Consider the following 72,089-nt stretch of genomic DNA (forward strand, 5'->3'; position numbering starts at 1 on the left):
GTTCAGCAAGAAACAGAGTTCCATTGCCTTATCTACAGCTGAAGCAGAATATGTTGCTGCTGCATCTTGTTGCACCCAACTCCTTTGGATGATGCAGACTTTGCAGGATTTTCAAATCACTTGTACTCCACCAATCCCCATCTTATGTGATAATACAAGTGCAATCAGCATCTCAAAGAACCCTGTTATGCATTCAAAAACCAAGCACATACCAATCAAGTACCATTTTCTCCGGGAACAAGTGCTTGAACAGAAAGTCAAGTTGGAGTATGTTCCTTCCAAGGAACAAGTTGCTGATATTCTTACCAAACCATTGCCCAGGGACACGTTTGAATACCTCAGGCAAAAGCTGGGGGTTGTTGATGCATCATCTTGTTGAACCTCTTCTTATTGGTGGTACAGGCTCAGGGGGAGCACATAATGCATTGTTGGCATTATGGAGAAGGAGATCTTGGAAATAGCTGCAATATGTCTCTATCTCTTTCATGGTGGTGCGTTGCTGCAGATCTGGTTCATTTTCAGGGGAGCATGAGCTTAGGGGGAGCATACCCTTTGCCCTTGATGTCAAAGGGGGAGAATGAAGCTGAAGTTTGTGAGGTTGCCATCAAGTCCAAAGGGGGAGATTGTTGGCATTATGTTTTCTGGTATGACTGTATGTTACAGATGTTGTACTTGATGGCAACTCCAGTGGTAAGGCTCTCAGTTTGTTGAAAATTAAGAAGGACGCAGGCAATCGGTTCAGAAAGTGCGTCCCCGCAGGTATACCATGCAGAACCCGCGTCCAGGGACGCCGGCCAGCCGTTCAGGGGGTGCGTCTACCCAGTGCACCCATTTCAAGGCAGAGAAAAGCACGTGGGGGTTTCTTGTGTGGTATCTAGCCGACGGTTTTGTGTTTCTGTGGTGTCGGCTCGTGGTATTGTTCCATGTTTTGGGGAGGAGCTTGCCTATATAAAGCAAAGGAGTTCATTTGGATTATACATTGTCTTTGGTTGAATATCTTATTTGGTGAGATCTAGTCCAGATCTAAGAGGGCGAATCTTCTAATGGACTGTGATCCCTATGGCGCATGATCAGATCTGTAGATCTGACTGTTTGGGTTAGTCCTGAAGTCTTCATATCATTTATATCTGAAGGGTCGCAGGTTCAGTGAAGGGAAAGTGCGCCGGGACGCGGGTACTGTAAAGGGAAAGTGCGCCGAGACGCAGTACAGTAGAGAGAGACCTGCGTGGGGACGCAGGGCGATCAAGGTTCAGGTGCGTCTCTGAAGCAGAAGGACGCGGCGCGATAATGTTTTCAGGTGCGTCTCTGTAGCGAAAGACGCGGCGCGATAGTATCTTTGGGTGCGTCCCTGAAGCAACAGAACGCAGAGCAGTCAAAGGAACAGTGCGTGGGCACGCAGCGGAGCAGAAGGATATCTGCGTGTGGATGCAGAGTAGCAGAAGGTTAACGGCGTCTGGTCGCAGGCCACTGAAAGAAAAACTGCGTCTCTATTTTAAGATGTTCTGTTGATTGAATTTCTCTGTTGATAAGGTGTTCTGGGTTAGTTCTGATATTGCTGATCTGATATCTGTAATGGTCTATATCTATTATGTATTTGTTGATCATCTGATGCTTTATGAAAAGAAGTAGGGGGTTGTAGCTCCCTTCCAGGAGTAGACTGGAAAACGAGAAAGAGAGAGAGTTGTAGCTCTCCGCAGGTTGCAGCCTGCGTACTGGTAAAGGACTGCACCAGTACAAAATCATTGTAAAAGAAGTTTCTAAATTGAAAGAAGATAGAGACATATTGCAGCAGGTGGTTTTCACCCACATTGGGTTTCCACCTTACATCTTGTGTTCTTTGGTGTGACTATCTGTTTTTCATGCTCATTATTTTATGGTACTGATATGCAAAAATAATTCAAGGATCAAATAAGGAAGATTTATTCAAATTGCTTGATAATACTGATTCACCCCCCCCTCTCAGTATTATTTCCAACACGAAGCGCGGGAAGAGAGCATACTAATCTCTTGATTTTTTCTTTATTTATGCAGGTTAGCGTGGATGGATAAAACACAATTAAGATCTGCGACAAAACCTTGCATTATCTACACTCTTTCTGCAATGTCACGGGGGCATTTAGACTCTCGGAAGACAAATCTTTCCGATAATCAGGCTCCTGGCTCACCCGTGATACAGAAACAAGACATAGAAATGCAAAGATGTGCCACTGAATTTATTCATGATGATTTATTTTTTGAAAAAAAGACTAAAAACTTCTAATGATAATGACTTCTAATGAGATCTCATTTTTATTTTTCTAATCTATTCTACATTAACTTAAAAGATGTTTTATTTTCTAAGTAAAAGCATGCTTCCAGTGAAGCCATCTACAGACTAAAAATTTGAACATGCTCACATCAAGATTTAAAAATTTTACATTATGTTTTGCAAGTATGTGAGAATCCTGTCTTAGAATTGGTTCAAGGTTATTGTCCTTTCTCTCCAAGAAGTACCTGTTGAACATTGTCAAAGCCCTCATCCGTAGATGGATTAGTGAGAAATGGGAGGTTTAAAATAAAAACTGAATTTAAATTATCTATGTGCGAAAATAAATAAAAAAAGAATTCTCCAAACTTTAAACTCCTTTACGAACCTCCTGTCACCAAGTTCCACAAATTAGTCCATAAAAACAAATGCATTAAAACAATTACTAAATCCTTCTAGTTGCACGTCCCCGAAAACGGCGCCAAAATGTGTGGTCTAAAATGCGGATGCAAATTAGAGTTTAATTTAATGTCAACCCGGGAAGGAAAACTTAGAAGTGCTTATCTAAAATATATAGATCTAGAAAGATTCCTAATTTGTCCAAGATCTTAAATTCCCCTTACAAGAACATATTCATTAAGATCTCTTTCAATAACTAATCAAACTTAGATCTAACAATTGTTTGAGATCTATGATTCTCTTACAAGAACATATTCTACAAGATCTCTTCCAACATTAGAACATCTAATAAGAAATTAAAAGCTGAAATGAAATAAACCTAGATCTAATCATTGTATGAGATCTTATGGTTCTTTTACAAAAACACTTTCAAATAAGATCCTTCCAATATTAGAACATTTAATGAAACTTGAAAGCTGAAATCAAACAAAAACATAAAGTAAATTATAAACAAATAAGCATGCAAGTGAGGCCATGGGGGTCCTCCATAACTCCACAAGCACACCACTTCAATGGAGACTCAGATGTAGAAGAAAAATTGAAGTATGATCCTTTATTTCAAAATCTCCATTACAAACCAACTCTAAGATTACAAAAACTTCCAGATTACAAATGGAGGAGATTGTACTCCTATTTATACAATGGGATGAGTAACAAACTCATAATGATCATCCACTAATCTCTCTTTAGTTCCATAAATATCGCAACCATTTTTAACTACTTTCCCATTATTAAATATCCACAACCATTTTTAACTACTTTCCCATTATTACAAAATATGATCCCTTTGAATCCTCCATAAATCTCTCACATATCTTGGATAAGATATGCCAACCAAATCCTCCATGATCTTCTCCTTAGGAATTGGATAAGATATGCCAACCAAATCCTCCATGATTTTCTCCTTAGGAATAGGATAAGATATGCCAACCAAATCCTCCATGATTTGCTCCTTAGGAATAGGATAAGATATGCCAACCAAATTCTCCATGATTTTCTCCTTAGGAATAGGCTTGCATAATTATCTCCCTAATATGGTGGAGGAGAGATATTAATTCTTCACATATTTCCTACACATCACAAAACTCACATATTCTTGAGATATATATAAAAATATGTATATTTTCTAATATTTAATCATAAATTCACTTGTAATACAAAAATGAATAAAATGGAAAATAAGAAGGTGAAACCCAAATGTATTTATGAAAATGATATGATAAAAGGTTAATGAGATGATGAAATGTAAGGAATAGTGAAGAAAAAGGTGGATGAAAATATGACATTTTTGAGTCCCAACAAAGGCATAGGGGCAGCCTTAGGTAAAGAAGAGGAGAAACCCTATGCCATCTATTTTATCAATAAGAACATGTCAAAGGTTGAGCTAAACTATATTGTGACCGAAAAGGAACTCATGGTTTTCGTGCATTCATTAAACAAATTTAGGCATTACGTTATAGGCTATCAAACATTTGTGAATACTAATCATGTTGCAATCAAATATTTAATGAACAAACTAGATGTGAATGCTAGAATCATAAGATGCTTTCTTCTATTACAACAATTTGATCTAACTATTGTTGATAAGCCTGGTAAGGAAAATGTTGTTGCTAACTTTCTATCTAGAATGAATCTTCCTGCAGATGAAGAAGGAATGGTGGATGATCAGTTACCAGATGAGCATTTGTTTGTTATTTCAGTTCTCTTCCCATGGTTTCCTGATATAGCAAACTATCTGGTATCAGCTCAATTCCCACCAAACTTTTCCTCCAAAGAAAATAACAAGATAGTCAGAAAGAGCACCCCCTTCACCTAGATTGGGGGAAATATGTTCAAACTTGGCCCAGATAAAATCTTAAGAAGGTGTGTAAGGGAAGAGGAAGTCTTTGACATCCTTCTAACCTGCCATGATGGGCCTTGTGGAGGTCACTTTGCAGCAAAGAGGACAACATTCAAAGTGTTGCAAGTAGGCTATTATTGGCCTACTCTTCATCAAGATGTGAAAAAGTATATTAGTCAATGTGATTGGTGCCAGAGGATGGGAAAGCCTACTCCAAGAGATGAAATTCCCCTACAACCTCAAGTGACTTTCTATCCATTTGAAAAGTGGGGCATGGACTTCATTGCACCTATAAACTCTCCTTCAAAGAAAAAATAGCACATCATTATGTGCACTGATTATTTGAATAAGTGGGTTGAAACCAAAGAAATTAAGGCAGCAATAGTAGAGAAGGTGGTTGAGTTCCTAACGGAGAATATATTCTACAAATTTGGGTACCCTAGGGAGCTAGTCACAGACCAAGGTAGCCAGTTTACCTCCAGCATGATTGAAGAACTGCTCAACCATCACAAAATCAAGCATAGGACCTCCACTCCTTATTATACACAAGCTAATGGGAAAGTGGAGGTGACCAACAGGGCATTGGATAACATCTTAACCAAGGTAGTGAGCAACAGTAGGAAATATTAGGCAGAGAGACTAGTTGAGGCCACGTGGGCCTATAATACAACATGGAAGACCACCACTAGATTTACACCCTATGAGCTGGTCTATGGGAAAAGGCTTTGATCTCCATTGAATTTGAATATAACACATTAAGGATAGCGGCCCAACTAGATTTCGATCTCAGTCATGCAAAGAAAGAAATGTTGTTACATTTGAATGCCTTGAATGAATTCAGAATGCATGCCCTCCAACACACAGAGATAGTTCAGATTCAGAGGAAGATCTGGCACGACAAGCACATCAAGGAGAAGAAATTTCAAGAGGGAGACTGGGCATTGTTATATGTTCCAAGGTAAAAAGACTTCAAGGGCAAGCTAAGGACAAGATGGCTCAGACCTTATGTGGTGGAAAGATGCCATGACAGTGGTTTAGTGCAAATTAGAACTATTGATGAAGAATCCATTCCAATACTATGTAATGGACACAAATTGAAAATGTACAAGAGGCCTTTATCAAAACAAGAGTTCATTGACAGTATCAATAAGACAGTGATGATGGTAGAGCAAGTTCCAGCTCCTCCCTCATCAGGTCACTGAAAAAGGAAAAAACAAAAGAATAAGGATTCGGGTGAAAACCTTCATGAGGCGCCTGAGTCCCATATTTGGGTTGAAAACCTCATGAAGCGGCCCAAGGATGATAAAAATGAAAAAGAGTAAGAAGATCCCTAGGTGAAAACCTTCCTTGAGGTGCCTAGGGCAGATATCTAGGGTGAAAACCTCTCTGAGGCAGCCTAGGTGTTTTTTTAAATGTAATAATAAAAGAAAAAAACATAATGGTTATTTGTAGGTGGGTGAGAAAGACAAGAAAGGAGCAAAGAGAAGATCCAAAGGAAACCTTGCCTCACATATATTCATCTCCTCCACTTCTTACCATACATCCCTCCATCAATTCCATTGTTTTTCACTTCATTACTTCAATTCAGGTAAAGGTTGTGTTTTCTACAGGATCCCCTAAATGGTATATTGGTTAGGTCCCCAAAATTCATGCTAGACATGATCTAACCAATCACCTCATCCATTACCATCATCCATGCATCCACATACAGTCCTACTCCCTCTTTCCATTCATTACAACATCCTCACAGCACCAACCAACAACATGATCAATAAATTCTATTGGAGACACCAAACATTGCCAAGTAGTAATCCAGGAGCTCCATAGCAGCAACAACATCAAATCCAAGAGCTCCACGGCAGCATCAACATCAAATCCAATATCTCCACAATAGCAACAACATCAAATCCTCAGTCACAGACACCTGCAAAAGCTAATAAACCATTAGCAGACAGCAAAGGAGGAAGAAGAATGACCATCAGCAGAACCTCTGATCTTTGACAATTGTAGCATGGCACTAAGACCATAGGTAAGTATCCCACTCACTCACTCATATGCATCATTTGATGAAAAGTTGTAAAGGTTAAGAGGTAGTTGGTTTATAAGTGAAAAGGTGGAAAAAAGGAAATTCTTTAATAAGTAAAAAGAGAATGCAAGATTCCATAGATACAGTATTTTTATGGCAACCATTTGAGAATGCTTGAACAATTAAGATTTGGGGTAGAAACACTGGTTCACCAAAGACTCATCATACCCTATTTCTTGATACAATCACTCATAGACTCCAGCAGCAAAGTAAAGGAAGGGAATTCCCAACAGTTGGCTCACCATGGTTTGATCAAGATCCTCATTGAGGATGCCCTCCAAAACCTCAAGATCCCTATAAAAAGTCTTCAGAGACTTACCAGCAGAGGATGAAATCAAAACCCTCATACATGATGTTAGTCCTTCTGTCTGTGAGGAGGAGGAAAAATAAGAAGAAGATACAGAGCTAGATGGGGATGAGATAGATGAAGAAGAAACTAATACAGAAGAACATGATGAAAGAGAACATAAGGAGGATGATGTTGAAATAGAAGAGGAAGAAAGCATTGAAACAGAGGAGTAAGAATAGCAAGAGGCCATCCAGTGTGGGATGCCATCTAAATCCTATGCTCTTTACCTCAGAGAACAATGGCTGCAATTTCAATTTAAAACACTAGCATAAAGGGGCACCATGCCATTTTAGGACTGCAAACAGTTTATTGATCTTTGTGATCAAAGTGCACTAGAGGATAGGGCCAAAATGGCCAAGTTTTACTTGCACAACATGGCCCTCACAGACATGAATATTTGGGATCCTAATACAGAGCTAGGAGATCTACAATTAATGGCTTTGGCATCATGGATGAACCATGAGGAGTCAAGGGTTACAAAGATGAAAATAATATTGGCCAGAGAGAAAAATGAACCTCTTTCCATCAGATCTGAGCAATCAAATCCCATGGCCCTAATCAGCACCCATAATCTAATTGCAAATAATCCTCAGCTAGCACTTAGATAGCTTGCTGCCCAAGAGCAAGCAATTTCACATTTTGAGGATATGTTTAGGCTGCTAAGAGATGATAATATACATGCCTACTAAAGGAGATGGAACACACTGCCACACAGCTTGAATATCATAGAATATCACTCCCCTCAAAGGTTGAGAAAAGCACTCAACAGGACACATGTGTATGAGAAATAAATGCAAAGGTTGAAGGTCAATTGGATAGGCCTAAAACTCAGTCCACCACTACTCTTAGGGATGCTAGAAGGGAGAAAAGAAGAAGAGGAAAAGAGGCAGTGGGAGGAAGTAGAAAGGAAAGTAGACTTCTATGAACAAAAAGAAGATACCACAGTAGAAGCATGGGATGTTAGAGAGGCTACCAGAGCCATGAAGGACATGGACATTGATTAAGTTTCTCATAGGATGAGCAACACTTTCTGTAGGGGGGTGATGATGAGCCTCATCATTGAGTAATTATATGGGTCTTAATTGGCCTTATTTCACCTCTTAGCTTAGTCAAACCAACTATTCTCACAACTTATTACATACTTTTGATAATATTTCGTTTATGAAATGAGTTAGAGTTGGATATTTGGATTTGTGGTCTAATGTGCATGTAATACAGGAAGAAAGGAAAAAAGCAAGGAAAAATGCAGGTATAAAGGATAAAGCAAAGAACTATGGCAAAGACCTTGGTAAAGAATTGAATGGGACAAGGGAGAGTAATTATAGGAGGTCAATCCTCCTCATTTACTACCCCTCCATTTGAATATTCCTCCATCAGCTCGGAGTGCAAACACCCATAACTTTGAGGACTAGAATATCGCCAAGCAAAGGAAAAGGACAGAAAACCAATTTTTCTTGAGTTGGAGGCCAAGCCTCCCTAGTGGGAAGGAAGTCGTTAGAGACTTCAGATGTATAAATAGAGAGGCTTAGGACCTCAGTAGGATTCGGACTTCATTTGTAAAACTTTGTTTTATTCCTGAGCTGCAAAGACTTTTGACAGTTTTCTCTGTAATCCATTGTTTTTATAATAAGAATGAGTTTTGTTTAAGCCAGCTCTGAGTTAACTCCGAGGGCTGAAGCTCTTGGGTTAGGGCCCGATCCAAGCAGCAACAACTCCTCTTTAATGTACATATATGCTAGCATAGAGTTCTGTTCTGTTTATTTTCTTAAGTAGTTTCATGGTGTTCTATTCATTTGCTTAAGTAGCCTTATGGTTTTCACTATTTATTTTCTTAAGTAGTTGCACTTTCATTACAACAATATAGCGTAGATCATGCATGGTTTTCCTATTCATCTACTTCAATAGCTACATCTATTGTAGTTTACTTTCATGTATGCCTTCTTTCAGTTCACAAGTTAGTTAGAGGAAAAATATCACCATCAGGTTGTGCGCAGGAGTCTCGACCTCATCTCCTCCCTCTGTGACCATGACTTGAGGAAGGGGCCCTTCAGTAGCCCCAAAAACACAGGTCCCTGGTTCTCGCATGGGCTATGGACTTCATTGTTTAATGCAGTTGTCTGTTCACTCACACTATTTTTCTCTGTCATTTTCATTTGAAACCGCCTCCATCACTTTCCTCATGCATCACTTCCTCGTTGTCCAATCACCAACAAACCTTCACAATCACCATCTGATTCACTATTTTCTCCAACTGTTGCCTTGCATGGATTCTTCCACTCGCTTTATGAGCTTTAATCTCCACCATCGATATGTCCCTTGATTTGATGGCTAGTGCATCACTCAATCACTTTATGCACTTTAAGTCCCCACCATCAATTTGCCTTGCTTGATCCGACGGCTGTCACTTCACTCGATCGCCAACTAGCTTGGTCGATCTCCACCATTGATTAGCCCCACCTGATCTAATGGCCATCGCGCAATCTCGCATGGATTAGTGCACGAATTTTATCCACCCGAGAGCACGCGGGAAAAGTGGTTTTCTCGTGCTACGTGTCACACAGTAAGGCTAATTGTGTGAAATTTCGAAATACTGCTTACAACCTGAAGGGTGAGCGTGAAACTACTTACCGCCTTAGAAACCCACTCCCTCATTTCCACACGTTTCTTTTCCTTGTGATATGATCTCTGTCGTTCATCTCTTGACTTCACCCGCGCGATAAGATCTTAGTGGTTCATCGCTCTTGTTAGCCTCATTCGTCTATCTCTTGACTTCACCCACTCGATTAAATATTGGCCATTCATCTACTGTTAACCTCGTTCGTCATCCACTCACCTAATACCTCATGACATGATCTCTGTCGTTCATCTACTTTGTTCTCTTGTTCATACATCCATTCACTTAAGCCTTCACAATAAGATCTCCACCGTTCAACTTGTTAGTTAACCCTGTTCGCCCATCTATCTATGTAACCTCTTGCGATCCAATCTCCGTCATTCATTTGCCTTTCACCTGACTCATCCAATGGTTCTTATGCACTATTTCTCCCTCACATCCTCCTTTCACTAATTTCGTCGTCCGACTGCTCTTCTGCTTGAAAGCCAAGTTAGTTTAGTTCTCTGCTTACGCCATAGTCTAGTTTTGATGCTCTTTACTTCTACAACTTAGATAATTAGCATTGGATTAGTGTTAATTTAGCAATTTTGCTTAACAAAGTCGTTTGATTGGTTAGTTAGGTTATGGTATGGTTTAAGCATTTCATGTTGTTTTCTTCATTACTGTAGTAGAGTAGCTCTCTTTTAGAATAGGTTTTCTCTCCTTCCATCAAATAATTAAGCTTCTTCTGACTCTATAGAAGTTTGGCTTTCCCCTGGGGTCTCTTTCCAGATGAGCAGTGACAACAAGCAGTATCTTCACTTTTACTTGTGCATATATCACTGTCACCTCCAAGTTTGTACGAACCCCAAGTTGATAAGTAAAGATGGTAGCCCTGAGAGTTGCAGCATTATTTTTACAATACCTAGGCTCATCATATTGGCCGAATCTAAAGAAGGAAGTGGTTGAGTTCATGGCTAGATGTTTAGAATGTCAGCAGGTAAAGGCGAAATGCAAGCATCTAGGTGGTTTACTACAGCCTATTGCGATTCCAGAATGGAAATGGGAGGTCATTTCCATGGATTTCATCACAGGTCTTTTGAGGACAGTGAAACAATATGACTCTATTATGGTCGCGATTGACAGGTTGAGCAAGGTAGCTCACTTCATTCCGATGAAGACTACATATTCATTCAATGAGGTAGCACAGGTGTTCATCAAAGAGATAGTGAGACTACATGGCGTTCCAAATAAGATTGTGTCGGACATGGATGCAAAGCTCACTTCCAATTTTTGGAAGGAGTTATTCGTAGGCTTGGGTACAGAGTTGGCCTTTAGTACATCTTATCATCTGCATACAAATGGTCAGATAGAGAGGGTTAATAGGATCTTGGAAGATATGTTGAGGATGTACGTGATGCACCAACAGAGGAAATGGGAGGAGTACCTTCCATTTGTGGAGTTTGCATATGATTATGGTTATTAGGATTCATTAAGGATGAGTCCTTTCGACACATTGTATGGACGGAATTGTAGCACTCCCATCAGCTGGGCTGATCCAGCGTACTTATTGGACCAGACATGTTGATGAACATGGAGCAGGAAATGCAGGTTATAAAGAAGAATCTAAAGGCAGCATAGGATAGACATAAGAGTTATGCAGATCAACACGAGTGTTCAAAGAGTTTTAGGTTGGGGAGCATGTGTATTTTCACATCAATCCCAAGAAAATCTCTTTGAGGATTGGTTCATGTGCCAAGTTGGCACCACGGTATTGCGGGCCTTTTGATATCCTTGAGAGGATTGGACCAGTGGCATATCGACTTACACTACCTCCAACAGTGAAATTCCATGATTTTTTCCATATTTCATCGCTTAAGAAGTATATAGAGTATGTTAATCATGTTATTGATTGGTTTGTATTGCAAGGGGAGCAAGAATGAGAGTTCCAGTTGGAGTCTCAGTGCATATTGCAACAGAAACATCTCATGCTCAGGAACAGAACCATAGAGAAATTTAAAGTGCAGTGGAAGAACTTTGGGTCTGAAGAAGCTACATGGGAGATGGTAGATCAGATGTGGGCCCTATATCCTTCATTGTTTGCCAATTGAGGCAAAGCAATTTTGGTTTGATGTTGGTTTATGTTTGGCATATGTTTTGCTGATGTTTTGATATTTCTATATGTATATGTATATGTATATTGATGTAAATACCGCCATGAGCTAAGTTATAAAGCTCCAATAAGAAGTATGGGTGTCATTCTATTATGGTTGTTATATTTTCATGTTGTCATGATGTTTTTCTTATGAGCAGGTTCTTCATTGTAAATACTGCAACGAGCTAAGTTATAAAGATCCATAGGCAGTATTTTTGCTTTTCAGTAGTTTTGCTGAGGTCTTGGTGTGGTTTAACATCGAGGACGGTGTTCCCCGAGGGGGAGGGTTCTGTAACAACCCTGATGAAAATTTCATGTAATAAAAATTAATAAAAGAAAAATAAGACCACGGTTAAGGGACACTTATTCCAATCTGAATGTTGGTCAAATATATCCTAGTGGGCATCATTGGATGTGTGTTTTGGCTAAGGCAATTGACAAAGGCTAAGGCAAAGGCATTAAAAGGAAAAAAGACATTTTGACACATTTATTTATGAAAATAAAGGAAATTAGGAGAAAAGTAAGGTGAAAGGTCACAGGTTGCATGTGAGGAGGAAACTGAAGGAAAATAATGGAAAATGAAGAAATTAGAGGCCTCATGCATAAAAAGGCTTATGAGGATCAGTTCATGGCTTTTTTCAAGTTCAATTTTGGAGCTCTCTCATTATTCTCTCTCTCTCACATTTTCTTGGTCACTTAGAGTTTTCTTTGAGCACTCTAGTTTGGAGCAAGGAAAGGGAAAGCAGGGAAAGAAAAGGAAAAGCAAGCAAGGATTAAGGAAGGGAAAGCAATCTCAAGCAACTTCAGCATGAATACTTGTAGGTAACCCTTTGCATGTGTGATTTCCTAGCTGGTTTGGACATGCATGGCTTTGCATGTTGGTGTATGGTTCTCTTGTTATCGGTGGCATGGTCTTGCTAGGTTATGATATTGGATTTCAGCCTAGCCTAGCCTTTTTCTGGATGCCATGCTATGTTGGGATGTTTATTTTAGTTTTAGAACTTTGGAATTGCCAAATGGATTTCGGAATATGGGTCGGAGGTGGGATCAAGGTTCATTCCTAAAGGCCTAGGAATCCCATGACCCATTTTGGCGAGATACATGGTAAAGCTTGAGGGAGCAGTCTCAGTTTAGGCCCTAGTGATCCGGGTTTGGATTGCGATAAATCCTAAGAGACAAGGAGATAGAAAATTCCTCAAGGATAGTGATGGATTTCATATGGCATTCCAAGTTCTATTTGGTTGTGATCGGAGCACCAATTTTGGTGTGATCACGATTTGGTGAGGGTGAAGGTGGTTTAACCTCTCAATTCCCTTGGTTGTGCTTGTATTGTTTATCTATGAGATCCCACATTCATGCTTGGAATATGGCATGAGGGTGACTGGCTGAAAGAGAGATTTGGTTCAGCCATGTCTATGGTCGGGTGGTACGTGGAAGTTTTGAACCTAGTCGGATTTGCCTATGAATAATAAAATCTATGTTCTCTTACTTTTGCATTGATTTATATATGGATTTAATGGCTATCATATCTCTGATATTTATATGGTTTTATGCTGGTTATAAGCATGGTTGAATGATTGGTTCATGTCATGGTTATTTCATATATTTACTTGTAATTGTTAAATGGGTGGATGCAAGACCCAATTGATGATGTAGTAGTTCAATGGAGAAGGAGGTGATCCTTCTGGTTATGTTTCATAAGTTGTTTTATTCATTCATGCTCTGTCTTGTATCCTAGACCTATAGGTTGCATTGATGCCAATTGTTTAACAGAATTTCAGTCTTAGTTGGGGATGCTCGGGCATAGTCCTGAGGGTGATTTTTAATTTATCAACATTGTTATTATGTTTTTAATGAAATCTAGCAGTTACAACAAGTTATGGGCAGAGGCCAGGATTCCAAACTAGAAAAGTGGCTTAAATCTCGGGGTTGCTGGCACAAAACTAGCAATTCTAGTCCACAGTTGCTAGCAGGCAGGCCTGTGAGAGTGATTTTGGGTTGTTGGTCGCTCCCTTACCCATAACATGAGAGCGGCTATGGCCTAAGAGATGCAAAATAGAAGTGGGACCCAGGGACAGGTTGTTTGAGTGGCTGACTTGTCTCCTAAGGGTTTTGTTGATGATGTTGGATGACTGTATGTGATGTTTTGTCGATTCCACTTCCTTAAGGTGACATACGAGGTCGAATCTAATTGTAGTAGCATCTTTCCTCATGTTTACCCTAGTTGGCATGGTTACTTTGGGTAGACCTGGGAGGGTGTATTACACCACCATCTCCTTTAGCAATCGACTTACTAACTATTACACCCATATCACTCACTATTATTTCTATAGATGTTATCGTCACATTGGGTGATATAATTTCTAGTGGAGAGATATATTGGATGCTACATTCTACATAATTATCTAGTAAAGGTATTAACTTCTTTGACTTTAATGGCAAGGGTATTGATCCCTCTATTTTCAGTCAGTAAACTAACTTATAATAGTGGTTGACACATATATACTTGATGATTGTGGTGTATATTTTACATGTATATTTGACCTATGTATTGAATTTAATATTATGGTTCATATATATTATGTTTTTCCATATCATGTTGACATTGATGTTGTTTTATTTATAAAATGTATTATGTGTATGTCAATAATTTATATTATTAATGATTTCTTTGTTTTTCTATTAAATTTGAGATGTATCACTCCATTTGGGATGCCATATTGGACACATTTGAGATATATATATGACATATATATTGATTGTGATAGTATTATGTATTTTCATATGATGTTAATGTTGATGTTGTTTGATTTATAAAATATATTGTATGTGTTAAAAAAAATTCGCGCGCAGGCCTGACCTAGCTGCCATCGCTGCCTCCTGCCTCCTGCAGCCTTGCTGCTTGGCAGCCTCCTGCTATTGGGCTTCCTTGAGCTCGGTCTCGGCCCCTCCCTGATGGTTCTCCTCTTCCTGGGCAGATTCCTGCTCCCTTCCTCTCTCTCGGCAGCCTCCTGCTGCTGAGTTCTCCTCCACCATGCCCCTCTCTGCAGGGGGAGATTCTTCCTCACAGCAAGGAATAGATGAACAAGAAGCAGCCTTTGCTGCTTTAATAGCAGAAAATGGAGCTCCAAAAGCCAGGCCAACTACTAGCAAATTTGTGAAGAAGTTAGCAGACATACCAGAGATCTCTTTACCTCCAACACTACCCAGGAAAGCTGTTATATCTTTAGCTGAACGTGGATTGGTGGGACAATTTACAGGGTTGTGGCCCTCCCCCAGAGCGGTCCAAAAATGGGTGGAGAGAAACTGGAGCGCAAATATACAAGGGAAAATAGCTATAAGGTTCTGTGGAAGGGGATATTTCACTTTCCTATTCGAAACCAAAGAAGATAGGAATCTAATATTCAGAAATGGACCTTACTTTATGGACTCCAGAGGCTTGTATCTGAACAGATGGTCACCAGATTTTGACCCAGAGATGGACATCCCAAGTGTTGTGCCGGTGTGGGTCAGATTGCCACATCTTCCCCTCCACTGTTGGGGCGATGAGTCGATGAAAGCTATCGGAAATGCGGTTGGCAAGTACATAGACAGATGTGAGCCAAAAGATAACATGCACACCTGTGCTAGAATCTGCATGGAAGTAGACCTGGGGAAAGGGCTACCGGAGGCAATAAAAATCAAGGTGGACCAATGGACTCACATCCAGCAGCTAGACTACGAACAAATCCCTTTCAAATGCAAGGTATGCCATGAATACGGTCATTTTGCAAATAGGTGTAGTAAAATAAAAGAAGTAGAGAATTCTGAGAATGTTGAGACACAAGAAGATACTTGGGAACAAGTAAAAAGAAAGAAGCCCCATAATAAACAAGCTGCTCTGAATCCCTCTCAGCCTCTCGAAACCATTGCTTCAGCCTCTATTCCTCCTATCATCATGGACCCTCCAGTAAACCCGACCTCTAATCCATTTGAACTTCTGGGAGAAGACCTGCCATCCCCTCGTTCCCCTACCCAAGTCAATGCATTAGCCATCATCTCATCTCCCACCCGGAGCTTATCCTCCCCCCCACCCACTGTTGATCGAATTCTCACTAGAAACAAAGTCAAAGAAAACACCCATGCATGGGATCAGCCGAAAAAAGTAGGAAGGAAATCCAACAAAGAAATAAGAGACGAGGCAGCAGCAAAGGAAATGGCCATTGGCACCCAACAGCCAATGGACTCCTTCCTCGGCAAACAGAAGGGAAGTGGGGAAAAAATCAGCAAAAGGAAAAGGGCGGAACTCACCATAAATCGAGTAAATAATGATTATGGTCTCTTGGAATAGCAGGGGTCTGGGCTCCACTTTCAAAATCAACGCAGCATGAGACATAATAAAACAGGAACAGCCAGACATTCTTATGATCCAAGAGACCAAAGTCAACAACCAAGAGGTCCAAAAATTGATCAAGACTCAAAAAATTTTGAAGGAACAGCTATGGACTCCATTGGAGCATCAAGCGGTATTTGCACGTTGTGGAACAAATGGAAATGGGAACTTGTCAAACAAAAACTCAATAATTATTGGGTCAGGACAGATCTAAAAAATAAGAATATGAATGAAGAGTATACCTTTATAAATATATACTCTCCAAACCACTACAGAGATAAAGCTCTGTGTTGGGAATCAGTAAAAGAAGAAGCACAAGAAGGTCAAAGAAGAAATCTAGTTATAGGAGGGGATCTAAATTTGATTCGACATATAGATGAGAAGTTGGGAGGCAATTACTTCAGTGATCCCTCAAGAGCAGCCCTGGAAGACCTCATAGAAGTGCACAAACTTCTTGACATTCCTCCAAGCAACGGAAAATTCACCTGGAATAATAAAAGATCGAGAGCACATAATATAAAGGAAAGACTAGATAGAATTTTGATTCAAGAGAATATAGCAGCAACCTTTCCAACCATCAAAAGCAAAATAGTGCATGCTTCAGCCTCTGACCATAAGCCGGTGGTGCTGATCTTGGATAGGTTGGAGAATCTCGGTCCAATTCCTTTTAAATACAACAAACTCTGGGACAGCAAGGAAGATTTTAGCAAGCTAGTAAACGAAAGCTGGGAAATCTCTGTTATAGGCTCCCCCATTTACGTATGGGAAACTAAACTAAAAAATTTAAGATCAGAACTAAAAGCTTGGGCAAGAGGAAACGCTCTCAAGGAAAAAAATAAAAAAATAGAGCTGCAAAAGAAACTTGAAAATTGGAGCAAGGAGAAAGAAAATCAGCAAGATACCGAGCAAGAGTATGCTTTTGAAAAAGAAATCTTCTTGGATCTTTACAAGCAAAACAAGCAAGAGGAGGAGGAAATTAGGCAAAAGTCAAGATGCTTATGGCTAAAAGCGGGGGATAAAAACACCGCTTTTTTCACAACAATTTAAAGATAAGAAGAGTTGGTAACCAAATTGATAAAATTCAAGTGGAAGGACAGGAAATAAAGGAAATGGAGGAAATTAAAAAGGCAGCTCATAATTATTACAAAAACCTCCTCTCAGCAGGGGATCAGCAAGTGGACAGCAAAGAATTCCTTCAGCAAATCAGCAGCAAAATAAATGAATAGCAAAACAGAGAGCTTGAGAAAGAGGTCACAGAGGAGGAAATAAGAGAAGCAATTTGGAGCATGCACTCGAAAAAATCTCCTAGGCTGGATGGGTTCACCATTGCTTTCTACAAGAACCATTGGGCTATAATCAAAAAAGATTTAGTAAGAAAGATAAAAACGCTTTCAAAAAAAATAAAGTGGGAGAAAACACCAAAGCATCCCATTTGGTTCTCATCCTGAAATAACCAAATCCTATCTCTTTTGATAGATATAGGCCAATCTCTCTATGCAATGCGTCTTACAAAATCATCACAAAAATATTGGCAAATAGACTAAAAAAATTATGCCTAGTATCATTTCAGAAAATCAAGGTGGCTTCGTCCCAAAAAGATAGATAACAGACAATGTAATATTAGTTCAGGAAGCCATCCACAGCAGCATCCAAAGAAAGGAAAAGGGCATGGTCATAAAGCTGGACATGGCCAATGCTTTCGACAGAGTAAATCATAATTTCCTCGCTGTCGCTCTTCAAAAGTTCGACATCTCCCCCAAGTTCATAGATATTATTATGGCTTGCATATCCAATCCTTGGATAGCCCCGTTGATCAATGGAAGGCCAAGCAGATATTTTCGAAGCACTAGAGGTTTGAGACAAGGGTGCCCGCTTTCCCCGTTTCTCTACATCTTAATGGCGGAAACGTTGAGTATTCAGCTAGAAAGCCAAAGAGAAAAAAGGAAAATTACAGGCATTAGAATAGCTCGAGGAGTTAAAGAAATAAACCACTCGCTCTTTGTTGACGACACTCTTCTTATTGGGGGAGCCTCTAGTATCATAGCCAGGCAGTTCAAAAAAGTTCTAGATGACTTTCTTGATGTCTCAGGAGGCCTTCTAAATAATAAAAAATGCAGAATCTACACTTGGAATGTGCCAATTAATATAATGCAAAGGATCTCTCAAATTATGGATATCTCGGTTCAGTTAAAATGGTGTCATTTTACTTATCTTGGTTTACCACTGGAAAAAGAAGTGGTTAAGTCTAAGGTTTGGAACAAACAAATTGAAAAAATGAGGGGGAAAATACAAAGTTGGGGGATGACAAGGCTAAATCTAGCAGGCGGAACAATTTTAATTAAATCTCTCCTCTCAACCTTACCAATATATCAGTATGCTTTAATTTTGGCCCCGGCAAGCATACACAAACAAATGGAGCTAATTACTAGAGGTTTTGTTTGGCAAGGAGGAAAACAAGATTCCAAAAAATTCAGTCTTGTTCGATGGGATCAAGTGACTCTCCCATTCGAAAAATGAGGCATATCTATCAGGATTCCAGGTTTGACAAACAAGGACCTTGGTATCAAGCTTGTTTGGTGAATGCTAAATGGGAAGGATCAATGGTGGGGTGAAGCTCTTTCAAGGAAATATCTCAATTGTCAGCGGTCAAAGATGCTTACAGAAATAATTCCAGACCGCCCTTGTACACAAGTCTGGAAACTCATCAAGAAAATTATTCCTCAAATTAGAGACCATATCTCTAAGAACCCGGGGAACGGGAAAGACACCTCTACTTGGAACGACAGATTAATGGGAGCAGCACCCTTGAACCAACACCAAAATTTAAGAGGTCTGAAAGATTGGATGGAAGAGAAAGGCACAACCTCTTTATACTCCATCTCTGACTGGGACCAAAACAGGTGGATTGCTTGGAGAATGCAGTCACTTCCAAATAGACTGAAAAATCAGTGGGAAGATTTGAAGCTTCTTCTTGCAGGAGCTGCCCCCATAAATAAAAGGAGCCAGGACAATTATATATGGGACCCAAGCGGAGGAAATTTTACAGTTAAATCAGGCTACAACTTTCTTCAAAATCACAACAATCACGAAAATTGGAATCTTTGGTCAGTTGTTTGGAAGAATGAATGCCTCCCCAAAATTAAATTTTTCGCCTGGACACTCCTAAAAGGAAAGATCCTTACGGCGGAAAATTTAAGGAAGAAAGGTTTTCATGGCCCCTCTATATGTGTCTTGTGTCAAAAAGAAGAAGAAAGCATTCAACACCTCTTCTTGAACTGCACTATTGCAAAACATTGCTGGAAGCACCTCATCAGTCCTCTTGAAATGAACATTGAGACAATTGAGCAGCTGATAACTTTAAATAAAAATTGGGTCCAAAGCTATCCATATGTTAAGAAAAAAAACTACCATAATTCGAATCTGGAAGTGCCTCCCTTCCACTCTTTGTTGGAAAATATGGTTAGCAAGGAATAAGTGCATATTTAAAGGCCAAAAGCCAAATTCAGGGTCCATTTTAGCCAAAAATTGGGGTCAAATTTCGGAGATGATAAGCGCAAATGGTGTGCCAATCATGGATCAAAACAGTTGGCAGCAAGAAGAAAATGATTGGTATAGCAAAGCCCTCATTAAAGGCTCAGCAAGGATTCAATCTCTAAAGAAGATAGGAGGAAAAACTAGAGATTGGAAGCTTCGTGGAAATGAAAAGGAGATAGAGGATTGGACCAAAAATAAAAGAAAACACATTCTTTTCTTCGATGGAGCTTCAAAGAATAACCCTGGAAGAGCAGGGGCAGGAGGGTTAATTCTTGATCCGAATGGTGAGACAATTGCTACCTATGAATGGGGGCTTGGGACTATGAAAAACAATAGGGCAGAGACCTACAGTTTTCTAATGGGCTCCAGTATCCTCAAAAGACACCAGGTAAAAGATCCAATCATAATTGGAGACTCGGCAATTATAATTGCTGCAATGGAAGCAAGAAGAGACTTTAAAAATCAAGCTATAAATAAAATTAGGCAAAGAATTTTGGACAACTTAAAAATTCTAGGAAATGTTGTTTTTAAACTCGTTCTAAGACATCATAATCAAAATGTCGATTCACTTGCCACCAAGGCATTGGATCGGAGGGCTGGGACAGTGAAGAAAACCAAGATACTTATGAAAAAGCAATCCTATAATTTTCCCCCTCAGGAGGACTGGTACAAGGCTCATAGCATAGCTAAACAAATCAAATCGAAAGAAGCAAAGCATCCACATACGAATAAGCAACAGAAGATTCTCCTGCACATTCCTTCTTTTGCAATGAGGAAAATCCCCATTATGAAGAAAGAGACGCTTCATGATCTGCTTCAGAAAAGAATCCACCTCCAGGATCAGAACATAGCTTATACAAGTCATATCAATCATGATAGTGCACAATCTAATCTGAACAGAAAGTAAGGCAAGCATGGTACTCAGGGGATTACTCTGGAGATAGCAGAGAAGGATCACGAGCCTAGCAATCTCAATCAAGCCTATAAAAAGCAACCCAAGTGCAGGAACCTCCATCACCAAAAACATCATCGCGCCTCTAAAGGGAGAGAGCATCATTTCTCAAGTAAAAAAGAGTGCTCGGGTTTTCAGGCTCAAAAGGGAGGTTTGCTCATAGTGTTTAGCAATCTTTGTAGCAATCTCAATATGCAGGAGCAGAGTAGAGGTAAGCAAGTTGTTGATTTAATTAGGTGGGAAAATCTTTATAGAATTAGTCCTGTTTTGCATGCCGATTTTTCCTACAGACCCACCATTGTGTTAAGAGTCTATAGGTCCCTACTTATAGAGGCTCTGTCTCTCCCCTTTTGGCATCTATCCCTGTCCTCTAAGGCCAATGATATCGACCTCTCTGATCAGAATCATTCCTAGTTGAAAAGAAGCTTGCTTCTCTTTGTGCTCAATCTGTGTGTTCTCCCTGTTCCGACTCCATCCTCTCTTTCCCTTCACAGTTGTGTTCTTGGCCCTTTTCAAAATATCAGAGGAATCTATGTGTCTTTTCACTGGTTGATCCTCCCAGACTTCTATGCCAAAAGGAACAGCAAGCAAAAGGATCAACGACAGAAGGAACAACAATTAAAGCAACAGCAGGTCGAAGGAACAACAGGCCAAAGGAACAGTAGCAGAAGGAACAGCGAGAAGACGTCGAAACAACAGTAGAAGGAACAGCAACCAGAATGAACAACAGTAGAAGGAACAACGCCAGAAGAAACAAAAATCAAAAGGAACAGCAGCAGAAAGAACGACAACCAAAGGAACAACAAGCCGAATGAATATCAAATCGAAGGAACAACAAGCAAAACAAACAACGGAAGAAGGAACAGAAACCAGAAAAAGGAACAGTAGACGAAAGAAAAACAGACCAAAGGAACAGCAGGTCGATGGAACAACAGCAAGGGACAGCAAGCAGAACGAATAATAGCACAAGGAACAGCGAACTTCATGAATAACAAAATGCAAAACATATGGAAAAGGCCACATAATATACTCTCCCAATTTACAAACCATAAATTTCTGTGAATTATGCTATGTAAATTTGTCTTCTTAGCAGGTCAATATGTAAAACAGTACTCTAGAATAGCTAAAAAAACTTCTGAAGTTTTGATACCAAGCACAGAAGAAAAGTCTGCGTGCCTATTTAACCGCTCAAACTATCATATCAGAACAGCGGAATGTAAAAGGAGCTTGCTCCAAAAACTTTTTTGATAATATAACAACTATCCGATCTTGTTAAAAAAAAATGTATTGTATGTGTTAATGAATAGCATTACTAATGATTTCTTTCATTCTTAAATGATGTAAGAACATCTTTCCTCCAAGTCAAAACTCATTTTGACTAGAGCTAAGGGTTTCATTTACCAAGGGAATTGGTTCCCTAAGTTAGATTTAATTATTCATTTAATTGTATTTTCTTATGTTTCCATGAGAAAATGTATATAAATGATTAATATGAAAGATCTTGAGAATATTAAGAGAGTTAGAGAGATTTGAGGGTTAGTCATATCTCATGAGAGGAATATGGATCTAGGTGAGGATTTTGTGGATCTCAACAAAACTTTAGAATTTCTGGGAGAGATTTTGGGATCTAAAACCAATTTTGGTTTAGATCATTTTATATAAATCTATGTAAAATTTTGAAGCAGAATAGAGAGTGTGGTTGGGCAACTCATGCCCATATTGTGAATCAATATTTTTTGTAGATTTGTAAATATTGTGTGTATGTTTTTTGCAAGTACGACTTTTGGGTTTTTGTACTTATTGTATTGGACTGTTGTCTAGATGTTGATAATGGGAAGATTGTTCCCTTAGAGGAAGATGGGAATGTTAATGCAACGTTGGCATCATTAGATTAGATTTATTATGCACAACTCATTAAATTTGAGATGTCATACAATGTTTAACTCTAGTTTATTGTTTTTTTTGCAGTGATCATTTAGTATATAATATCTTGTCTAACCATTTATCAAAGTGGATTCTTTGTTATGCAAGAAGGTATAATAAGTTTTGTTAAACATGTTTACAAACTTGATTAAATTATTCAATCCATAATTACCTAATTTTATTAATATTTTAAATTATATTTTAAATTTATCTTTAATAATTTTACTAATTTTGATCATAAATTTGATAGAAGAATTACTCCTCTAATTTATAAGGTAATAATATCATTCATATTAAATTATGAAAACTATTTTTATTATTAAAAAGTTTTTTATTATAGATAAATTTGATAGAAGAATTACTCCTCTAATTTTATAAGGTAATAATATCATTCATATTAAATTATGAAAACTATTTTTATTATTAAAAAGTTTTTTATTATAGATAAATTTGATAGAAGAATTACTCCTCTAATTTTATAAGGTAATAATATCATTCATATTAAATTATGAAAACTATTTTTATTATTAAAAAGTTTTTTATTATAGATAAATTTGATAGAAGAATTACTCCTCTAATTTTATAAAGTAATAATATCACTCATATTAAATTATGAAAACTATTTTTATTATTAAAAAGTTTTTTATAAAGTCATTCGGAGGGATATGAGTTCCACCATATACATCTAAGGAAAAAAAATTGAACTTTAATGTAAATAATAATAACAAAAAATTACCAATTACCGTATATCAATTCTTTTAAAATCGTTTATTTTCATTCTTCAGTTGTGATAAATAAAAATAAATGTAAAACATATGAAATCAATTTCCATTAAAAATATCAAAATTAGATAGATGACAAACCATGGGATGTAATGTTGCATATTTAAATCTGTGCCAAGGTGATATTGACATTAAACTTATGAATTAAATTAAGCCTTGCAAATAGAGTTGGCACTCTGTGTGGTTCGTCTAGATTAAGGTTGTGATGGACATCATACCATTAATTGAAAGGTTCATTATCTTTGTGATTTTGGTCATATTTCATAACTATGTGAGTGTTATAATTGCATTCGTTATATTTAATAAATATTTTCTCAATGTTAAAGAGATTATTCAATAAATGTGTTCATTAGCTTTGATAAATATGTGGGTGTTTCTCTATGCTAAAGAGTTCTTAAAGTGTGTTGAATTTTTATTGGGATAGTGATACAAACCATCCAAGTTTGGTAAATGGTAGCCATTTTTATTTGTGAAGAAGTGTGTTTGATATTTTATAGTTTAATTTTTTATGTTATAAAAATATTTAACTTAATTTTATGGTCATTGTTACTTTCCTGGGGTTCATTTGATTTAAAGGGTAGGTAATAATATTTGAAAGACTACCACCATATGACCATGGTTAAAGTTACTAGGATTGGGTGACTTGGCTGATGACTATAGTAAGCAAGGTCTTTATAGATAAAACTTTTTTTGTACGTTTCAAGTATGGTTATGAATGGACAATCATTTGTTTAAGTCTCTATCTACCCACTCTGTTTTTTTTAGTAATGATTGAGATTGAACAATCTAGCGAAGTTTGAATGGATCTGTGATAAGGAGGGATAGTGAAGCAAGTTATCATTGTAGGAGGCAGTAGTGTAATTTTTGGATGATCCACTTGAAGACCATCAAATATGGCCCATCCAAGGAATCATCCCAACTATATCCTTGTTATCTCCATCGTGTTCACACCATATGGGATTAAATCCACTGGAATATGAGTATACGGAAATAACCAAATAGAATGCAAAGCATTGTCTAATAATCATAAAAAGGATGGCACATCTTAATCAACTAAATTTATACGATAGGTTGCAAAATGTTTCAAGGGTTATTAATGTGAAGCTCATATTTCAATTAAGAAGTGTATGTGAATTTATTTATTGGATCTTTTGACTTTAAATCAACTTTTAGGTCTAGATGAAACGACATATCCATTACTAGGTCTATTGTAATGTGATTCCTCCACATTTGATCTTCAAATATCTAGAGATACCGTTCTTTAGTAAGGTTCAAAGCAACAGTTGAGTTACATGCCTAGGCTTCATTAGATAAATTCTTAATTATGAATTAATGAGTGGTTCATCCAACTTTGAAACAAGTGGAATAGGGTTACAAAATTTGGAGATGATGAAGAAGAGAAAACATTGTAAATGCATAAAGAAGATGTGGGAACTAGTTAATCTATACCTAGGAGAAAAATGAACTTCAATGAAATATTGGAATTGGTAGAGTTAGCTCTTAATAGCCACTTCCTAGGAAGCGGAATGGACAATGATCCCTTAAAGGAATAAACAAAGGAAATTTTCAAACCAATGGTAGGTTGATCCCTTAAAAGTATAATTTTGGTAAAAGGATGGATGGTTTGGATATTTAAGGGTGAAGTTGAAAAAAAATACTCCAAAAGTGTTGGAAATGGGTTACGCAACATGTGTTGCTTAGAAGTGAGATTTGGACTTTGATGCTTAACAACTCACTTCGAGCTTTTGCTGGTTTGGGTAAGACTTTAGGGGATCCCACTAGTTCTATGGTGAAATGAAGTTTTTATGGAAATTGGGAATGCCCTAGTCTCATGTAATGAGGTTAATAAGTCCTATTATGACTATATATATATGGGGATGGATCAAATTCTTGTTGAAATGGACTTGAAAAATGGTTTGCCAGAGTCTATGGTGATTAGAACGGGATTTGAGACAATTCATCATGCCATCAACTATGAAGGAATCTCTTTCAAATGTTAATGATATCATATTTATGGACACCTAGCAACCAAATGCACATATCTGAACCATAATAAATATTAGGCTTTAAAGAAGTAATAGATACGGAGGAAGAATTATGGGGTGGGGGGGGATAACAACACCATAGGATTGTGGAAACTATTGTGGAAAATATGGCTCCAAGTTGTTCATAGGGACCACCTCCATCCATAACTCAAAATCCCTTAACCATAGACATATAAAGGACCCAACTTTTGTTAGCTTCTATTGACAAAAAGAAGAGAATGAAACTACCAAATCAATATTGTCCACATCGCCTACTAAAAGGGATTCTTTTGATAAATTTATTTTCGAGTGTTGGGGATTGGATGTAGAGAGAAATGTTGGAGAACATTTGAGTGATTTTCATCCTACTCTCCCTAGGATAAAATAAAATAAAAAATAATAATAATAATAATAAAAAAGGGGACCTGAACCCCCTCCTCTCATCATAATAATTATCATAGGTGAAACACCTATAGATAATAACTCTTTAACTAGGAAATTTATAAATCAAAATATGGAACAAGAAAATTTGGAACTTTGAAATTAAACAAATTCCATGGAGGTTTCAAAACATAATAGTATACCAAGAAGCAAATAATCTACAATATTTCTAGGAAAGTAGGGGGCTTTGGAGGTTTTATATGAAAAAGATCAAAAATCTCCACATAGAAGAATAAAATCATATATGCCACTAGCTAAAAGTAAGCAAATTTAGAAATAAATGTGGTAAACAATTGTCTTTTATCAATGTTCTTAGAGAATCCCCAAGGCATAGCTCAATGGGTCAAGTTCTCGTTGCCAAGTACCTCGCCAATCGGGAGGTCACTTGGTCAAATCTCCTCAACTTCCTTGGGGTTAGGCCATGCTAGTTTGGCCAGCAAGTAGATCCCTTCAGGTTGATCTAACTAGATTTTCCCCAAATCAAGGTTCTTAGAGCAAAATACAAAAAGGACTATCATGACCGAATGTCCTTTAAAATATAAAACTAACTTACACTTATGCAACATGTGTGGTCTAGTCAAGAGATATTCCATGAAGGATGTGGAGGCTACATGATGACTACAACTCATTCATGGGCTTAAATTTATGGTGTTGCGAGGTATGAAGTCGTGGAGGGCAGTGGGACAAATCATAAAGGGAGAACACAGTTAGTCTAATGGATTAATCATGAGGGAGGGGCAAGAAAATCCCAATTATATCTCTTGAGTAGTTGCGTTGTAAGAGGGGACACCTCCAATCATATCACTTGTTAACTCTTGGGGGAGTGGGAGGTTTGTGGTCTCACACCTACTGATCCTAATCATGGAGGCATCAAGCAAAAGCTAGATACCCAAACAAAGGGAGGTTCCAGAGAGGCCCACATACTCTCAATACAGCCCCCTGGGTAATTGGCACTCTGTCAAATGGTATATTGTAGCTTTGCAGAGACATTGCATCATTATCTCTATGGGTTCAAAGCATCATCGTCAATTGGTGTAGTGTAGCACTAGGCAGATCACTCACAAGAAATTTTCTTCAACAAGAATTGGATGCAAATAAATACTTGGAAGACCTTAGAATATACTTGGAATTATTCTAGAATGAACTCTTGGCTTACAGAGCCTAATAAGGGAGGGACAATCCTCATACGTCTTGCAGTCTTAGAAGAACTATGATGGTGGGAATGATCTGGATTCTCTGAGTTACCAACATTAACTAAGATCTTTTCTTCTATGATGTATTCTGAATTGCATGGAAAAGAGTATGAAAAACCACATGATCAAAACACTTAAAGAAGAGGAAACATAAATGGGATCATAAGATAATGATCACAACACAATTTGAAAATAGAGTTCGTCGAGTGTGGACTATGTCTCTAGGCCCTGGGTCAAGAGTGGGGAGGTTGCTTCATTAGTCTCTACAAAATATGATGAGTACATGGCAAAATATCTGTCAACACAAGGATGAAACTCTTATCTTGAGTGGCATGTCTCTCCAAAGAGATGTTCTCCTACAAATAACTCTCACTCACAAGACGTTCTCCTTCAACATGATAAAGGAATGATCTCTCACAAAAGTGGCATAAATTGACTCTCACACATAAGTGGCATAAAATGGTCCTCTCACACAAGGTAGCATAAAATGGTCCTCTTGAATCCATTGATCAGATTCAAATCATACTCATCATCATCATAATCATCTCGAAATTTTGAGACCAGTGGTTGTAAACACAACTACTTTATGGTCAAGTGTCAACATGGTCCTCTTTCATCACTTCACCATTTTGGTTTTTGTGCAAAGGCTAAAGAGATGAATTTCTTGTAAAAATTCAAATCTTGTTGTCCAACTGTAGCATATAGAGATCACCATAACCTCCAACGTACATCCATCCTTTTGCCAAAACAAAAACAATCAAAGTGGCCAAATGCATCATTATACCTCCCAATCTGACGATGGCCTGAAAATTGGGTGCTCAAATGCCAAAACAATTTATGCCATCAAGATCCTTTTGAAAAATTGAGAAATTTGACTATAAACATGACCCAATTCTGAAACTTCCAAATCTGGGCCTCCAAAGAATATGAAATATTCCTCATAGATTCTTGTGTCAAGGTTCTACCTCTGGAAAATCGGCTACTTAGATCATAAAACAGATTGCACCATCGTGATCCTTGGGAAATTTGGTTAAAATGAGTATAAAGTTAAACCCATTTCATTATTGTCAATTATGGGCCTCCAAAGAATCTAAATATTCCTCACAACATCAAAAGATTCCCTGTGTCAGGGTTCCACAGGGTCATGGTTCTGCCTCTAGTTCATAGTTCGACAAGTGCGGTTCCGCCATTTCAACGTTCCAATCTATCATTGTTCCAATGTTCTCAGCCTCCATTCCATTGGTCCATCGAATGAAAAGAGCTTGAGTTAATATAGCCTTGGACTGGTGAAAAAATCAAGGAACTGGTCATTGGCCCAACGGACTAGGTATTATGTTTAAGAGTTTGATTTGGAGGGGAGGTCCCAGGGTCAAGCCTGGGGCCCTCACCCTTTTGGGGATTTGTTACAACCGATTCGTATATACCATATATAATACATTACCACCAACCAAATGTCGTTTATATGAATGGTATTTGTTTTAAATAAATGTTTATAACCATATATGGTTATATCTATATGGTAAACCATAATGTATTTTTGTTTTAATATTTTTCTATTTCTTTTATTTTTGTGTCTGTTTTGCAGGGGTAAGGAGCCAATGATAAAGTGTCAGGTGTCGTTGGCTAATTGGCTACTCAGCTACCATGTATGCCTTATGGGTCCCACTTTCTTACTCTATCTTGTAAACTTTCGACTGCAATAAGTTGGTCATACGTACTCATATTTGAGTGTCATTTACGCCACTGGATTTAGAACAACGAGCTCTACAACTTGGACTTAGTTTCGATGAGATTTTATGGCTTTGATTTTTGAGGTTTCCTAGACCCACGTAGATCAGGGAAGGACACTAACAGTCATTTCAATCATACCTTTGGTGATGGACCTAGATGGGATGTGGTCAAGGGATTCGAAAGACTAGCAAGGTGCTTTAAGGGATTTTCCCAAGAGGAGGTGTTATACACGTCAACAGGGAGGATTCACACGCAACTTACGATCACCCCCAACACTTGGGAAGAATAATGGAGGAAACAAAAGGGCTTGGTCTCAGTCATCCACCACTAAATCATCCCTATAAGGAGAGCAACGGAGCCACAATATCATAGCACTCGAGGAGGAGAAATCTATTGTGGTTAGTCACAAATTCAATCTCCTTGGTTGGTTAAAACTTGTCAATTGTCTTAAGAATAGGATGTCCCCAATCTCGATAAGATTCTTGGACAACAACAACATCACGCCACTAGAAAGGGGACAGGCGTGGACGGGATCTGCAGCCTTAACATCATGAAGCAAATGAAGTAACCCTAGCCTCCAAGATAGGGCAGAAGTGGTCGCAACTCGTTATAGATATTAGTTCCCCCAACACATACAGGAAGAACTGCATCATGTGGAACAGGAAGTAGGGGAATAACATGCAACAATCTTGGATACAACAGTTAGAGCATAATAGGAACCTTGGGCCTTAGATCCTGGATAGATGCAAACCTAGAGAAGGTAATACACGCATGTTTTCAATCTCTTTTGGAGAACAAAATTTCTCTTGGGCTGAAACAATGTAAACTATGAAATGGGAACTGTATCGAATACCTGTTTTTTTTAAGTAGCAAAAAAAATTCAATTTTGAAAAGTGTTGATTCATAATACACCCTTTTTTTTGGAGCATATTTTTGACACTTTAAATTTTCTTATGTATCAAGTATGAACATTTTTTTAAATGTTAGTGATTTTCATGTTGATTTTGAAAAGTGTTGATGCAGCATCAACCTCTTTTTTAGAGGGCTTATTTTTGACACTTTAAATTTTTTAATGTATTAAGTGTGGATAATTTTTTTTAAATGTTGGTGATTTTCATGCAGATTTTGAAAAGCATCAACATTTTTTTAAGGCATATTTTTGACACTTTAAATTTTCTTATGTCCTAAGTATGCACAATTTTTTTTAAATGTTGATTATTTAACCATTTTTCAAGTTGTCTTATTCCTCTTCTTATTTTTCGTCCTAAGATGTTTGTTTTTTAAGGGTTTTCCAAACTTGTGTTTTTTGTTTTTCTTTACAATGTTTTTTTATAATGAAATTTTTAATTCTTTTTTTGCAAAGTTTAAAAAAATAATAACATTAATATTTTGAGGTTAGGATTTTTATATATTTATATATCGTTAATTAATACTTCAATACACAAAAAATAATTGTCACTAAAAAATAATAATTTTAAGCACTTGACAAAAAATACACATTTTACATATAGATATAATTAAAAAAATACGTATTTCAAAACTTTTTCGCTAAAAATGACATGTTAAATAAAATATTTTTATGAAAAAATTGAATAAAAAAAGTTGGAAAAAATAACAAACTTTATGAAATTTTTAGAAATTTTATATCCAAAAATGATGACATTTGAATTATTTTTTCCAAAAAAAAAATGATCCGCATAAAATTTTAAGTAAAAATAATTAAAAAAAAATATTTTTTTTGTAAGTCAATCTTCTATTAATTTCGGAGAAAGGAGTACATATAGATGTCGTCAAAATAGGTGGTCTCACCCCGACTGGGTTTGTTGACCAAAAAGTTCACCATATGACAAAAATACAAAAGGGCCTCTAAAGGCAGAAACCAAAACCGATTAGGCCATAGGCACCAGAACACAGCTAAAACAAAAAATACTCCAGAAAGCATACTAGTCACCAGAAGTAATGGATGCAGGTTGTCTGGGGCAGTTCTAGGAGGCAGTGGAGGGCAGAAGTCGCATGAACATGCCCTTCGAAGTGCGCCATCCAGGTCTCCAGCTTTTCAACTTTCTCTGAGAGCAGATTCTGACCTCTCCACACCACAACTACACGCTCCTTGAGTTGACTCTAGAAGTAGTGAAGTCGCTCCAAGGTTGTTGTATGCAGTGCATGTTCTTCTCTTCGGATGCGTTCATCAGCATCCATTTGATTCATTAGATTAACAATGAGGTCTCAGTATCTTGCCCCATAGCACTGGTGGTGGACTTGCCCTTCTTGAGCTTCAGATGCTCCCAGGCCACTTTTCACTCCACCTCAACGTCCACCACCCCGGCTCCTATGTCCGCGACTGTTCTCCACATCCCCCCGACTCATCCCCTGCTTGCCACCTCTCCTAACGCTTGCCCCTCGGCAGACCACCAGCTGTCCTCCGCCTCTACCACCTCGTGACCCGCTGGCACCTCGCTGCGAGCTCCTAGCCGTTTTGCCACCACGGATAGGCGGAGACGAAACCAATGCTCGAGTGGGTGATTCCTCGATAGTAAGAGGACCAGAGGAGGAAGCCTACCATGACGGGGTCTTCATGGCAACCAGCCCAGACGGGGAATTACATAGAGCTTCCAACTCCAAATTGAACCCCACCAGCCCACACTCGCACCAAAGAAAAATTACCCAAAGCATAATCCACTGAATGCCACCATCTTCCGAACTTTCTCCGTGAAAATGGTGTCCTCCGAAGTTAAGCAGATTATTACCAAATTGGAACAGAAATTTAAAGAGCTTCCACCCAGAGAATTTGACAAACCAAACTCGGTAGCAGGCCCTCTTGGTTTTCCGCTGCGGATGAACAAATATGCCATGAGGGTGGGCTGGCTACTGCTGCGCAAAGAACGAAGGTTGGTCCAGCAACTGCCACCACCCAATCCAACTGTTACATTGTCAATTAACCACTAGAGCTAAAGCGGGGACTCTCCATACCTGAATACGTTGAACACACCAAAGAACGCAACTCCACAAGCAATGGAAGCCCCCCTCTTCCCAATACCTGGCACCCTCCCCAACACACAGCCAGAGCTCTCTACCCACAAAATCCAGGTTTACCAGCTCACCATTCCTTTCCAACCACCAGCTCGTCACCTTCCTCCATACGTGAATGCAATCACAGATTCAAATACTCGGGATCACCATTGCTCCGTCGTATTTCACCCTGCCACCCTCAACAACATTCTTAAGAATGCTCGTCGCACACTTAACCACCCACTCCATTGTACCACTCCCCATGGTTATTAATGCCTAAATGGACCGGGAGGCCCATACCCCCCACCTCAAACATTTGGATTTATTCATGTGGTGATGCAACCACGTGTTGCCGGCTCCGCACCCCTATTGAGGAAAAAATAATAATAAAAAGATGAAACATGCAATTAAAAAAAAAATCCTTCAAAATAAAAAATAAAAACATAAAAAATATAATTAAATTTAAAATATATAATATATATATATATATATATATATATATATATATAAACATCTTTTTTAATTAAAAAAAAAGTATATATATTGAAATAAAAACATTAATTTTTTCTTAATTAAAAAAAAACATTAAAAACAAAAAATACGCAGGGCCCACCAACAGCCCCTCAGGTCCCTGGGCAAGGCTAGTCGATTCTTGATTCCCAAAATCAACCAGCCCCGTCCAAGACACCCAAGAGGCCTTGGGTGGGGCCTACATAATTTTTTTTTGAATGTTTTTTTTCTTTTAAATGTATTTTTTTTAATAATTTTTCTTTTAACTTTTACTATTTAAGCAAAAATCTTCTGGAAAAATCACATTGATAACTTAGGGTCGACGTGTTTCAAACCCCTATTGAGGTTCATCATCAAGACAAAGATGGATAGCAAGATCAACAAATCAAATATTTATAGTAGAGATGCAATGATAAAATCCTAACAGACACTAAGATAAATATTATAAAAATAAAATGGAATGTTATATGATTCTAACAAATAATTAAAATAAACAATTTATTATTTAATGAATTAATAATCTATTTATTAAATTATTTTTAATTATCTAATATTTACCGCTAATATTATCTAATTATAACAAGCTATAAAAACAATACTACTTTTTTCATAACTCTTATTTTAATATAATATGAAAATTAAGTTATAATCAATACTAAAATAATAAATAAAAGAGAATTTATGAACAATTTAATTAAAAAATAGATAAATAATAATAAACAAAATAAATAAATAAAAATAAAATATGAAATTAAAATCATAATAATAAACATATAAAAATATGGAGAACTAGATAAACACAAAAAAATAGAAAAGCACAACCACGACAAGGAGAAAGAAACCAAGGAGGGGAGAAAAACAAAAGGGAAGGGACCTAGGAATAAAGGGATGGGACCCACGAACTGTTTCTCTTCCATTCATCATCCCTATTAAGAGTATTAAATCTCTTCTCAATATTGATGGTTTCCCTTAATTTACGGTGATGGATATGATCAACCCTAGCAAGGACCTCAGAATCCTCCAAACATAATTTGTGGTGGTTTGTGCTTTCAACATGTTCAACTAAAGCAGAGGAGCAATTCCTATAGCGTCTAAGGTCAGTTGCATGCTCTTGAATCCTATGATATATGGAACGATCGGTCTCTCCAATGTAGGGGTTCCACAGAAACATGGAATCAAATAAACACCCTTCATGTTTTTAGGATCCACGAGGTCTTTGATGGATCTTAAAGAGCCATGAATGGTTCTTAAGGGTCTAAAGGTGGAAACAACCTTGTGCCTCCTAAGAATCCGAGCAATCTTGTCTATAGTCCCTTGGATAAAGGGAAGTTGGACACTAGAGGCCACTTCAACTGGCTCTTTCTTAGTCCTAGGACCCCAACTAGCTTTTAAAAAACCTCTGATACCTTGGAATCTATTATAACCATTCTTCTTAAAAACACTCAAGAGATGGGTTTTCTAATTCACAATATGATCTTCATCAGAAAACCTTAAAGCCTGAGTTGCTAGTGTGTCATGAACGCCTAGCTTTTTGGATAGATAGTGATGGGATTTTACATGTAAATATTGTTCAATGTGGGTTTTCTTACGAAAGACTTGGTGAGAGAAAAAATCATCATCTTTTTTTGAGATAAGCACATCAAGGAAGGGTAAGCTTCCGTTAACTTCAGATTCCATGGTAAATTTGATGGAACTGGATTGATTGTTGAGATGCTGAAAAAACAAAACTAATGGCTCACGACCATGGGTCCATAATATGGAAGTATCATCAACAAACCTTTTCCATACTTTCGGTTGAAATTGAGCAAAAGTTAAAGATTTAGATTCAAAATCCTCCATGAACAAGTTCGCAACAACAGGAGAGAGGGGAGAGCCCATCGCTACCCCACAGATCTATTCATAGAATTCGCCTTCAAAGCTAAAGAACGTCGAGGTAAGGAAAATATCCACAAGCTTGGTTGTATCAGGGTCAGTAATGCGATTGGTTACTTCAACAACCTCCTTAATAGGGATGTTGGTGTAAAGAGAAACAATATCAAACTTACCATAATATCACTAGGCTCAAATTAAACCTCTTTTAACTCACTCACGAAAGAGAGAGTCCTTAACAAAAGAACTAGACTTACCAACCTAAGGCAACAGTTCATGGATCCCATCATTTTGTTCCTAGGCCTCTTCCCTTTTGTTTTTCTCCCCTCCTTGGTTTCCTTCTCTTGTCCTGGTTATATTTTTCTAAAATTTATTTTCTATGTTTATCTAGTTCTCCATATTTTATATGTTTATTATTATGATTTTAAATTTTTTTTTTTTAATTTTTTTTTTTTTTACAGAAACGGTTATGGGGCTTTCATTGACTAATTGGCAAAATGCCATAGATTTGGTTACAAAAGCTGAGACTGGTTTCTTGGAATCTCTCCAACCAGTTGAGCATGCCACACTCACTTGTGAATCACATTTTTTTACAATTTTTCACTTGGCCTTTTCCAGCTGATTTCCAAAGCTTATGGATACAAACGAACTGCTTTAGCAAAAGACAGTAGAACATAGCGGATTTTTAAGGGATTGGGTCCCATGAGACTTCACTGTCTCTGAGGATAGTTCCAGCATCTAACTGGGCTGCCTTATTTGCTTCTACATCTGCTTCTTTGTTGTTGGTTCTCAGGATATGGAAAAATTCCAGTCTCAGGAATTTGATCATGCCTTTAATTCTTGAGATTGTCCTTGCCAGTCGAAGATCTACTAGATTTGTTTTGGTCACCATAGCATTGATAATGACTTGTGAATCTCCCAAGACAGTTGCTTCTGTGAGTCCCAGAGCCTTAAGCATTTTGATCCCTTGGAACAGCGCCATGAATTCAGCTTGGATGCTTGTGGTGTGGCCTAGACCCCATGCAAACCTGTGGGTGGAAGAATCTTTTGGATTTATAACCATGCCTCCTGCTCCAGCTCTTCCTGGATTTCCCTTAGCTGCCCCATTAAAGAACAGGGAGGGAAGAGCTTGTTTGGATAACTGTTGGGATTCATAAATGTCATATTTTCATCCACCTTTTTCTTCACTATTCCTTACATTTCATCATCCCATTAACCTTTTATCATATCATTTTCATACACACATTTGGGTTTCACCTTCTTATTTTCCATTTTATTCATTTTTGTATTATAAGTGAATTTATGATTAATTATTAGAAAATGTACATATTTTTATATATATCTCAAGAATATGTGAGTTTTGTGATGTGTAGGAAATATGCGGAGAATTAATTCCAAGAGACTTATCCATATCTCCTCCACCATGTTAAGGAGATAATTATGCAAGCCTATTCCTAGGGAGAAAAGCATGGAGGATTTGATTGGCATATCTTATCCAATTCCTAAGGAGAAAACCATGGAGGCATATCTTATCCAATTCCTAAGGAGAAAATCATGGAGGATTTGGTTGGCATATCTTATCCAAGATATGTGAAAGATTTATGGGGGATTCAAATGGATCATATTTTGTAATAATGGGAAAGTAGTTAAAAATGCTTGAGAGATTTGTGGGATCATATCTTGTAATAATGGGAAATTAGTTGAGAGTGCTTGAGAGAATATTGGATATGTAATTATGAGAAGGTTATCTTCTTCATGTATATAAGAGAGTGCTCTCTCTTCATTTGAATAAGGAAGAATAATGGAAAGGAATTCTTAGTTTTTCATTTTATGCTTTCATGATTTGTAATTTGATTCTTGTAATATAATTTGACATAGTTTTATTGTTGTGAGCTCACATATGTTGTTTGTCATTCAATTCTTCACATGTTGTATTGCTTTTCCTTTATGCAATTTCCTGCTTTCATAGTTAATGTTTCAATGCTTTTCTAGATTAATTTGATTTCAGTAGATTAGATTAGATTACTTCCACTTCAATCCTGCAAATATAGTGCATGTGTCTCGTAAGTCTACGGACCTCGAATTGACAAATTAAATAGTTGGGTAAGTACTACAACAGAATTACACGAACATACTTTCACCCAACATTTTGGCGGGGAGAACTATATTCACTACATATTCGCTTCCAAGATTCCATTTCTTCACCACTATCATTCCATTTTTCTCATTTACCATTCACCAACATTTATTTTCCAATGATACTTTGTTGCACTTTGCTTCATACGCAATATTGGCATGCTTCATTAATACTACAAAAGGGATTTCTTATGCACATTATGATTTCTAGTGAGTGTTTACATTATTATTGAAGAAAAGAGAACAGAAAATGAAATGAATGTTGTTATCACAAGAACCAACATTCTTTGTATTCATGGTTGTCACACAAGAACCAACCATAAGAAAATGTAAATTGTTACTCATGTCTCTCACATATCCTGGAAACATTCATTATTAAAGACATCATCATGTAAAGCCAAAGTTCAATATGCCAAATGTTTTTAAAAGATACCCATGCATGGTTGCGTGAGGACATGCAACAAGTTCAGTTGGGGAGGATGTTGGGACTCATAAATGTCATATTTTCATCCACCTTTTTCTTCACTATTCCTTACATTTCATCATCCCATTAACCTTTTATCATATCATTTTCATACATACATTTGGGTTTCACCTTCTTATTTTCCATTTTATTCATTTTTGTATTATAAGTGAATTTATGATTAATTATTAGAAAATGTACATATTTTTATATATATCTCAAGAATATGTGAGTTTTGTGATGTGTAGGGAATATGTGGAGAATTAATTCCAAGAGACTTATCCATATCTCCTCCACCATGTTAAGGAGATAATTATGCAAGCTTATTCCTAGGGAGAAAAGCATGGAGGATTTGATTGGCATATCTTATCCAATTCCTAAGGAGAAAATCATGGAGACATATCTTATCCAATTCCTAAGGAGAAAATCATGGAGGATTTGGTTGGCATATCTTATCCATATCTCCTCCACCATATTAAGGAGATAATTAGGAGAAAATCATGGAGGATTTGGTTGGCATATCTTATCCAAGATATGTGAGAGATTTATGGAGGATTCAAATGGATCATATTTTGTAATAATGGGAAAGTAGTTAAAAATGCTTGAGAGATTTGTGGGATCATATCTTGTAATAATGGGAAATTAGTTGAGAGTGCTTGATAGAATATTGGATATGTAATTATGAGAAGGTTATCTTCCTCATGTATATAAGAGAGTGCTCTCTCTTCATTTGAATAAGGAAGAATAATGGAAAGGAATTCTTAGTTTTTCATTTTATGCTTTCATGATTTGTAATTTGATTATTGTAATATAATTTGACATAGTTTTATTGTTGTGAGCTCACATATGTTGTTTGTCATTCAATTCTTCACATGTTGTATTGCTTTTCCTTTATGCAATTTCCTGCTTTCATAGTTAATGTTTCAATGCTTTTCTAGATTAATTTGATTTCAGTAGATTAGATTAGATTAGTTCCACTTCAGTCCTGCATATATAGTGCATGTGTCTCGTAAGTCTACAGACTTCGGATTGACAAATTAAATAGTTGGGTAAGTACTACAACAGAATTACACGAACATAGTTTCACTCAATAATAACCAAGCTTGAAAATCTTCTTCTTTTTTCCTTATTTGCCAGTCTTTGAGGCGTATGAGTGGTATTATCGACTTTTGGAAGCTTAGATTGAGAGCGGCTCCGAACTAAATGTCATGCTAGCTTAGATTTGTGTCATCCTTTCTATCACTCAGCCACTCATTTAGCTGTCCTTTAACTGTATTTGCAACTACCTTGTAGTTCTGTTCCTTATCTCTGAAGATCCTTCTGTTTCTCTCCAACCAGGTTTGCCAACTGATAAATTTGGGCAGGGCAGTCCAAGCAAGTTTGACAATCTTGTTTTTTGGGCCTGGGCCTGGGTATCTTGCCAACCACCCATCAAACAAATTCGGGACTGTGTGGGGGAAGATGGGCATCGATTTCAACGTTCCAAGGAGCTCCTGCCAGACTAGGACTGTAAATTTGCATTCCAGAGAAATATGAACAGCAGATTCAGAATTTTCTTTGCATAGAACGCATCTTGATGGACCAAGGAAACCCCTTTTCTGCAGCCTATCTTCTGTTAGGATTTTTTGATGGCATAACAGCCAACAGAAGAAATCAATCTTTGGAATAGTGGAGAAATTCCAGATGTTGTTCCAAGGCGCCGGGTTGGGGGGAACATGGGGTCTCTCCCTGATTTTGGCATAGCCCTGTGCCACCGAATAACCAATCTGCTTTGCTCCCCAGCCTCTCGAGTCCTTCTTTTTTGCGTGTATAGGGGCAGCTCCATGGAGCAACTGAAGCAGCGTGGCATATTCTGGCAACCACGCAGCTGGGACATTAGGCGTTTTCCAGCCTGCCCAACTATCTCCATGCCAAGCCGATATATCCCAAAGCGATTTTATGTTAGCTTCGTCCATCCAAGTCTTCAGCTCTCTCCTTAGACTCGAATTCGCTAGCGGAGGTCTGTTCATAATAATATCCTCCCAAATTCTGATATGTTTACCATTCTCGAGTATCCAATAGGCATTATCTCTTATAAGTGGCCCGACTTTGGAGATTAGAGTGCTGAGAGGGGATCTAAGATGGTGTTTTGCTGCTCCAAACACCGAAGTCTCTAGCCTCTGAAGTATTTCGTCCACAGCATAAACTAAACCCATCCAGGCTTTGGCACTATAATCTTCCAAATCAGTTTAGCTCCCATTGCTAAATTCTGAGTGTTTAGATCTTTAAAATTTAATCCTCCTTCCTGTAGCGGCCTGGAGACTATTTCCCAGTTTACTAAGGAGAGTCTCTTCTCATTATTCTTGCCTCCTTTCCAAAGGAATTTTCTGATTAGCTCCTCCATGTTTTTAATGATTCCCATTGGTGCCAAAAGAACAGAAAAATTAAAGAGAGGCAGGCTGCTCAACACTGATTTAATTAGCACTGATTTCCCAGCCAAGTTGAGCCAAGATGTCCCCCAGGCCTGCATTTTGGATTTGATTTTTTCAATCTGTGGGAGCCAATCCTTGCTTGTAGCTCTCTTGTGGAAGACAGGTAGCCCGAGGTATTTGAAGGAAGTCCAAGATGTTGAAGCTGCAAAGCCCAGACATCTGGCTATGGAGCTAGCAGCAACTACTGAAACGTTCCAGCAATAAGTATGGCACTTACCCCTGTTTAATTCACTGCCCGAATCTTGGCAGTAGTCTTCCAGAACCTCTTTGAATTTCCTTGCCATCAGTTGAGAAGCAGCCCCAAGGAGCAGAGTATCATCTGCAAAGAGTGCATGATTGATGCTTTTGGTCCCTCTTGCTATGCATAATCCAACTATCTCTTGGTCTTGTTGTTTCTTGTTTAAGTGAAAACTAAGGACAAAGGCCTGCAACACAAAGAGGAGAGGTGATAGGGGGCACCCCTGCCTCAGCCCTCTAGATGCTTTAAATAAATCTACAACCCTGCCATTCACAAGAGGAGCAATCCAAGGTTCGAAGATACAAGCTTTGATCCATTTGATGAAATTTTGTCCAAATCCCAGTTTGTGCATTACATCAAACATAAATTTATGTATAACACGATCAAATGCAATAGCTAGATCGAGTTTAATAACCATACCTTGTTCTTTCCGGCGCTGACTCGAGTGGATCGCCTCTTGGACCAAGATGAAATTGTCTACCAACTGCCTGCCTTGTATAAAGCCACCCTGGTTCTCCGGGATGACTTTAGGGAGGATTTTCTTCAATATGTTTGCTATAACTTTGGTGATCACTTTGTATCCAATGTTGCATAAGGATATTGGACGGAATCTATTAAAGGAGTTAGCACCTTTTTCTTTGGGAATAAGGGCGAGGAAAGTTGAGTTTGTGCAGCCCCCAATTTTTTGGCATTCTTGGGATTTTTGAATCATTTTCATAAAATCCTTCTCCACTATCTACCAACATGTTTGAAGAAACCTGGGCATGAATCTATCAGGACGCGGAGCTTTGTCGGGTTCCATTGCAAAGAGCATATCTTTGACTTCAATTGTAGAAATTTTATTTTCGAGAATCTGATTCATTTTTGTAGTGATGAGCTTGGGGACATCGTCTAACATTTTGGCATTCTAGATGTTCCCCATGACTTCAGAATACATTTTTTCAAAGTGATTTGATGCGGCCTTCTTGATGCTGGCAAATTCTTTTAAGGTGCTATCCTCATTTTTAATTTTTGAAATACTGTTACGGCATTTTCTAGCTTGGGCCTGCTTATGAAAAAAGGAGGAATTACGGTCTCCCGCCTTGAGCCATAGACTCCACTTGAGCCTCCAAAATTCCTCTTCTACCAAACATGCCCTATGGAATTTATGTTGCAGCTGATATTCCTTATCTAGCTCTTCTTTGGTGATTTCGACAACTTCCAGATGAAGGTGCTGAATTTCCAGATCTTTTTGAATTTTTTTTCTGTCCACTGCAGGATTAGGCAAGGTCTTTACCCAACCCTTCAGCATCTTTTTAACCCTGCGAAGTTTTTCCTCCCATACAAAGAATGGAGATCCCTTGACCGGCTCTTTCCAGCACTCTCTAATCTTTTGCAAGAAATCTGTCTCTTTGGTCCATAGGGAGCTAAACCTGAAAGGTATAGGCCCTAGATCCTTAGAAGGAATCAGTTCTAGACTGATAGGCTTATGATCTGAGACACTGCTTTGGAGAATGCGCATTCTAGCCTCCAGCCCCAAGAGAAGGAAGGAGCTTTGAACAAGAAATCGGTCAAGTCTTGCTGCTATGTGTCCTGGCCCCACTCTCTTGTTTGACCAAGTGAACGTGCCTGTGACTGGTTTTATATCTAGCAGGTCCCATTCTTGCATGAGATCTTCGGCCCATTCTCTTGCCGGATCCCTGACTATGCTGCCTCCTCTTTTTTCTGAGGCTCGGAGTGTGAGATTTAGATCTCCGGCAATGATAATATTTTCCAAGTTTTCTAGATCTGCTAGACTTTTGATGGAGTCCCAACAGTTCTTTTTCTCACCTGCATTGTTAGGAGCATACACATTGAATATACAAATAATCTCCTTTGTTTCTAAATGCTGCAATTTTAAAAAAATCCAATGGGTATTTAGGGACTCAGAGATTAGTGAAAACTTGTTTGAGTTCCAGAGTGCCCCAAGTCCTCCCGACGCTCCATGGGCAGACATTGCATGCGATCCATTTTTTTTCCAAAATTTTTTGCTTGCTTGGAGGAAGGCTAAGTCCTCCAACTTGGTCTCCTAGATGAGGAGGATATCTGGGGATTCCAATCTTATTAAGCTATGCATTGCTTCTTCCTTAGCTGAGGTGCCCATCCCCCTACAATTCCATGAGACTATCTTCATTACTTATTTCTGCCTTGGTGGGCTCCCTTAGAGCCCTGTGATTGAATCCTAGTCGCCTTCGGGGTTTTAGCTAGGAGCTTCTCGAGCATTGGCTGGCTGCCCTAGAGCTTGTCCTTGTAGGTTTCTTGTTCTCTTTTATCTTTTGCAGATTTTCGCCCCTGTGTAGATCTTCTGGGAGAGGATTCGGATTCCCCGATTTCCCCTTCTTCCTCTGATTCTTCGGACTCTTGGGTTTCCTCCTCTTCTTCTGAAGCCTTCTCTTTGGATCTCTTTGGTATACTTTTGATGGAGGGGGAAGATTTAGGGGTAGAGATCTCCTTTGGTACTTCTGTATCCTGTGTGATCATGATTTCGGATCCAAGGATTTCAAGTTTATTTCCTTGGCTTTCCCTGGCTGATTTTTGAGCAATGCCCTCTTGAGGGGTTTTTGCACTGCCATTTGTGTTATTCCTGTGAGAGGTTTTGGATCACTTTGCCTGATTCCATCCATCTTCCTTTCCTTTTTCTTCCACCCCTTTGGATGGGCAATCCTTGGCAAAATGCTCGTAGACATGGCACTTCCGGCATTTGAATGGCAACTGCTCATAATCCAGTTTATGTATATGAGTCCAGGGACCAACCACTATTTTGACAGCTTCCGACAGTTCGACCTCCAGATCTAGCTCTACACAGATTTTGGCACAATCATATTGGTCTTTGCTGTTAGCCTTGTCTATGAATTTTCCAAGGGTGTTGCCGATATGCTTCAAAGAATCCCAGTTCTAGCAATGAACTGGTAGGTTGGGGAGCCTCACCCACACCGGGACCATTGTGGGCACGTCCACCGCCGGATCGAAGTCTGGTGTCCATTTGTTTAAGTACAGCCCTTGGGGGCCCATGAAGTAGGGGCCATTCCTGAAAATTAGGTCTTTGTCTTCTTTTGCAGAAAATTCAAACAAGAAATAGCCTCTCCCGAGGAAGTAAGAGGTTACCTTATTTTGGATCAGAGGTGCCCAGTTCCTGGTAACCCAGTTCTCGGTCGTCTTCGGGGAAGGCCAAAGTCCTGTAAACTAACCTACCAAAGCCCGATCTGCCAGAGAGAGAGCTACTTGGATCAGCCCTTCTGGCGGGAGGGCAATCTCCGGGATATCTTCCAGCCTTTTCACAAACTTCGTTGCTTCCGTGCATTTCTTCTTAGGCAGGGAGGCTAGAAGGGTTTTGAAGGCCTCTGCTGCAGAGGGAGGAGGAGGAGAAAGAGGAGGCTCCTCCATGGTGAGCCAAAAGTTCCAGCCAGGGCGGCCGCAGCCGGGAGCAGGACCCTCGGTGGACCCCCGCAGGCGCAAAGACGAACCCTCCGCGAGTACCCTCACAGGCTCCAGACAGGTCTTTCCGTGGACTCCTACGCAGGCTCAGAACGCGTGGTGAGCGGCTGCGCACGCAGGCTCGGCTCCCGCGGAGTGCGGGCTTCGCAGGTTGCAGAGCTCGTCAATCCTTTTTATTTTGAATTTTATCATTATTATTATTATTATTAGTTAAATTGTTCATAACTTTTTTTATTATTATCTTTTATTTATTATTTTAATATTGATTATAACTTAATTTTCTTATTATATTATTAAAATAAAAGTTATGAAAAAGAAGTATCTTTTTTATAGCGTGTTACAATTAGATAATATTAGTGTAAATATTAGAAGAATAAAAATAATTTAATAAATTGTTTATTTTAATTATTTGTTACAATCTTATAATGTTTAATTTTATTTTTATAATATTTATCCTAGTGATTGTTAGGATTGCATCTCTACTATAAATATTCGATTTGTTGATCTTGCTCTCCATCTTTGTTTTATTGATGAACCTCAGTAGGCGTTTGAAACGCGTCGACCCTAAATTATCAATATGATTTTTTTGGAAGATTTTTGCTTAAATCATGAATCGCAGAAGTCTCCAATCTAAACTTTTATTATTTTTTAAATTTTACTTCTTTTTTCTATCTTAATTTTCTCAATTATTTTGATTCTTTTTTCTAAATTAATGGTATTTTTTTAAAGTTTAAAAATATATATATTTTACTATTTTGTTTATTTATTTATTGTTTTTATTTTATTTTTTTAATTATCTAATTTGGTTTTATTTATTTAGTTTTTAGTGTTAATTTTTAAAATTGTTTTCTTAAATTTGTGTTTTTTATAAATATTTTCTTATTTTTTCATTTTATTTTTATTTTTGTTTTTTATATTTTTAATGATTTTTTTAGTTAATTTGGTTTTTATTATATATATATATATATATATGATTATTTTTTTTTTTGGTTTTTTTTTTAAATGTTTTAATATATATTTTTATTTACTTGCTTTATTTTTTTAACTTTTTTTTCCTTTTTAGTTTTAATTTTTTTTTGAATGTTTTACTTTTTGTTTTATTTTGTACTATTTATTTTTATTTATTTATTATTTTGTTTGGTTTTATTTTTTCTGCAAGATCTATGTTAATCCTCGACTAGCAACTCAACCTCATTATGTGTTAATTTGATAGTTGGTTTTAAAGTTTTCATTATAATGAATCAAGATTGCCCCACAATGTGTCAATTTTATGGTTGATTTTTAAGTTTTCATTGTAATGCATCGAGTCCGCCTACACTGCATGGCAATTTGATGGTTGATTTTTAATTTTTTTTTGCAATGCGTCAAGTTGTTTTAGACTAAGATTTTAAAATAGCCATACTTTTAACATTTAAAAAAATTACCCTTGGTATAATGACTCTTTCTTTCAAGGGTTCATTTTTTATGTTTTTTTAGTCATATAATTTTTCCATAGTGCCATGGTTGAAATATGTTGAAAACTTATGGTTTTTGTAGTCGTGATCTTTGGTTTAAATTCCACGGTTGAAAATTTGTCAAAATTTTAAGGTTCTTCGGAGTCATGATATTTTATCTTGAATGTTATCATTGAAAACAGCTATAAGTATTTTATATTTAACACCATGGTTGAAAATTGTTGGAATTTTAAGGTTTTTCAGAGACGTGATATTTTATCTTTAATATCATGCTTGAAAATCGTTGCAATTTTAAGGTTTTTCGAAGTCATGATATTTTATCCTTAACACCATTGCTAAAAAATGTTGAAAATTTACCTCGAAAAATGATACGTTATTCCAACGTCAACACTTTTCGTTTCTAGTGTGTTTTTTGCACACAAAATTGACTTCTATTAGATTTTACTGTCATTTTTAAAAAACGTTGAAAATTTACCAAAAAAAAAATATTCTAACATCGACACTTTTCATTTTTAGGTTGTTTTTCATGTTTTTTTTGGGGTTTTTTTTTTGCTACAATTCTCTTTTTGAGTTACAGTTCTCGTTTGATAGTTTAGTGATTATGGACGAATAGGAAGTGAGAGGTGATATGCTCTGCACACTGGACCATCTTCATGGGCATTTGAGGCATAATGATTGCAGGTTTGACAAGATGGACTGAAGACTGAGCCACATTAAACAACACTTGGAACTCTCGCTAGTGTCACGAAGACCCCCTAGAGATCAAGCAAGCCCAATCTCGGTATCTAACTCAGACTCTATACCAATCCCTTGAGTATCTAATGTCTTTTGTCTTTTCCTTTCTTTTGGTTATGTCATATGTTAAGAAATAAATTGTCATAAACCATAGTATAAGCATGTTTTGCTCTAACAAGATTATGATATGTAGCTCTCTGATGACCCTCCGGAGGGTCCAATTTGGGGTTTGGTTTGGCTTCCCTAAAGAGAGACTGATATGTATTTTGAAACAATAATAAAATTTTGCCTTACAAAAAAAGGAAAAAAGTTGTAAACATCAAAGGGAAAATAATAATCTCTAAAATACTAACTCATATAGAGTTTAATTCACACAAACTTCCAATAAATTAAATAAATAAATAAAAATTACAATTTCCACCATTAAAAAAAAAATAGTTATTAATTTTATTTTATATAACAATTTTAAATATGCATATATTAAATATATAATTACAACTTAAAATCTTAAATAAATTAACCAAATTATATTTAAATATTTTATTGTAAATTTAAATTCATATAAAAATAATTACCATCAAAAATTATTTATTTAAATAAAAATTAAAGAGTTAAAAGACAAATAAGTCAAAATATTTAAAAAAAAAAAAAAACCACCGATGAGACCATCCCCACCAACCTACGAGAGTACTTAAATTTAAAAATTTCATGGAGGGAATTATCCTTCTCACATTGAACCCGAAGCGAAGGAAAACAACAAAAGAGGGAATCCAGTGAAAGTGTGGCCTTTCATATTTGATGGCATGCGGCCATATTTGAATCGCACTTGTATTCGATTAAAGAATTTGAAGCAAATTCTTTGAGCGTTGCCATTTTCTTGTTTTAAGATTCTGCTTTTCTCTGAATTTTTTAACTTAGAAATATTAATAATTAGTAATTATCTCTAAAGGTGTAAAGATACATGGAAAGAGTAAGAAATTTGGGGAAAAAAATTCTAAACTATTTTTTCTTATATCAAATGGAATGAGAAAAATATTCTTACGGCAGAGTAGGAAAAAAAAATAATTTAAAAATAGATAAACAAATTGTTTTCTTCTATATATTCGTTCATTGAATGGATGGGAGGCATGCAAATAAAAACTTACAAAATTGAAAGTGGATGATAATATTGATTGAGGCATCTAAAAACTGACGCTGATATTGATTGAGGCATCCAACAAGTTTGTGATTCTGTATTTTATAAAATTGAAATCAGGTTTCCAGAAACTAATGTTGAAAATGACACTGATAATCAGGATTTCAAGAAAGTGATATTGATATTGGATGAGGTGTACAAAAAAATTGTAAGTATGTATTTTATAATATTAAAATCAAGATTTCTAGAAACTGATATATCCAAGTAATTTCCAAAAATTGATATACTACACAAGTTTGAGTGAAGAGAAGAATTCACAGGACTTTGGCAAACAAAGAGTTTCTTAGCAGGGTAGTTTTTTCATTCCCACATTTCATCACTTGCTAGGACTCGGACATCTAAATTTTCAGGAGAATCCAACCACTGTAAATGGTAATGTCTCACGCGACCACCATGAAACTTCCTCTTCCAAGGAGGAAGACAAAGACAAGGTACAAGGTCAAGCAGTGAAGCCAGGATGACTTTAGGGGAGTTAGGGATGTTGTGCAACTTGCCATATTTCCCTTACAACATCCATATTTCCTTCTTCACTGCTTAGGGCTTGTGATTCAAGGTTTTTGTCCTACCTTGAGACTATGTGATTTTCCTCGGGGATTCGAAGGGTGGTGGATGCATCCGTTGGGTAAAACTTATGGCTCAAACAAAGTTCTTGGAAACACGGAAAGATCTTACCATCTTGGAAGGTTTTGAGGGATATGGAGTCCATATTTTGTTGCCATTCTAGTGATATAGATATCCATTGTCTATGGTGCAGCTAGATTGTTGAAATTTATAATAGGTTTGTTAAGTGCAGAGGAGATTTAATTTCCTCACTTTTCGGTTCATTCAAGCAGACTTGTGCATCCTACATTACAACAATCATAATTTTTCCAACTATTATAATGAGAGCAATGATTTTAAGAATTTTTATAACAATATTGCAAACAATGCACTAGATGATCTCTTTGCAAATATTAGCGTGGAGGCTCAGTCAAAACTGATAGAAAAAATTGTGCAGACAATTGTATGCAGTGAACTGATTAAAAAAGGGTCAAGCAGTGAAGCCATGATGACTTTAGGGGAGTTAGGGATGTTGTGCAACTTGCCATATTCCCCTTACAACATCCACCAGCTTTTTTGCTAGGGTTTTGTCAATGTTGTTAAACTGGTGCAAAGTATCTTCTCCTTCTCCACTGCTTAGGGCTAATGATTCAGGGTTTTCATCATGCCTTGAGACTACCTGATTTTCCTTGGGGCTTTGAAGGGCGATGGATGCATCTGTTGGGTAAAATTTATGACTTAGACAGAGTTCTTGGAAACGAGGAAATCTCTTACCATCTTGGAAGGTTTTAAGGGACGTGGAGTCCAAATTTTGTTGCCATTATAGTGATATGGAGCTCCATTGTCTACGGTGCAGCTGGATTGTTGAAATTTCTTATAGGTTTGTCCAGTGCATAGGAGATTTAATTTCCTCACTTTTGGGTTCATTCAGGCAGACTTATGTGTCTTACGTGACGACAATCATAACTTTTCCAACTATTATATTGAAAGCAACGATTTTAAGAAATTTTGTAACAATATTGCAAGCAATGCACCGGATCATCTCTTCGCAAATACTACCGTGGAGGCTCTGTTAAAACTTATAGAAAAAATTGTGCAGGCGATTGTATGCAGTGAACTAATTCAAAAAGGACACCTTTGTTGTAACCAGTCTTGCACAACGCACACAAGCCAAACACAAAACATAACCAAAAACTTTCACCTCATTAATAATTCAATTCTCATTCCTTTGTTCTCTTCCTCATTCATACCTAACCATTTTAGTTAAAAATAAAAAATAATAATAGTAATAATAAAATTTCTGGCATAACTTCAAACTATGACCCACCAACACCTTTGTTGTAACCAGTCTTGCACAACGCACACAAGCCAAACACAAAACATAACCAAAAACTTTCACCTCATTAATAATTCAATTCTCATTCCTTTGTTCTCTTCCTCATTCATACCTAACCATTTTAGTTAAAAATAAAAAATAATAATAATAATAATAAAATTTCTGGCATAACTTCAAACTATGACCCACCAACCTCCACACCCAATCGCACAACATAGACCATGCTCCCCGGTACCCTAATATTCGCATAGTCAAAGAGTGTAAGTATTTATAACTCATTGAATATACAAGTTCCCAAATCAATCCCCCAACTAGAACTGAACTAATTCCAAAAAAAAAACATGTTTACATGCTTTGTCGCTCTCATAATTACAATACCCAACCTCAACTCTATCATGTGTGAACACAACATTTTAGATTCTTATATGTTGTGATTGCAATTCTATGAAGTTTTGCCTCTGGTTTATTATTCTATATGCAATAGTATTTGATAATGTAATTAAAAAACAATTTTTAATTTATTATCTATTTTATAAAAAAATAAAAAATTTAACGTAGTACACATTAATTATTAAATATACATTTCCCTCCCTATTTTACACATTTTCTATTTTCCTTTTCTCGTTTCAGCGTTCCGCTTCTCATTTTGAGGTATGCTAATTTATAATTGCTTTTGTTTAATTCAAAAATAATTGTGTAATTAAAAAAAAAAAAAATTAACAATCCATGTGATAGGGATGAAAGTCTGCAGATTTAAGGATTTTAAAAAATAGAAAGTAATGAATGAATCTACATTCTAAAATAATAATAATTGTGTTCTTATTGATTCGATTAATTATTTTTTTTATCATTTTGGATAAAGTAAAAGGAGTTGTTTACGGAGGTGGAGAAATTGTCTGGACGGTTAAACGTGGTCGGAATCTGAGCAAAAAAAATTCAAAAATTCTTGTAGAAGCAGTGTTTGAATCATGTTTTTGATGGTGGAAATGGATTCAGCACCATCAAAAACTTCTAAGACGCCTAATATTATGAAGTTTGATAGTTTTTACTAAACTTCTAAGAAGCTAAAATTATGAAGTTTGATAGCTTTTAGTTGGATTTGCAAAAATCCTTACCCTATTTTTTTTAAATATAACTACAATTTCCTTAACTTGCAGGCCAAAAAAACAACCTAATTAAACTATAACAAAGAAAAAGAAAAAACACAGATAAACAAACTTTTTCAGAAATTCTCTTCAGCAAATTATTGTTGTGAAATACTTCATTTTAACACAACGCTCTGTGTTTTTTCTTAATGATTCTTTATGCCATTGACTGTGTGCTTTGTGTTTGTGCCATTGACTGGGTGTTGCCATTGATATGTCATTGAACGTCTGAAATTTTCTTTTCCATCGGTTTCTATCTAGGAATCCACTACCGATAACATCAGATTGCCCTATGGTATATCTATTTGTATTGAATTTGAATTTGTAATTTGAATGTTCAGTGGGGTTGATAAAATCCTTTGGATTACTTGCTTCCTGTGAACAAAAAGCCAAGATCTGGATGGTGCAGCTCCTATCTGTGGCTTTCCTGTCTCTGGTTGCTAAAATGGAGGAAACCTAAGTTCCTTTCCTCCTGGACTTGCAGGCCGTAGAACCCGACTTCCTCTACGAGCCGCGGACTATCCAAAGAATGGAGCTTATGGTTCTGAGCACTCTGGAAGGACGAATGATCTCTGTTACACCGTTTTCGTTCGTCGGTTACTTCTTGTAGGGTGGAGGGGACAGGAAGCCACCGCCGAGAGCTATGGTGGCACGAGCCAACGGGCTCATATTCAACACACGCAGTTATCATAACATTTTTAAAATCTAATGCAATCCAATGCCTGCTAGGACAAAGAAAAGAAGACGAACGAGAATCAGAGCGCACAATTTAACCAGGTTATACAGCATATTGTTCCAGAATGGGCAATACACCATATCGTTCCACTGGTTATTTTGTCCACGCAGTAATTGTCAAGTTCTGTTCTCATTTTGTTGTTTGTGCAATGATAATTTATGTGCTAGAATAATTTAATGAATATTTATAGGCTCTATAAACTAATCATGATAGGGTTATTTTTATTGCTAGGAAATGTAATTTACATTGTAAGATTTGATGAAAGGAGCTCTAAAGTCAAACACAATGTTAGGTTGGGCCTCAAATACTGTTACATTGTTAGTAAAAATCACGGTGCCTTTGAACATGTTATGGTTAAAATAAAATCAATAACATAAATCAAGGAGAAATATACCTATTTCTCAAAAGGAACCCTTTTTGTAGGAGCAGGAAGATTATCAAATTCAATCAAATAGAGAATTTTCGTCACCAGCTTCATGCAGGTGTGCCTCATTGTTCATTAGCTTTGTCAATTATAGCCATCCTTGAATAGGAAAGAAGGATTCCATTCGATGCATTTTAAGAGTTCAAGAAATAAAATCAAATGAGAAAAGAATAGGGTAAATGATAGAGCTTCCAGCAACATCAAGAAGAGGGAGCTTCTTCACAGGAAAAAGCTTCCTTCAAAGACATTGCCGAAGTTTTAATCGAAGAGTTATTTATGCCTAACCTGGGGAGAATCTCAGGCGGAATCGGGATTGTAAACAGTTGCATTAATGATGGGGAAATATGAGCTAGAACAGACTCTGGGAGAGAAGTTTCGCCAAGGTTTTCGCAGCTTGCCTTGATAGTGGTTTGAAAAATCAACTATGGAAAACCAAAATAGTAGTGACAATTGTACCATAGAAAAAAAAGAGTAGACAATGGTAGGAATCCAACTGATTCAAAAGAAACACCTTCGGTGTAAATATAGTCATATGATCAATGGAAGGGCTTAAAACAATCTGGTCTTAAGTCCCAAATTTATAAAAGAAATGAATATTGGTATGCTTCGTATTGTAACTAGTACATTGCCATCTAATGTCATTCCTCCTAGGATGATATGACTCCTATAACTCGTACATTACCATCTAATTCATTTGGGAACACATCATTGCATTGCTTTAATATTGGGTAATTTGCAAGGGATCTGTGTTGGCTTTTCTCCCCTCTGTTATTTGGATTTTCTACTGCATCATTGAGATCATTCTGAGTGCAATCATCCTTTGAATACCTTGTAACATTACTAATTTATTTTCATCATTGAGGCATTCTATCACTTTTTCTTAACCATCCACCTTGGCCCTGTGGGCTGCCAGCCAATCCATACCAATCAGAACATCATATGATCCTAATGGCAGCAAATTCAGTTTGACTATAGTGGTGATGCCTCCAATTTCTACTGGGCAATACTCAACCATGTTTGTTATATGTTTCTTTGTCCTAGTGACCAGCTGAACAAGCCATGTCTTCATCAATTTTCTTTGGAAATTCACATCTCTCTACAATCTCAGGGCTAATATAGTTGAAATTAGATCATGGTTCAATTAAAATTGAGATTGATAATTTTTTTACCATACCTTCTATTTGAATGATCATTGCTTGCTGGTATGCATGCTTATTGTCCAATGCAACATAAATCTTAGGCATGCTCTAGGCCACATTATTCATAGTTGTTGCCTCTTGTACGTTGTATAGATTTGTGCTAGTATTTTGCAGTTGAGGACAAATCTTCCACAGGTAGTTATCTCCACATTCCCATCACTGCAAGGTTCCTTTCCCAGACCTTCAACCTTTCCATTTATTGATTTTTTAGGTTCTTTTTTGTTGATTGAGATATTTTGCTTAAATTTTGTTCCTAGTGGAGGTATTAAACTTTCCTGCCTTTCTCCCGTGTTTATATCCTGAGGTTCTTTGTCCCTTTTCTTTATCTGTCTTCTTCCAATCATTTCGGACCTCATCCTTATCCCTAGATTATTCATAGCAATGCTTGGTCTTTTGAATAACCTCCTATAGGACCTAGGGTTCATCAAATTCTATTTTATCCCGGTATACATGTGGTAACCCGCTAATGTACCTCTGGATCTTAGTCTTCTCATCCTTGATATAAGGTACATACCTTAGTAGTTATTTTCTAGTATACTCCTCATGTGTCAACTACTCCATTTTGTGTTCATAGAATTGCTTGCCATGTTGTCATAATATTTCTCAGCCAAGTATTTTTCTCGGAAGTATTTTTCAAACTTCCTCCATGTCAACTCCTTCTATCAGCCTTTCCTTTTAATCTGAAGACAACCACCCTGGTCTTCATGTTCTTCGAATAATCATATAGTTTAAAGTATTTCTTTATTCCCAAGAGCTAAGCCTCTGCATCTTTTGCTTTCTTGACTTCTCCATCAAAGATCAGAGTTTTTTCTTTCTTGAATTCTTCTTGCGTGGGAGTCTTTCTACTCTTCTTTTAATAATGATGCCTCTTAGATGCAATGCCTGGTCATCTTCTAGGGTTGCTTGATTCTCTTTATGGAGTGTTGAGTAGTATTTTTCCTCCTTCTGCATGTCTTTTCCTCTTTCTTAATTGGTTACATCACGCTCTCTTATTATCTGACGTATATCTTTGTATCTCTAATGGACTATCCTTAGGATTGCTCCTATCCTGATGGTTGGTGCCAATTTCTTGTTATATTTGCCTTTGCATGTCTAGTAGGATTTGTAATAATATGGCATTCAATTTTTCTTGTTCTCTAATAATATTTTCATTATCTGCCTTGCAATTTATTATTTCAACTCTTAGACTTCTAAGAGTGTCCATTGGTACAGTTGTGTCCTCTTCTTTCGTCTTCACCTCTTTCTTATTTGTTGCCAAGTAAGAAGTTTGCGGCTTACAATCAGGCATAAGAAAGTCAAAACTTTTGGCCTGTGGAACCCCAACCGGACCTTACTCCAAATACCTTCATGCTCTAAATTGTCATGTCCTGCAAGAAAGAAATAAGCTTCCTTAACAGTGAGCATACTTGTAGGATGATTACCCCAACGCAAAATATCTTTGTCCTGTGAGAAATAAATTCTTCTTTCCATTAATTCTTGTTGAAATCCCTCCCAAGGCCATTCCTGAAATGCACATGGCTAGTCTTCCTAAACTTTCCACCTCCACCAAGATTCGTCATGTAGTTCCCTTTTCCAATAGTCTCGAACCCTCATCACTCCTAAGCCAGTTGTAAAGAGTCTCAAAATGTTAAAGTATACTTCACCATTAAGTTGTGGCATATGTTTCCATGCTTCTTCCCAAAATAAGGTTGAATCTCCATTTTGTATCTCCAAAAAAGCATGACTCTTCATTATCTTTCGATCTTCCTTAGCCCATCTCTATATGCTTGAACCGTCCAGACTCGATTCATATTCTGATCTTTCCTCCTGCGACATGAGGGGAACATATTTTTGCAACCATATTTACTTCCATAATTTTGGCCCACTAGTCAACCACTGCCACCACAATTTTTCCCCAAGTGTCCCACTAAGTGTTGTTGGGTCACGCAAACCTAGCCCTCCAGCCCATTTTGGCAGAACCAGAGTTTCCCATGCCACCAATGACTTGCGTTGGCTTTATTTGCACCATGTCGTAGGAAATACCTCCACTTAGAGATGAAAATATAGAAAATTGATTTAGGTGCAGGCATGACCGACATTTGATAAATGGGAATGGCCTAAAGCACAAATTTCGTAAGGATTAATCTCCTGCAAAATCCAGTGCTCAAAATGTCCAATTGGAAATCTTATTGGATAGATTTACAAGGAGATTTTTCTGATGGGACATGTGCATTGGCTTTAGAACTAATGGCACCCTAGATAGAAATAAGGGAGAGAAGCTCTTTGAAACTCTAGAGTTCGGGCTACATGACACTTATTCTTTCCTTGCTATTAAAAAAGAAAATCTGAGATTTCACATTATGAACAAGCAAACTTAAGGCATCCATAAAAATTAAGAGCAAGGAGAGGATCTCTTTTGCCTCTTTAAGTGTTGGTTGACCAAAGAGACATATCTCATCAACAAATTGTTTATGTGTCATAGGAGTATCTACACCAAATAAACGCAACCCACGAAACCTCCCTTGAGAAAAAGAATTTGTAAAAAAATGACCAAGTTTTTCCATAGATAAGATGAATAAAAATTGGGATAAGGGATCTCCCTGCCTAAGTCCCTAGTACGAGTTAAAGGTACCAGAGGGAGATCCATTAAGAAAAATAGAGAAAAAGCGAGTTAAGATAAGAGATTGCACCCAGGAGATCCATTTCCATGAGAAACCAAAAGCATAAGATGTGCATTTAATCCCAAGTAATCTTGTCATAAGCCTTCGACAAATCGAGCTTGATCATCATATTGAATTTCTTTAGATATTTCAGAGAGTGAATAATCTATCGTACCGCAAAAATTCCATTAGAAATTTATCTTCCCTCTACAAAGCCAGTTTGTTCTGAAGAAATATGTACTTTCAATAATGGCTTCAAATGATTAAAAATAACAATGGAAATCACCTTGTAAATTTCACTGCACAAAGAAATGGGTCTAAAACCACTAGGATCTTCCGATTAACATGTTAAATTATTTTAAATGAATGTTAATAAGATATTTTATAAAACATTTCAATCTTATAATTTAAATATTTTATATATACTTCTTTATTATTAGTAAAAAAACATTGATATTGATAATACATCCTATCTAAAAGTTGTAAACTACAATAAATGGATGGGGTGACAAGGGAAGTGAAAGGGGGAGGGGGAAGGGCTGCCACCACCCCATCTGACCACTAGGTATGGTGGCATGGCAGTGTGCCCCTGCAAATGGCAATAGTTGGAAGAGAGGGAGGATGTCGTTGGGTGTGGTTTACATTATGTCAACCAACGTTGGCTGCAAGGAAGGCGGTGAAGGGGGAGTACAATGTGAATGTTAATATGGTTAGTAAACATTCAATAATTGAGCAAGTGATGATCCTTTTCACTATATTTCAACTAGGTTGTACTGAGTTCCAAATTTATGTCACCAAGAGATTCACCATAGGCAGGTACACCAACCGATGGGGAGAGGTGGGCACATTCTTGCGATGGATGGTTGAATCATGGGGTGGAGATATGTAATGAAGGATGTGGAGGCTACATGATGAGTGTAGCTCGTTAATGGGGTTAAAGTTATGGTGTTCCGAGGTACGAAGTAGTGGAGGGCGGTGGGATGAATAATTGTAGGTTTTAATCCCGTATAGAAATTACCTGCATACGACTTCTAAAACATAGAAAATAAACAATGCAAGATTTTCCCCTGGACCCCAAAACCAGGACTACCAGCTTTATTTTTCATTATGTTCCTTTCAATGTTACAATACATATTTATACATGCCGAAGCATCCAATACCATGAACCGAAAACCATCGTGTCCAAAACCATGGTCTGAAAACTATCACATCCAAAACCATGTACGAAAATCATTCACAAAACCATAGGTAGGTCTTCCCAACCTAATATAGGGTCCAAAAAAAATTCCTGGGGCATTGCCCCGGACCCAGTAGAGGGGGCTACCCACCCCCCCTCTAACTCCCTGGTTCACTACGTGGGCTAGTCGTGGAAAGAATAACACAACCCAACATTTCACCATAGGCAGGTACGCCGACCGATGGGGAAAGGTGGGCACATTCTTGCGATGGATGGCTGAATCATGGGGTGGAGATATGTCATGAAGGATGTGGAGGCTACATGATGAGTGCAACTCGTTAACGGGGTTAAAGTTATGGTGTTCCAAGGTACGAATTTGTGGAGGGCGGTGGGATGAATAATAAAGGGAGAACACAGTTGGTTTAATGGATTAATCACAAGGGAGGGTGGAAAGGAAATGCCAATTATATCTTTGGAGTAGCTGCTTTGTAAGGGGGGACACCTCCAAGCGTAGCACTTGTTGTCTCTCAAGAGAGTAGGAATTTTGTGGTCTCGCGCCTACTCATCCTAGTCGTGGAGACAACAAGCAAAACCTAGAGAGCCAAACAAAGGGGAGGTTCCAGAGAGGCCTGCATATTCTCAATACAACCCCCTGGGTAATTGGCACTCTGCCAAATGGTATATTGTAGCTTTGCAGAGAATTATTTTTCATTATCTTTATGGGTCAAAGCATTGTCAGCTTTAGAAGGGGCAGTTGGGGTAGTGTAGCACTAGGCAGATCACTCGCATGAATATTTAGCAAGAATTGGATTCAAATTCTTACTTGGAATACCTTAGAATATACTTAAAATTATTCTAGAATGAACTCTTGGCTTATAGATCCTAAGAAGGGAGGGAAAATCCCATAAGTCTTGCAATCCTAGAAGAACTATGATAGTGGGAATGATCTGGATTCTCTGAGTTATCGGCATTAACCAAGATCTTTTCTTCTATGATGTATTCAAAATTGCATGGAAAAGAGTATGAAAAACCTCATGAGAAAAACACTTAAAGAAGAGGAAACATAAAGGAGATCATAAGATAATTCTCATAGCATAATTTGATAATGAAGTTCATCCAGTGTGGACTGCATCTTTGGGCCCTGGGTCAAGAGTGTGGAGGTCGCTTCATTAGTATCTGCAAAATATGATGAGTACATGGAAAAATATATGTTAACACAAGGATTAAATTCTTATCTCGAGTGGCATGTCACTCTAAAGAGATGTTCTCCTGCAAATAACTCTCACTCACTAGACATTCTTCTTCAACATGACAAAGGAGTGATCTCTCACAAAAGTGGCATAAATGGACTGTCATACATGAGTGACATAAAACGCTCCTCTCACACAAGGTGGCATAAAATGGTCCTCTTGAATCCACTGATCAGACTCAAATCATACTCATCATCTCATAATCTTCTCGAAATTCTAAGACTAGTGGCTATAAACACGAATACTTTCTGGCAAAGTGTCAACATGGTAATCTTTCATCACTTCACCATATAAGTTTTTGTGCAAAGGCTAAACATATGAATTTCTTGTAAAAATTCAGATCTCTTTGTCCAAATGTAGCATACAAAGATCACCAGAACCTGCAACATACATCCATCCTTCCACCAAAACAAAAACAATCAAAGTGGCCAAATGCATCATTATACCTCTCAATCTAACAATGGCTTGAAAATCGGGTGCTCAAATGCAAAAACGGTCTACACCATCGTGATCCTTGTCAAAAGTCATGAAATCTGATTATAAACATGACCCAATTTTGAAACTTCCAAATATGGGCCTCTAGGGAATCTAAAATATTCCTCACAGATTCATGTGTCAAGGTTCCACGCTCAAGGTTCTGCCTCTAGAAAAAAGGATACTCAAATCATAAAATACACTGTGTCATCATGATCCTTGCGTAATTTTGGTTAAAATCAGTATAAAGTTAACCACGTTTCATTACTGTGGGCCTCCAAAGAATCTAAAGATTCCCCACAACACCAAAAGATTCCCTGTGTTAGGAATCCACAGGGTCATTGTTTTACCTTTGGTTCATGGTTCCACGGGCACATTTCCGCCATTTCAATGTTCCAATCCTTCATTTTTCCAATGCTCTCGGCCTCCACTCCCTTGGTCTGTTGAATGAAAAGAGCTCAAGTTAATATAGTCTTGGATTGGTATAAAAATTAAGGAATGGATCATTGACCCAATGAACTCAGTGCTATGTTTAATAGTTTGGTTTGGAAGGGAGGTCCCAAGTTCAAACCTCGGGACCCTCACCCTTTGGCAATTCGATATAAACGATTCATATATACCATATATAATACACTAGCATTTGCACCAAAAGGTGCAAAGGGCACGTCGATAGTGTTTCGGGGTTTTTTAACCCCTCATATATATATATATATATATACACAAAAAACATTTAAAATAGAGCCAGAATGATATGTGGGCCCTGACGATGAAAAACACAGTGTTTGGAGAGGAAGAACAAGCGGGCCCAACAACAAAACCATTAGTGGTTTTATAAATACCCCTTGTAACAAGATCTAATGAAAGGTGACAATGATTTTAAACAATCGAAGACATTGTGTTGTAAATCTTGTTCAACCCATTGTGTTTTTTTGTTTTTTCGGCAAAGTGGCGTAAGTTTTAATGTAACAATAAGTTTTATAAACCAATTTTAGAGATTGAAGATCTGATATCTTCATCCAACAAAATATCAATAGTATAGACCTTACAATACGAAATTGATATCAAAAGAGTGGATTGCCAACAATGAATATCAAGGAAATTGAGGATGTAACTTGAAATTTCTTAGGAATGATTTTTACGTTGTAAGAGATTGTTACTCCGAACATACATAACACAATTTACTTTGATGTGTTGGAATTTATATGAAGCCTTTATGTTCCAATCATGTACCAATGATATTGTAATGTTAGGCATAAGTGAACTATATAATAATAGTGTATTCAACTATGCTGGTTAGGGTGTGCAGTAAGCAGTGCATGGATTATATTTTAGATCATTGTGGACATGGTTAGGTTTATTTTTGGCAAAATTAGCAATTGACTAATTAAAATTAATCCCATGGATCCATGAAAATCCATTCTAGAGTGCTTTTCTCTGTTATAATCAATTTTGAAAGGGCCAAGCTTTTAGTTGTGTATTTTCTTATCTAGGTAGAGTTTGATTGATATAGTTGTGTAACAACGTATAAGCTAATATTTTTGGATTATGTTGTTGGTTGAAATGGCATTAACCTCATTATTGAAATATATTTTTGAAAAATATTCCCAAAATATAATTCAAAAATGTCATTTTGAGAATAATACACCATGATTTTGAGATTAAGTTAATGTTTGAAATTTGTATTATGTGGATGTTGTGCCTTTTGATAGGATTTAGAGGTCATTTCGGGAATTACATTCTTTGATTATAGAATTTACCTACAATTTGGGGTAGAGTGGTGTAGCAACACATTAAATGTTGCATGTGGTGGCTTTTAATTTGGGTATGAAAATAGACACCTTAAAGTATTGTATTAAAAATTATCTTTCTGCAACATAGCTTTAAATGTTGAGTGAGGTGGCTTATAAGTCATTGTATCTAAATTGTGTTTCATATTCAACATATTTTAAATCATCCCATGTGAAATTTAATGTTGCGAAACAAGATGGTTATTTCCATGCACTCGTTTTAAACATGTGTTATGAATAATTAATCATTCTCACACTATGCATAGATAATATCAAAAATAAATTGTACTGCAATGCCTATGCAAGAGGGCTTAAGATATCATTACTATAAGATGCCTCCACCTGCCTTTGTCAGTTTCTTAACCTTATCTTCAACTTCTTGATTAACTTCAATTGAGTTAGTGTTTATAAGCTAGGTGAACCAGTGAAGGAGTGAAAACCAAGCCCATTGTAGACCTAACTCTAGATTGTTGTTGTTGTTGATATCTTGGAGATTGGTCTGTATGTATAGGCTTTCCAAAAAATAGAAACTATGTTCTCTTAGACAACCTTTAAAAGTTCGAATTCCTACTTCGGTAGGCCTTGCAATCAAACAAATTTTAAGAGAAAAAAAAAAAAAAACAATTAATATTTATAAAAACAAAAATATAACCATGAAATTTCACTAAAAAAAACAAAAAAAAATCAAAACCAATAATAGCAATGTGGACCTCATGCAAGGGCCTCCCTTGCATGAGGCCTACCTAGCATCTTCAGTGAACTATCAAACCTATCTCATAGAGCTTGAAGAGGGCAGAACAAATGGACAATCTTAAAAGTATCAGGCCATTTCCTTCCTTGAAGAGGGCAGAATGAATGGACAATCTGATTGTTAAAGTATCAAGCCCCTTCCTTCATGTCTACCTTTCGAGAAAGATGCAACAAAACCAGGATCACCCCTACAGTTAGAGAGGAGGCCCACTAACTATTAGTGCGCATTGGAGTGGCTTTGCTTTATTAGTATCCGAACAAGCATCCTTTCCTTTCCTAGCTTCCCATCGGTAGGTTTAAGATCCTTTTTATACGAGAAAAAGAACAAGTATTTGAACGAGCATCCTTTCCTTATCCTAGCTTCCCGTCGGTAGGTTTAAGATCCTTTTATATGAGCAAAATAAAAAGAGCAAGAAACAAAGAAAGCATCTAATTCATGTTTTGAGTTAGAATTGGGTTGTTGGCTTTGGGAAGTAAACGTCGGCTATTGTACTTCATTTTTTTCATTATAATCCCCCATCTGTTGAGAAGAAATTTATCTATCCATTGCATGCATTTTCATCCCATACCATACATAATTTGTGCTTTTTGTGCTCGCTAAACCAATTATAATTTCTTCCTTCCAATTGGGATGGGGAGAAGAATGGAGCGGTGTCGGGACGCATAACAATGATTTCCTCTGGCATTGGATAATGAATTGTCCAATTCGATCACTGGTAAATAAATCTTGATAAATATCAATTGGTCATCTTTCAAGCTACAGTATTCAGAGGTCGACTTGGAACTTGAAGTTATCTAATTCATGGTAGCTGCTTCCTTCCACCCAGGTTAGGGATAAGAATGGAGCGGCGCTGGACGCATGAAATTGATTTTGTCCACTGATGGATGATGAATTGCCTAGTTCAATCACTAGTAAATAAATCCAGGTGATTGTCAGCTATGCCTCTTTCAAGCTGCAAGAATAGGAAGTTGAACTGGGAGATGAAGTTATCTACTTCATGGAAGAACTTAGAAATTCATTCCTACATCTTGCTCTATTTCATGACTGAGGTAAGGAGGATGTAGAGCAGCACAAGTTCCTCTGCAATGTGATCTACAATGCATGGTGCTCAATAACTCAACTTTTTTTTCCCATCAATCGTTGGGTAGTACCTGCATCCAATTGAATGGTTGGCTTATCAGGTTAGCATCATCTTTGTCTTTATATTTTTATGAAGAGAGGGCTCCTTATTGTTCCCTACCATACACTAGACAGATTGTTGACAGGACACCTTTCTGACTTGGCTAGAAAGGAAGGTAGGTGAAGGTAGGTGGGCATGAGCCTTCTCACTCAAGGAGAAAGGAGATAGATGACACATGTACAAAACACCTAAAGGAAAGGAAATCTCTACAGTAAATTGTATGACGAATCTCTACAGTGTCTGTAAGGAGAACCCCATAATAAAATGCCTATCTATGTAATTACCACCAACCAATTGTCATTTATATGAATGGTATTTGTTTTAGATAAACGTTTATAACCATATATGGTTATATCTTTATGGTCAACCATATGTATTAATCAAATATCAATGTTTGTATATATGGTTTATTTGTATTTTAACCATATTTTTTTATAATTTTTATTTTATCTCGATATTTAATAATCATATTTTGTTTTATATGGTTATATTTTAATGTATTTTCCTTTTAATATTTTAATATTTTTTATTTGTTTTTACTTTTTTTTGTCTCTTTGCAGGGGTAAGGAGCTAATGATGGAATGTCATGTGTTGTTGGTTCGTTGGCTAGTCACTTGCCATGTATGCCTTATGGGTCCCACTTTCCTACTTTAGTTTGTGAACTTTTGACTCCAATAAGTTGGTACTCAGGTTTGAGTGTCGTTTACACCACTAAATTCATAACAACGAGTTATACGAATTGGAATTGGTTTCGATGAGAGTTGATGACTTTGAATTTTGAGGTTTCTTGGAGCCACCTAGATCAGAGAATGACACTAACAATAATTTCAATCATACCTTTGGTGGTGGAACTGGACGAGATGCGGTTAAGGACTTGGAAATACTAGCAAGGTGCTTTGTGGATTTTTCCCAAGAGAAGAGGGGTTATACACGTCAAGAGGGAGAAGCAAGACGCAACTTACGATCAACCCCTACACTCGGGAAGGAGAATGGAGATAACAGAAGGGCTCGATAACAGAAGGAGAGCAATGGGGCCACACTATCACAACACTCAAAGAGTAGAGAAATCTATTGTGGCTAGTTGCAAATTCAGTCTCCTTGGCTAGTTGATACTTGTCAATTGTCTTGAGAATAGGAGGTCCCTAATCTCGACAAGATTCTTGGATAGCAACAACACTATGCTGGGAGAAAGGGGACGAGCGCGGACAGGATTTGCAGCCTTAACATCATGAAGCAGACGATGTAACCCTAGCCTCCAAGATGGGACAGAAGTAGTCGCAAACCGTTACAGAGATCAAACCCTTGAGCACATATAGGAAGAACTACATCATGTGGAACATGAAGTAGGGAAACAACATGCAACAATATTGGATGCAAAAGTCATAGCAGAATGGGAACCTTAGGCCCTAGATCCTAAACACATGCAAACCTGAAGAAGGTAATACATGCAGGTCTGCAATATTTATTGGATAGTAAAAATTTCTCTTGGAAGGAAACAATGTAAACTATGAAATGGAACTGTACCGAGTACCCGTTTTTCTGAAGTAGCAAAAACTCATCCGATTTTGAATATTCTTGATTCATAATACACATTTTTTTTAGCATATTTTTGACACTTTAAATTTTCTTATGTATCAAATATGAACATTTTTTTTAAATATTAGAGATTTATATGTTGATTTTGAAAGTGTTGATGCAACATCAACACCTTTTTTTAAAGAGCTTATTTTTTACACATAAATTTTTAATGTATTAATTGTGGATAAATTTTATTAAATGTTGGTGATTTTCATATGGATTTAGAAAAACATAAACATTTTTTTAAGGCCTATTTTTGACACTTTAAATTTTCTAATGTCATAAGTATGCATAATTTTTTTTAAATGTTGATTATTTAACCATTTTTCAAGTTGTCTTATTCCTCTTCTAGTTTTTCGTCCTAAGATGTTTGCTTTTTAAGAGTTTTCCAAACTTGTGTTTTTTTGTTTTTCTTTACAACGTTTTTTTGTAATGATTTTTTTTTGCAAAGTTCAAAAAAAGTAATAACATTAATATTTTGAGGTTAAGATTTTTTTATATATTTATATATATCATTAATTTATACTTTAATACACAAAATAATTGTCACTAAAAAATAATAATTTTAAGCACTCAACAAAAAATACACATTTTGCAAATAGATATAATTAAAAAAATACATATTTCAAGACATTTTCGCTAAAAATGACACATTAAATAAAAATTTTTATGTGAAAATTAAATTAAAAAAGTCGGAAAATAACAAATTTTATTAAACTTTTATATCAAAAAATAATGACATTTGAAGTAATTTTTCAAAAAAAATTGATTCACATAAAACTTTAAGTAAAAACAACAACAACAAATGTTAAAAATAAATAAATAAAACATACAATTAAAAAAATTCTTTCAAAATAAAAATTAAAAACATAAAATAAAATAATATATATATATATATATATATATATAGTTTAATTTAACAAAAATAAAAAAACCAAACAAACAAACAAACATTAATTTTTTTAATATTAAAATATAAAACATTTCCTTCAAAAAAAAAAAAAAACATTTAAAATAATTAAAAAAAATACACAGGCCCCACTTATAGCCCCCTAGGCAGGACTGGCCATTCCTGATTCCCGAAATCAACTAACCCCTCCCAAGCCATCCAACGAGCCTTGGGTGGGGGGCCTGTGTATTTTATTTTATTTTTATTTATTTTGAATTTATTTTATCTTTTTTTGTAAACTTGGTGGGACTACATCTTCATCATGTCCAACTTCTCACCCCAATCGGAGGGATAACACAAGATTTGAACCCAAAACTTCCAATTCGGTGAGACTTCATTTCTACGGTCATTGCCAATTGAGCTAGCCTAGGTAGACAATTTTGTTTATATATATATAAACTTTTACTATTTTTAAAATTTTACATTTGAAAAAAAAAAATTTTTTATTTTTATTTTTTCAATTATATTGATTTTTTTATTATTATTGTTTTCTTTTATTTATTTATTTGTTTAATGTTTTTTATTTTATTTTTTAATTATCTAATTTGGTTTTATTTATTTGTTTTTTATTTTAAAAAAAAAATCGAAATATTTTCTTGTGTTTTTATTTATTTTTTTTATACTTGCTATAACTCATTCAATTTTGTCTTTGATTGGGTATTAGTTTGTCTTTGACCAAAAATTTATGACACTTATCCATAGTTTAACATTAGGAATTCAATTTTTATTATTTTTTTATTATTATTAAAATTTATTTATTTGTATAGTGATTGGTTGAGGTCTTATTATGGGTTGTTTAGTAGCTTTCATTTCTATTAGTTACTAATTTTTTGTTTTTAGTTTTATCTCCTTTTTATTTAACTTTTTTTTTTCTATTATTTCTATTTTCATGAATTATAATATTTTCACAATATTTTCAATTTAAGGTGACTTATTATTATATTATAAAATTATTTTAATAAAATTAATTTTAGACTATTATGTATATTAATAAAAATAAAATAGGAAGCTCAAGGCCGCCCCTCGCACTCGCCTGTTACTGTGGAACATACTATTTGACAAGATCCCTACTGGTATCAATTTGATGAAGAGATCCTTCCATGGTCCCTTTCGATGCCATTTTTGTCGACTTGATGAAGAGAACACTGAACATCTCTTCCTGAACTGCCCGTCCACTAAGGAGTTTTGGAACGGTATTACTGCACACTTCCCTACCCTGAACCCCTGGCACGGCAACAACGTCCATGAGGCTTGGAATACCTGGTGCCTAGCCCACAAAGGAAAAGCCAGGAACATGCCTCTCCTTGTTTGCTGGGCCATTTGGATAGCTAGAAACCAGTCCATATTCAATCTCAAGGACCCTCACTGGCCTTCTATACTACATCACATAATCTCTGATTATGATCTCCTTCCCGAGGATGACAACATAGCCCCTCTGCGCACCATCACTCCTGAAACCATAGATAAATCTAAACCATGGGCATATTTTGATGGTTCTGCTCAGGAAGCAGGATGTGGTGGGGGAGCCATACTATACCTGAATGATACCCACTGGTTTAAAATTCAAATAAACTTGGGGACGAGCACCAACAACTTTGCCGAACTCTGCTCAGCAAAACATCTCATTTACTTTGCATTAATTCATCATTGCAGACATCTTCAATTATTTGGTGATTCAAAAATTGTATGTAATTGGCTCAGCAATGCATCACACTGCAATGCATATACACTAAGGCATATACTAGGGGAGGCTCGTAGAATGATAGACATATTTGACTCTTTTGTCTGTCGACATATCTACAGGGAACAAAACTCGGAGGCTGATCAACTTTCAAAAGAGGCAACGCATCTACAGGGCAATGACTGGTTGATCCAGGAGGAGATTGATGGTACTTACCATCAATATAACCACAGACCGTTCGTAGAACATGGACAAATTGGGCTTTAAGCCCATGATTTTGTAGATATCATTGTAAAAATCATGTTTATTTTCTCATATCTATTATACGGCTGTAGATACAACAGTTTTGGTATTGGCATATATATAACTTTCTCTGTGCAAAGAAGATATAATTTTGAACCTTTTTCCCTCTTTCTGTTGAGGGTAGTTTTGATACAATATGGTTATTACAGACTCCCTGCGTGGAGGATCAGCGATTAGCAGTAAAGTTTTATCTAGACAGTTATACATGTATCCTGATAGGCAAACATGCCTCCACATGCATATGCCTTGGCATCTACAAAATGTAATTTCTTATATATATTAATAGAAATTACGACTTTTTCCATGGGAAAAAAATTAATAAAAATAAAATACACACATATAAATATATGTATTTTAATATAAACTATATTAGTTAATCATATCTTAATTTTTGGTATGGCATTCAACAATACAATATTTTATTACTTGTTTTATTTTTGTGATGAAATCTTTCTATTTGTTACTTTTTTGTTTCATTTAGCTATATTTAAGCTAAGTGGCAGGTACTAGCTACTATGTAACTCTTGTTATATTTCTTAATTTTTTTAATGTTTTTTTTTTTGTTTTTTTAGTTCATTTGTTTTTTTTTTTCAGATTTTTTATGCTTGATTTTTTTTTATTTGATTTTTTTTCTTTTCTTTTGGGTCATTTTTTAAATGTTTTAATATATTTTTTATTGACTTGTTATTATTATTACATTTTTTTGTCTCTTTTTTTAGTTTTAATTTTTTTTAATGTTTTAATTTTTGTTTGTTTTGTATTTTTCATTTTTATTTATTTATTATTTTGTTTATTTTATTTTTTCTGCAAGGTCCATGTTGATCCTCGACTAGCAACCCAACCTCATTATGTGTCAATTTGATAGTTGATTTTAAAGTTTTCATTATAATGGAATAAGTTTGCCCTCACAATGTGTCAATTTTATGGTTGATTTAAGTTTTTTTTGTAATGCATCGAGTTCGCCTACACTGCATGCTAATTTGATGGTTCATTTTTAAATTTTGTTTACACTATGCCAAGTTATCTTAAACTAAAATTTTAAAATAGCCATACCTTTAGCATTTAAAAAAGAAATTACTCTTGGTATAATCACTCTTTCATTCAGGGGTTCATTTTTAATGTTTCTTTAGTCATATAATTTTTTCATAATGCCATGGTTGAAATATGTTGAAAACTTAAGGTTTTGTACTCATGATCTTTGGTTTTAATTCCATGGTTGAAAATTTGTCAAAATTTTAAAGTTCTTCTGAGTCATGATATTTTATCTTGAATGTTATTGTTGAAAACATTTATAAGTATTTTATCTTTAACACGGTGGCTGAAAATTGTTAGAATTTTAAGGCTTTTCAAAGACGTGATATTTTATCTTTAATTCCATGCCTAAATTGTTGGAATTTTAAGGTTTTCGAGAGTCATGATATTTTATCTTTAACATCATTGCTAAAAAATGTTGAAAATCTACCCCGAAAAAATAAGACGTTATTGCAGTATCAACACTTTTCATTTTCAGGGTGTTTTTGGCACACAAAACATTGGCTTTCATTGATTTTTACTATCATTCTAAAAAAATGTTGAAAATTTACCAAAAAAAAAATTATTCCTATATCGACACTTTTCCTTTTCAGGTTATTTTTCATGTTTTTTTTTTTTGTTTTTTAGCTACAGTTCTTATTTTTCATTTACAGTTCTCGTTTGGTAATTTAGTGATTATGGGCAGATAGGAAGTGAGAGGCGATATGTTCCGTACATTGAACCATCTTCGTGGGCATTTGAGGCATAATGACTACAGGTTTGACTAGATGGATCGAAGACTAAGTCGCATTAAACAACACTTGGAACTCTCACTACCGTCACCAAGACTCCTGGAGATTAAGCATGCCTAATCCTGATATCTAGCTCAGACTTTATACCAATCCCTTGAGTATCTAATGTCTTTTGTCTGTCTTTCTTTTGGTTATGTCATATGTTGAGAAGCGAATGGTCATAAACCATAGTACAAGCATGTTTTGTTCTAACCAGATTATGATATTAACTCTCTGATGACCCTCTGAAAGATCCAATTTAAGGTTTGGCCCCGCCTCTCTGAAGAGAGGCTAATATGTATTTTGAAATTGTTCTACTATAAACTTTTAATATGTATTTTGAAATTGTTCTAATATAAACTTTTACCTTGCAGTAATAGAATTTCACCTTAAAAAAATGTAAACCTCAAATAAAAATAATAATCTCTAAAATACTAACTCATATAGAATTTAATTCACATAAACTTCTAGTAAATTAAATAAATAATTTTTAACCATAAATAAATTGAAAATAATATCTTTTAATTTAATTTTATATAACGATTTTAAATATGCCTATATTCAAATGTATAGTTACAACTTAAAATCTTAAATAAATTAACCAAATTATATTTAAATATTTTATTGTAAATTTAATTCATATAAAAACATTTGTCGACATTTATTTAAATAATATACATATATATAACTTTTAATTTGACATTATTTCTTTATACGAATTAAATATTTAAACAATAAGATAACTTATATATAGACAGAGGTTATTACATTATTAAATTGAAAACTATGTATATAATAGTTAAGTTTTTTGCATTACGTTAAATGAAAATTACATATATTTAGGAAAAAAAAAAAGAGTTAAAGCATCATTAGATTATTACGTTACTAAATTGCCATATACATATATGGTTAGGTTTTTGATGAGGATTAAAAAAAAAAAAATGTTATAAGTTTATTGGAAGGAAACTAGATCAGTAATATAAATTTAGAGTTTTGAAGTTGCTAACACCTCATTTAACTAGAGTGTATTGTAAATAGAAACTTATAAAAATATGATAGTTGTGTTAGATCTTGACATACATCAACATGAGAAGACAAAAAAAAGACTACTAGTGTTGCAAGCAAAGGAGGAGTTATAACAACTATTGGACAAAATATCTAGGCATTCACATCTCATCGAGGAGGAGTCATAACAACTGTTGGACAAAATATCCAGGCATCCATGCCTCATTGACGAAAAGGAGATGATGATTGGTCTTTTGGCTAGAATGATTAGCTTGTGGTCAATAATGTCAATTTTTTCTCCAACTCTACCAATTCGATAGAATTCTTTTGTTGAGTCCTCGTGTAACTCCCTATGCCACCGATGATATTCAAATGATATTTAACTTTTTGTTCGCTTTATGTCATGATCAATGAAATGATAAAAGAGTGTCAAGTATAGCAGGAGTTGCACCCCTTTATGTGAGTTGGCATCAAATCAAGACTACGAAACGCCCACTCCTAACATCCTCCTTAAAGAAATTGAAAATAAAATTATTGCAAATATAATAATAATCTTTTTCTTTTAAATTATAAAAGTATTACAAATATAATAATAATCTTTTTCTTTAAATTATTACTGGAATAGATGGAAAATTAAATCATAACTTTTCAAAAACAAAAAGTAATATTCAAATTATTTTAAAAATATTATAATAATTTATTTATCTTTTAAATTGTATTTATTTTTCTTTGAATTTATCTTTATATTTATTTATTTTTATGAAAAATACATATTTTTGTTCATGGGTGTAGAATAGACGTTGATAGAGTGTTTAAAGCATTTTGTGGTGAAAAGATCACCGGTTCAAAATCTTGTGGTAAAAAATCCAACCATGCTAAGGATTGGTGTGGCCCAAACCAGGTACAATCCCCAAATAATTTTCACAACTTATATGCCCATAGATCGCAACTACTTACATCACCAATTAAACATTCTAATCATCATAAAATTCACATTACCTAACCAAATAAAAAAAAACACAAATTCTTAATTTTAAATTTACTATTAAATCACACATCAAATTATAAAGCTACTATCAAATCAGAGATCAAACTATTATATAAAATCTTTTTATTCATAAAAACTAATGTACTTCTCCATACTGCTTTAACTACATAGTAACATATACTTTATCCCTTAATTATATATCTTTCCATAATCATTTTATTAAAAACATATTTTCTCCATAAAGTTATGGAAAATTTTCAAACATTCTAATAACAAATAAGCCAAAATATCATATAACATGAAAAAAATCACCAATGAGACCATCCCACCAACCTACGAGAGCACTTGAATTAAAAAATGTCTCCTTCCGAGTGAAAAATTCGTGCAAAGGTTATCTCTTTGGATTTGAAATGTCTCAAACACGTTATAATATAATTAAATTTCACGCACCTAAAAGAACGTGCGTGTGCATAGAAGGAAGTATCCTTCTCACATTGAACCCGAAGCAAAGGAAAACGACCAAAAAGGGAATCCATTGAAAGTGTAGCCTTCATATTTGGGAACACCTCATTGTATTGCTTTAATATTGGGCAATTCGCAAAGGGATTTGTGTTGGCTTTTTTTCCCTCTCTGACTTGGATTTTCTACTGTATCTTTGAGATCATTCTGAGTGTAATTGGTATTTGAATATTCTGCAACATTATTAATTTATTTTTATTATTGAGGCATTCTTAACAATCTTGACTTTGTCTCTAACCAATCAGAACATCATATGATTTTAATAACTGTAAATTTAGTTTGACTACAGTAGCAATGTCTCTAATTTCTGCCAACCAATACTCAACTATGTTTGTTATATGTTTCTTTGTCTGAGTGACCACCTCTACAAGCCATGATTCTTCATTGGTTTTCTTTGAAAATTCACATCTCTCCACGATCTCGGGGCTAATATAGTTGAAATTAGACCTTGGGTAAATTAAAATTGAGAATGATAATTTTTTACCATACCTTCCATTTGAATGATCGCTGCTTGTTGGTATGCATGCTTATTGTCCAATGCAGCATAAATCTTAGGCATGCTCTCGGCCACATCATTCACAGTTGTTGCCTCTTGTACATTGTATAGCTTTGTGCTAGTCTTTTGTCGTTGAGGACAAATTGTCCACAGGTGGTTCTCTCCACATTCCTAGCACTGCAAGGTTCCTTTACGAGACCCTTTTCCATTTATTGAATTTTTAGGTTCATTTTTGTTGATTGGGAGATTTTGCTTAAATTTGTTCCTAGTGGAGTTATTAAACTTTACAATGTTTCTCCCTTGTTTATATCTTGAGGTTCCTTGTCCATTTCCTTTATCTTTCTTCTTCCAATCATTTCAGGTCTCAACCTTATGCCTAGATTGCTCATAGCAATGTTTGGTCTTTTAAATAACCTCCTCTAGAACCTAGGGTTCATCAAATTTTATTTTATCCTGGTATACATGTGGTAGCCCGCTAATATATCTTTTTATCTTAGTCTTCTCATCCTTGATATAAGGTACATATGTTATTAGTTCCAAAAATTTGCTAGTATACTCCTCATGTGTCAACTACCCCATTTTGTTTTCATAGAATTCCTTGACCTTGTTGTCATAATATTTCTCAGACAAGTATTTTGCTCAGAAGTATTTTTCAAACTTCCTCCATGTCAACTCCTTCTATCAACCTTTCCTCTTAATATGAAGATAGCCACCCTGGCCTTCATGTTCTCTCAATAATCCTACAGTCTAAAGTATTTATTTATTCCCAAGAACTAAGTGTCTTCATCTTTTGCTTTCTTGACTTCTCCATCAAAGCTCAAAGGTTTTGCTTTCTTGAATTCTTCTTGCATGGAAGTCTTTCTACTCTTCTTTAAATAATGATGCCTCTTACATGCAATGTCTAATGATCTTCTAGGGCTAATTGATTCTCTTTGTGAAGTGCTAAGTAGGATTGTTCCTCCTACATGTCTTTTCCTCTTTCTTGATTGGTTACCTCCTGCTATCTTATTATCAAACTTATACCTTTGGATCTCTAATGGATTATCCTTAGGCTTGCTCTTGTCCCAATCGTTGGTGTCAATTTCTTGTTGTCTTTGCCTTTGCAGGTTTGGTAGGCTTTGTAATAATATGGCATTCACTTTTGCTTGTTCTCTAACAATATTTTCATTATCTGTCTTGCAACTTCTTATTTCAACTCTTAAAATTCTAAGAGTGTCCATTAGTTTAGGAATGTCCTCTTCTTTCATCTTCCCAACTAACTCTTCCGCGAGACCTTCTTGAGTTTGTTTACACCATACTGTTCAAATCCGTTGCTCATTCTTTCTCTTTATTTCTTCACCTCGATGTTTTTCTATCTACTTTTACACACACATACATGTCGGCCAACTAGAAAGAAAATGCACCTAACAGCTACTCATCCCCCAGTCTATATTGATTTAAAACATCAAATCTCAGTTAGCACATAGATAATATGCAATCAATAATAATATAAAGCCATACATCACATTACTTTTTATTTTCAATATCATCACACATCTGTCAGCAGAAAGGAAAACTAGTAAATCAAGCATATCAAACACATCAAGCATTCATCTAGTGTGTGCATGTGAGCTTCTTCAAATCCAATGCTTGAACCAGAAACTTTGATGCCACTTTGTAACACCCCCTATTAACACCCTAACCTTTAAGTAGGTGGTTAATGTGTTCACGTAAGTCCCAATGTTTTGTTATGGAAATGGGGTCTAAAAGTTTTTACCTTTTTTAAACTTTGCAAAACCCAAAACAGATGACACCATCATGTTTGTCTCATTGAGATGATTCTAGTGATATAAAATTTTGTCTCAAATGGGCTCTGCGGTCAAAAGTTATGACTTCACAAAGTTTCATTAACAAACCCTACATACTACTTTTATCCAAC

At 36.2% G+C, this 72,089-nt stretch overlaps 2 protein-coding genes across 2 annotated transcripts; one reads left to right on the forward strand and one right to left on the reverse strand.

Moving 5' to 3' along the window:
* The first annotated feature begins 14,761 nt into the window (after positions 1-14,761).
* Positions 14,762-34,552, forward strand: LOC149207861 (uncharacterized). Its single transcript, XM_089398159.1, has 2 exons — positions 14,762-15,472; positions 34,529-34,552. The coding sequence occupies exons 1-2, from the start codon at positions 14,762-14,764 to the stop codon at positions 34,550-34,552; spliced, it is 735 nt and encodes a 244-aa protein (XP_089254285.1).
* A 5,730-nt stretch (positions 34,553-40,282) lies between these two features.
* Positions 40,283-42,777, reverse strand: LOC149207862 (uncharacterized). The gene is made up of 2 exons (XM_089398160.1): positions 42,586-42,777; positions 40,283-41,242 (listed from the first exon to the last, which is right to left on the reverse strand). Exons 1-2 carry the CDS (start codon positions 42,775-42,777, stop codon positions 40,283-40,285), a joined length of 1,152 nt encoding a protein of 383 aa, XP_089254286.1.
* Positions 42,778-72,089: the final 29,312 nt, after the last annotated feature.

This window comes from Pinus tabuliformis, chromosome 1_2 (genome assembly GCF_031772625.1).
Source record: "Pinus tabuliformis cultivar Carrire ecotype Pingquan chromosome 1_2, CPIR1, whole genome shotgun sequence".
In the NCBI taxonomy this organism is placed as follows: Eukaryota; Viridiplantae; Streptophyta; class Pinopsida; order Pinales; family Pinaceae; genus Pinus; species Pinus tabuliformis.

What these genes read in the sequence shown, in the direction of transcription:
- LOC149207862 (XM_089398160.1), bottom strand. Translation starts at nt 42,777, where the DNA reads ATGGAGGAGCCTCCTCTTTCTCCTCCTCCTCCCTCTGCAGCAGAGGCC. An exon ending in CTCTGGCAGATCGGGCTTTG is followed by an intron (nt 41,243 to 42,585) that starts GTAGGTTAGTTT and finishes TTAAAATTGCAG; the next exon opens with CATTTAGAAACAAAGGAGAT.
- LOC149207861 (XM_089398159.1), top strand. Translation starts at nt 14,762, where the DNA reads ATGCCCCTCTCTGCAGGGGGAGATTCTTCCTCACAGCAAGGAATAGAT. An exon ending in AAATCCCTTTCAAATGCAAG is followed by an intron (nt 15,473 to 34,528) that starts GTATGCCATGAA and finishes TTTTTTTTACAG; the next exon opens with AAACGGTTATGGGGCTTTCA.